At 35.1% G+C, this 52,532-nt stretch overlaps 7 protein-coding genes across 9 annotated transcripts in view; 1 reads left to right on the top strand and 6 right to left on the bottom strand.

Annotated features, from left to right (window-relative positions):
* LOC125221845 (uncharacterized) overlaps positions 1–1,851 on the bottom strand; it is a 9,429-nt gene extending 7,578 nt beyond the window's left edge. For all 3 annotated transcript variants that reach the window (XM_089066421.1, XM_089066422.1, XM_048124137.2), the window contains exons 1-2: positions 1,658–1,851; positions 1–1,537 (exon numbers count right to left, since the gene is read on the bottom strand). The exon at positions 1–1,537 is cut by the window's left edge and continues 684 nt beyond it. In XM_089066421.1, coding sequence (XP_088922547.1) covers positions 1–1,537; positions 1,658–1,771 — 1,651 coding nt within the window. In that variant the 5' untranslated portion in view covers positions 1,772–1,851. The remainder of the gene's footprint in view (positions 1,538–1,657) is intronic.
* Positions 1,852–11,951: 10,100 nt separating this feature from the next.
* Positions 11,952–14,342, bottom strand: LOC125185216 (WAT1-related protein At1g43650-like). Its single transcript, XM_048081715.2, has 7 exons — positions 13,558–14,342; positions 13,414–13,476; positions 13,228–13,344; positions 12,906–13,140; positions 12,670–12,828; positions 12,441–12,592; positions 11,952–12,351 (listed from the first exon to the last, which is right to left on the bottom strand). Exons 1-7 carry the CDS (start codon positions 13,749–13,751, stop codon positions 12,246–12,248), a joined length of 1,026 nt encoding a protein of 341 aa, XP_047937672.2. The 5' UTR covers positions 13,752–14,342; the 3' UTR covers positions 11,952–12,245.
* A 265-nt stretch (positions 14,343–14,607) lies between these two features.
* LOC125217535 (protein LIKE COV 2-like) lies at positions 14,608–18,898 on the bottom strand. Its single transcript, XM_048119055.2, has 7 exons — positions 18,626–18,898; positions 16,463–16,515; positions 16,258–16,367; positions 15,919–16,086; positions 15,459–15,556; positions 15,165–15,291; positions 14,608–14,969 (listed from the first exon to the last, which is right to left on the bottom strand). The coding sequence occupies exons 1-7, from the start codon at positions 18,782–18,784 to the stop codon at positions 14,866–14,868; spliced, it is 819 nt and encodes a 272-aa protein (XP_047975012.1). The 5' UTR covers positions 18,785–18,898; the 3' UTR covers positions 14,608–14,865.
* An 826-nt stretch (positions 18,899–19,724) lies between these two features.
* CNX3 (cofactor of nitrate reductase and xanthine dehydrogenase 3) lies at positions 19,725–21,461 on the bottom strand. Its single transcript, XM_048126808.2, has 3 exons — positions 21,270–21,461; positions 20,981–21,107; positions 19,725–20,475 (listed from the first exon to the last, which is right to left on the bottom strand). The coding sequence occupies exons 2-3, from the start codon at positions 21,095–21,097 to the stop codon at positions 19,882–19,884; spliced, it is 711 nt and encodes a 236-aa protein (XP_047982765.1). The 5' UTR covers positions 21,098–21,107; positions 21,270–21,461; the 3' UTR covers positions 19,725–19,881.
* A 6,028-nt stretch (positions 21,462–27,489) lies between these two features.
* On the bottom strand, positions 27,490–28,757 carry LOC125223799 (putative carboxylesterase 17). Its single transcript, XM_048127095.2, has one exon. It carries the CDS (start codon positions 28,633–28,635, stop codon positions 27,679–27,681), a length of 957 nt encoding a protein of 318 aa, XP_047983052.2. The 5' UTR covers positions 28,636–28,757; the 3' UTR covers positions 27,490–27,678.
* Positions 28,758–30,236: 1,479 nt separating this feature from the next.
* LOC125221362 (cation/H(+) antiporter 3-like) lies at positions 30,237–33,341 on the bottom strand. Its single transcript, XM_048123481.2, has 4 exons — positions 32,994–33,341; positions 31,702–32,703; positions 31,084–31,611; positions 30,237–30,925 (listed from the first exon to the last, which is right to left on the bottom strand). Exons 1-4 carry the CDS (start codon positions 33,231–33,233, stop codon positions 30,356–30,358), a joined length of 2,340 nt encoding a protein of 779 aa, XP_047979438.2. The 5' UTR covers positions 33,234–33,341; the 3' UTR covers positions 30,237–30,355.
* A 14,417-nt stretch (positions 33,342–47,758) lies between these two features.
* Positions 47,759–49,836, top strand: LOC125219223 (uncharacterized). Its single transcript, XM_048121137.2, has 2 exons — positions 47,759–48,475; positions 48,864–49,836. The coding sequence occupies exons 1-2, from the start codon at positions 48,097–48,099 to the stop codon at positions 49,553–49,555; spliced, it is 1,071 nt and encodes a 356-aa protein (XP_047977094.2). The 5' UTR covers positions 47,759–48,096; the 3' UTR covers positions 49,556–49,836.
* Positions 49,837–52,532: the final 2,696 nt, after the last annotated feature.

Below are 52,532 nucleotides of genomic sequence, written 5' to 3'. Positions count from 1 at the left end.
CTCCAGAGATTGTATCATTGTTCTTTATCATTGCATCTCCTGAGACATGAACCCTTTTTCTCTTTGTTACTTTGTTCTTCTGGTGAATATTAGAATCTCCACCAATCTTGTCTAGAGGCCCTGGTGGCTTACATTTGGAAGTATTCCTTGTTAATCGCATATTCTTCTGAACTGCTGCAACATTCTCCTTCTCTCCTAAACATGATTCACTTATATGCTTTTCTGCAACAATATTCTCTGCAGCTGAATCAGTACCAACCTTGTCTAGAGACCCTGGTGGCTTACATTTGGAAGTATTCCTTGTTACTCGCGTATTCTTCTGAACTACTGCAAAAATCTCCTTCTCTCCTAGACATGATTCGCTTTTAGGCTTTTCTGCATCGAGATTCTCTACAGCTGAATCAGTATCAATAGTAGAAACCATTTTCACACTTAAGGTCTTACGCCCAGACCTCCTTGTAACTCCAATAGGCTGGATAACCATCTTCTCATCTTTAGAAGCTTCAGGAACAATGTCTGACTGTGTCAGTGAGCTTCTCAATGTATCACCTATAAGACGAGTATAATCAATCACAGTCTTCCTCCTGTTACTTCTTCGGGGTTCCATCTTTTGAATGGGTTCTTCAATTTTCAGAACTGCTCCTCTACCTTGATCACCTTCAACTCCACTAATTTCTGTATCCACTTCAGGAACACCTGAAGCCAACAACTTGAAGGTCTTTGTTGAGCCCTTGACCTTTTCATGTTCCCTTGTATCGCAAATCAACATCTCAGATCCACCAACCCCGTTCACTTTCCTTTTAGATCTCCTTAAAGCAAGTTGAGGTTCAACAGTCACATGTTCTCCTGCAGATCTCTCATCCGAACCCATAGCTGATTTTCCTTCACCCTCATCCCCTCTCTTACTCAAAGAGTTTCTATTGTCACCAGTCTCAGCTCTAACAGCAGCTACCTTACCAATATTTTTCACTTCTTTTCTCCCTTTTTTCTCCTTTGCTGCAGGAGCTTCTGTCACTTTCTGTGCCTTAGACCTGGTAACCCTACTATGATTCTCCGCAATCTCAGTGTTCCCAGCATTCTTGACTCTATCTGAAGCTTTCTCATCCCTCTTATAATCATCTTTTGCACATATCATCTCGCCCTCTGCTTCCGTCTTCCCTCTCAGCCGCGTCATTCTAACTGGCCTAACTTCCGTTACCAACTGTCCATCTTCACAACTATCAACAGCAGAAGCAACTTTTTTTCCATCACTACATTTCACAGCCTTCCTTCCTCTCTTATTCTGCTTAACCTCTGCCTCCACCAACTTCAACTCTCCAGTCTGCGCAGTGCTACCCTCTCTACCCACAGTTTCTGCCTCCATTTCAATTGACCAATTATTATCTCTCCCTGAAACAGAATTCCTCCTACTTCTTCTTTTAATTTGTATTGGCGATCTGGTAAACTCAAACAATTCATGCTCCGGACTAAATCGTACTTTCTTGTTCTTTTTATTCACAACCTCACCCACAGATTCGATTTCGCTCACATTTTCTTCCTGCTCATGAAACAACACCGGATTTTCGATTCAAAAAATTAAAAATGAAACAGATACTACCACAAAAAGCATTCTCGAACAACAAACTGTTACACAAAGCAAAAGAAGATAAAAACCTACCTTGAGAAATTTCGTGAGCCTGTTGGCCATCTCGAGATTGGACAAATTTGCGGGAATCTTGTGCCTCTTGCATAATGTCTGCAGCTGTTTGCGATTCATGGAGTGGAAATCCATCCCTACATCAATTAAACGGATAATCGATGCTATCAAAAGCGATGGTAATGGTTGAACTTGAATTCAAAATTATAATGTGTACCGTTGTGAAAATAGGAGTATTTATGTTTGAATTTTGAATTTTGAAGAAAAGGGGTTTGGCGCTCAAATTGGCACGTGGCCTCCTTCGTAAAGCAAGGGAGCGGTTCAACTTCTTTACCTTTGGATAAGGAAACAAGTTTTGGATTTCAAAACTTATTAACTTCCTTAACACCAAAACAAGTGTTACTTTTTCACAAAACATATTTTTAATAAATATAAGTTGAAAAAATAAATACTAGTAAAATATAAGTTTCATCTTTATATCGATTATTAGTTTTAAAGAGAATGAGTTAATGAATTATAGAATTTATAGTAAAAATACAATAAAATTTTTATTGATGGACGGACTATTGGAAATAGACTATTACAGTCTCAAAAATATTGAAAAGAGTCACTTTAGAGTTTCAAGGAATATAACATTAATAGTGTTATAGTCTCAATTGTATTGTTTCTATGTGCATTTACTTATAATCCTATAAATATGGATGTACTATGTATGAACAACAACAATTCAAGCTTAATACAATGTAGTCGATAAAGCTTTTAGTATCTTTTATTTGCCGCATTTTACTTTTAAACTCGGACTAAATGATAAAATGAGACTTATGTTGAGTTGTTGCACGTAGAGGCAAAATGCATGAAACATATATAATTCATATACGCTAAAAACCAAGTCAGATTCTCAAACTTAATGGTAGTGTTGCAGTGGCTTCTTATGATATATATGTCGAGAGCTTGTAAGTTGTTATAGTTGGTTTGAAACTTTGAATAATTGAGCTTATAAGTTTGATAGAGAATTACTATGAGTAAATAGAGAGAATCTTGACACTTAACTGACAAATTATTTTAATAAATTGATTATTGCACATAAGATTATGAAGGGATTATACAGATTCGATGAACTTATACTAATTTGAAGCTTATAAGCTGTGGAGCTTATTTTTAGAATGACTTTAGACTTAGTTGACATGAAGAGCTCCACCGAAATTGCCATGAGGTGGCAGGGCGCGCGAGATCCGAGGGCAAGGCCGGGGGCAGCAAGAGCAAGGGGGTGAGCCTAGGGCGTCGGTGAGGCACTTAGTGTATCTAAAATTTAGGCAGTAGAGTTTATAGTTGATGCATGATAGTAGCAAATAGGTTTCAGCAAATATGATTTACAACGTTAATTTGTACTCATACTAAAGACATCTAATAATAATTCTGCTAGTAGCAATATTTAAAACTAATAGTAGAGAGTAGAATTGAGTCTTAATTACAAAATAATTATTCGGATTTTAGTAATTTTTGAATTGTACCTTGATTCGCGAGGCGTACGCCCCATTTCCCGAGTTTTTTTTTTTTTGTTTTTTATATTTTATATTTTTTATCTATTCGTCCTGGTGCGCCCGACACCCCTAACAACATTTTTTGTGTTATGATTTTAGAGCGTCTCCAATGGCGGACGTCCCGGTAGGACGTCACCGACGTCCGCCGTAGTGAACGGGAAGGGCGCCCACGCCCGTCCCATGTCCGACCGGACGTCCGCCACTGTGGCGAAGGTCGGACGTCCGCGCTTTTTTTTTTTTTTTTTTTGAGATCAACTTCATTTCATTCACACCACTTGTGTTGACAAGTTTCTCTCTCTAACCTCTTTTTTCAAGTATATCTAGAATGACGAGTAGTCGTGCGGATGGTAGTGGCGCGGAGGCGCTAGTGATAGTGATAGTGATAGTGATAGTGATAATGAATTGGATCTCGTTGTGCAAGAGGCGATTGATCGATTGCTCCGGCAGAGGCGGCAGCAGGCGGCGGCGGCGGTACCTCGGCAGATCCATCGCCGACGTCATGTACCCCGGGACCACATTGCTGCACATATTCGGTTGTATGAGGACTACTTTGCTCTGCAACCGCGTTTTGAGGATGCCTTATTCCGGTGACGTTTTAGGATGCATCGTCCTCTGTTTATGCATATCGTGGGTGCTTTAGAGAGAAGATACGAGTTTTTCAGGATCAGGAAGGATGCGGCTGGCAAACCCGGACACACGGCAATACAGAAGTGCACTGCCGCAATCAGGCAACTGGTGTACGGAGGCCCGGGCGACATGTTCGACGAGTACCTCCACATTGGCGAGTCTTCAGCCATCGAGTGTCTGCTGAATTTTTGCGCGGGCGTTAGATCGATATTCGGGGATCAGTATCTTCGGCGTCCGAGCTCCGAAGACTGCCAGCGGCTGATAAATATGCACGGGTCGGTGCACGGGTTCCCTGGGATGTTGGGCAGCATAGATTGTATGCATTGGGAGTGGAGGAACTGCCCCGTCGCCTGGAAGGGGATACACACTTCCGGCTTCAAAGCCAAGCATCCCACGATGATCCTTGAAGCTGTAGCTGACTACCGGCTGTAGATATGACATGCTTATTTTGGAGTCGTCGCCCCTGTTCAACAATCAGTGCAATGGCATTGGTCCCACCATCAGTTTCGTCGCCAACGGCAACCAGCACGATATGAGATACTATTTGGCGGATGGGATATACCCAAACTGGCCCGTCTTTGTGAAGACGATCAAGCATGCGGTCGGACCAAAGAAGTCCTATTTTGCGACCCGTCAGGAGGCAGCGCGCATTTGGTGTGCTCCAGAGTCGATGGGGGATGGTGAGGGGTCCGACACGGCAGTGGTATATTCCCAACATCGGCGACATCATGTACGCATGTATCATTTTTGCACAACATGATTGTCGAAAGTGAAGGGGACGAACTGACTCAGTGGACTAACAAAGATGATACGGGTGCCGGTCCAAGCCACGGCGTGGCCAGTGCGAATGTGAACATGGGGGTACCTCATGGAGAGGTTGAGCGGTTGCGCGCATTTGCTGATATTCGACTTCAGGAGGATATCATCGAAGAGGTTTGGACGCGGAGGGGTGCACGTTGACGTGGTTGCTTTTTTTTCTATCTACTATGTAATTTTTTTTTCGAATGATGTATGTTTTTTTTTTAATGAAATATTCGCATTTCCCCGTTCGTATTCGTGTTGAATTTTAATTCCGTAACTTTTAATTTTAATTGTGAATTTAATTTTATTGCGGGAAGTCCTAGTGCAGTGGGAAGTTCTAGTGATGTAGCAGTGGAATGGGAAGGGCTAGTGATGACGTGTCAGACAATTTTGTGGGAAGTCCTAGTGGGAGGGCGCCACCGGAGACTCTGTTATAAATAAAAAGCCAACTTGGAACTGCATAGCTCATGTGGCGTTCGTTTTCAACGTTAACACTTTGGTCCTCTTCTACATTGGAAGAATAGTTTACGAATGAGACAATTCATAATGATGTTGATCCATATACTATTTGTTTGAATGATTAATGAGAGAGTTATGCAAAAGGTGTGTAATTGTGCGTTTACTCAGTGGTGTATGGAGACATCAAAAGCATCTGAAATTAGTTGTCATTATTACATGCATGAATAGTTATTATATTGAAACGCAATCATCATCATGGAATGTAGACTTGGACTTGCCTCAAACCTAATCTTGATAAGAGTGAAATTAAGATAATCCAATCATGTAGTTTTCAGTGTGTATTTGGTCAGTTTTCTTATAATGGTTTTGCAAATTTAAGCACTTTGGTGTTACATATTCTGACACGCACGGACAATTGCCCAATCACCCATGTGGTCTTAAAATGAATAATGGATTTGGGTACAATTTTACTGCTCTTTTGCTGCATACTGTTGAGGTGTAAAATAAAAAATACTGTTCACAACGCCAATTTTTTAAACATGCCATAATCAAATAATTTCGTCAAGTTCAGAATTTACAAAACATAACTCGAAGTTGAGGATATAAATTTTAAAATACTAATAAAAGTTCAACCTATAAAATTAATCGCATAATTAAGTACAGTTAATAGCATGATCTTAATTTGATATCGCGGCTAGGGCAAATTCTTTTGTTTGGTGAGTGTAAAAATACTTAAAAATCAGAAATTGGTGCACTAAGATCCAACAAAAACACCACGCCATAAAAATAGGTTACCATAAAAGCAATATAAAAGCTAATAAATGACAAAAATCAACTAACAAACAACAAATCACACGGCTAGACTCGCATATCTCTTTTTATCAAAGGTATAGATATCGTGGCACAAACGTCCACGCAACAATCAATACAATATTCTCAAACAAACTAATTGACTTTTTGATTTAAAAAGACACTGGCATATGGGGATACAGTAACAACAATTTTCGGACATCTAAAATACAGAATAATTATAAATGGTAAGAAAAAGAAACCTTACTAAGATCAACCGTAAATAATATTCCTTCCGTCCAACTAAATTGAGATATACTAGTATTTTTTAGCAGATTAATAATTTGTGTTAAATGGATTAAATGAAGAAAAAATAAAATAGAGAGAAGAATAAAGTAAGAGAGATTAAAACAAAATAAAGTAAGATTAAATAGAGTAAGAGTGATTTGATATTATGTTTTTTTATAAAAAAAACAATTAACTTAATTGAAATATTTCAAAAAAATTATAGTACTACTAAAATTTAGGATAGATGAAGTGTAAAACATTAAATTGCGTTGACCGTCAAGAATATTGCGCCACTAGGCAACTAGGCACCATACACGCTCGACGCAACAGCGATAATTTATTCAAGGTAGTATAATCTTTGAAGATTTTTTTTATATACTTTATTTTAAAAATAATCGACCAAAACATAGTTATTATAAATAAACTAGGGGTTAGTCCACGCGCTAGGCGTGACATATAATATTTTTATATAATTAATTAGATATCGTGAATAAATTAAATAAACTAAAAAATACATTACATAAGATTAAAAAATAAAAACTATAGTACTCCTATTATAGAGTAACGAGGAGTGTTATATTGCTAACTCATAACTTAATTGCTAACTACAACTAAATAATAGCCATTAGATATTCAAATTGAGGGCTTAGATCATTTATCCCTAAATGTCAATACGATCAACGAAATACGTCAATAAGACCATATGATTAATTCCAAAAAATATCCATAGGGGTATTAATGTCAATTAACTACATGTTTAGTTATAACTAACTTTTAAAAGAAATCCCAAAACTTTAAATTCATATAATACATATCAAATTAAAGATAATTTCATAAGGATTCCAACGATATCATACATGCATATGTTCCGACATTAAAATTTAAAAAAAAATTCAAAATTTTTTAATTTTTTCGTACAAGCAGAAATGTCAACATACTATATAAAATATGTCAATATAATACATGTAGAATGTCAATATAAGCAATGGGTTAACATTTTTAAAGCATTGTGTTGACATTCTCAAAGCATTGAGTTGATATTTTCGGAACACTATATTGACATTTTCTTCCAAAACCCTAATTTGAAGTTTTTTTTTATCTTTTTCGATTTAATTAATAAAAACGAAAATTACACGTGGCAAATTATAGACCACACGTTTTCTAAAATCCTATGGCCTTAAATTAGTTGTAGTTAGCAATTAAATGATGAGTTAGCAATTGATCACTCCCCTAGAGTAACAATATGTTATATAATTATAAATATAAAATTAAATAAATATAAAATTAAAGCAACATAAAAATATTTGTTAATTGCGACACTTATAGTTATAATATACATACTTTAATACTAAAATACTAAATATACAACTAAAAAGTACAATGAGGACAATAACATCGTCATAAAAAGATAAAATGGTGTACAAAGTTTGTAAGACGTGAACAAACTTATATGTGAACAAACTTATTTGTACAATAATAAGAATAGCAAAATAAAAAATAAATAAATAATAAAATACAAACTCCAATATCATTGTGACTCTTCCTCGACCTTATTTTACTCCTTAATCTCCAAATTAATGAATACGTGCGAAAGCAAATGTGATAGTTTATGATCTTCGTCTTTTTTGCTTCTTTTCTTCTCTTTGTTTTAGGTGTTTTCTTTGCATGAAAACTATGGAGTGATGAAATTGGTGACAAATGTGCAATGTTGTAGCTTCAAAATATTACATATAGTCAGAAGCTTATGTGGATTCTATATTTGTGAGAAAAAAAAAACTACTATAGCCTACACAGAAAAATTAAAATAAAACTAGCAAAAATAAAATAAACTAATATTAAGAAAAAACTTAAATATGAACTAACATCATTAAAACAAATTAATCTCATATTACACAGGTAAAGAGTAATAACTATAAGCTAGCAAATGATACATATTTATAAACAAAAAGTTGAAAGTATTATGTAAATTCCTTGGAACCGTGGCTTGAATTCTTGTTTCATGCATGGAAAAATAACAATAAATGATTTTTAGTTTTAGATAAATAACTAAAAAATAGTACTCCCTCCGTCTCAAGGTATTAGACCAACTTTCCTTTTTGGGATGTCCCAACATATTAGACTCATTTCCTTTTTTAGCAAAAAACATCTATCTTATTTTATTCTCCACCTACTTTTTTCTCTCTTCTCTCCCCTACTTTTTTCCTCTCTCATACTTTACTCTATCGACTTTAACTATTTAAATATCAATTCCTTAAATCATGTGCCCAAAAGAAGTGAGTCTAATACTCCGGGACGGAGGGAGTAATAAGCTAAACAATGACATGCATACCATCCGATCGTAAAACACACACTCCAAGATTACATTGATTTGTCCATGTTTAATGCACATAAACATGCATGCACCTCACTTGAATCACTGACGAAGTATTGTTAGGTTGTAGATCGTTAAGGAACGTGAATTCCATGATGTGAACAAATTTTTTTTCCATTTGCAGAAAATTTGTGATGGAGTGAGGGAAGACAATGAAGAAGTGAAATAAAATTTTGCAATGATACATATTTATAGATATAAACTATTGAAAAGGAATCATTAATGTAGCGGTTACAAATTAATAAGGAATAATTATATATCTTCCAATCACTAATTTGAATATTGTGAGTCAACAAAATAACTCATAAATTGGAATGAAACTAATAATTTGTCAAAGTAATTGTCAAAGTAACTGACAATGTAACGGAAAATACACATAAATAGAATATGAATGACCATTGCAAGGAATTAATTATTCCATAAATATTTAAATTGATCTCATAACCTAAAAATATTCTAGAATATGGATAAAACTTATAAATATTTTAAAAGAAGGCCAAAACTCGCCTTTATATATGTTTAGATTAGATAAATTACTTTATAATTTATAAATGATAACTATTTTTTAACTTATCTAAACTTAAATGTACTTTATTTATATATTTGAACAAAACTTCAATATTGGGAATATAAGTAGCCTGGTATATGAACAAATATTTCATGTAAGATTTAAAGAGATGATAATTATATGAGTAAAGGTCAAATGTGGTCCCTAACATATGACCGTTTTATCAATTTGGTCCTTAACATTATCTTTTTGATTATTTGGTCCCTCACAAATAAACTCGGACCCGAATCGGTCCTCACTTAACAGAACCGTCAAAAAATGGACGATGACCGCAATTTGACTATATTAAATTACTAATGGTAATTAATTATACCTAATTATAATTCTTTTCCTATTAGCAAAATTGGAAAAAAGATAGTATCAGTTACAAAATGAAATGAATAATTTATAATTTAATAAGAATTAAGAATTATAATTAGGTATAATTAATTATCATTAGTAATTTAATATAGTCAAATTGCAATCACCGTCTATTTTTTAACGGTTCTGTTAAGTGAGGACTGATTCGGGTCCGAGTTTATTTGTGAGGGACCAAATAATCAAAAAGATAATGTTAAGGACCAAATTGATAAAACGGTCATATGTTAGGGACCACATTTGACCTTTACTCTAATTATATTTACTTATTTGCACATAGTAATCATGGGATGTGATCATATCATAACCTATATTTATGGTGATAACCTAATAACCCTCATTTTATGGACGAAAAATATCATTTTATGGTATAGGATATCATTTTATGGAATAAAAGTATCATTTTATGCATGCTGAAAAAATATCATTTTATTGTGTATAAATATCATTTTTAGTAAAAATGATACTTTTGACCCATAAAATGATAGGGTTATTAGGTTATCACATAAATATGAGTTATGATATGATCGCACCCCATAGTTATCATTTATAAAAAAGTAACGACAATTTAAACTCTTAATTAAATAATATGGCTAAACAGCCGGCTAATCTAATAATAATGTTATTAAAGCTTTCTAACCTTTCATTTTCTATAATAATACATATATTTATAAATATTGAAATTTAGCCCATAAACATAGTTGTTATAAATAAATTAAGTTTTTTTAATAAAATAATTGTCGAACTATCCTTTTTCCCCACTTATTTATTCTTTTTAACGTCCATAAATATCATTCATTTCATATAATTTTCACTATCACACTTCCAATTTTTCTTCATTTTTGTCCAACTTCCCACATTATTTCAATCTTTTTATTTCTAGTCCATTTTATTCATATAATTAAACTATGTAGCTCCAATATTTATCTGACAAACATAGTAATTGTCCGACGAGCTAGTGCAACAACCTTCTCAATATGTCACTAGCAAAGCGAGAGCGCACTATTGTATTTACTATTGACGAATGTCGATCAAACAATCAAGTTCAATTGAGGACATACATGTCGTCGTACGCCTCGTGAAGGATTATTTCTCTGACGATCCACGATGAGAGTGGGTGTATTTCATCGCTGGTTCCATGTACACATAAATTTATTCATGCATATAAGTCGGGGGTTTGTGAGTATTATCGGACGCAATAAGATCCCCGGAGAAGCTTCACCAAGTTATAAAAAATAGTACTTCCTCTGTCCGCTAATTAAAGATACATTTCTCAGCATGATGCGAGTGGACGTGCTCACCCACATGATAATCGAAAAATAAAATGGACCATATAAACTAAACGTCATCGTATTCACTCACAATGGGGGATCAGATCATCCAACTAATATATTGAAGCAGAATCTTGTATCAAATCGACATGGACCTAATACAATTGAAGACAACCGCTATTGAAGAAAGCAATTCGTTGTCGAAATCTAATGAGATGACATTCCACAAGGAGCATGAATGTACTTACATAGAGCTGATTGACGTGTCTTGTTCAGTAGTGAATGCTGCAGCCTTTTGGAAAAATGAGAGGAGCTTGGTTATCGAAATCTAATGAGAGGCACGAGCTTGACCACTCTATAAATGGAAATCTACATGGTATTTGTACTAGAAGACTTACTACCTTTGCTTTTATTTAAAATTCAGAACCGCCCAATTCCATTTCCATGTGATACCTAATCAAATCAATATAGCAACATGTGCACTAGAAGACTGACTCACTACTCAAAAACTAAATAAAAGGCAACTCTTTTACTCCCATATATCTTGAAGTTCATGAAAAATAGAGTTTCCATATTTTTGATTGAAATAGGAGAAATCATATTTCTTGAATTTAAATAAGAAAAAAATCACATATAAAGGGCCTTTGATGTCCATCAATAGTGCAGGAGTCTCTTTTATTTCCTATTACTCCTTACTTTATGATTCAGTCAATATTTTTGTATTCAATGCTTACATGTTAGATTTCTTTATGCTTGCAATGATTTTCTTTTTTTTTTCAATTAAAATACACACAACACTTTTCTCTTTCTCTTACACATTTTGCAAGAGACATGCCCTTGTAACTACTATGTCACATGCAAGATTTTTCTCACTCTGTTACACTTTTCTTATAGATATTTTAATAATTATCCATTTTTATTTATTAAGAATATATTTAAATAAAAAAAACATAGCACATTATGAATCGAAGATGGCAGATACGAGCAACGAGACAATAGGTTTACTTTTTTTTTTTTATTATTATCATAAACATCTTTATTATTCCACATGCATCCATTTATAAAAGCTTGTACACCCAACAAAAATATAAGAGAGAAAGAGAAAACTCTTGCTATTTTAATTGTAAAAATTAAGAAAAACCAATGCACGCATAAAGATATATGACATGTATTAATTATAAGAATGATGGCCGAATGAGGGATAAAAAAGATTCAGACACCCTTCATGGTCTGAGAGACAAAATGGTCATCAAAAGCACTTCATATAATCTTCAGTCAATATCAATGTGGAACTAAATTGAGACAAACCAGCAATTAGTTACAACATGAAATTAGTTTTCTTGGAAACTCACTGCTCTTTTATTTTCTTTTTATTTTGCAAAAGGGAAACATGGATATACTACTCCCATATACATTTCAAGAAAGAGTGAAAGGCCAATTGTTGGTTAGAACAAAGGCAACAATATGAGTACTCTACTACTAAAAATTGGTATAGTAGAATTGGGTTTGTTTATCATGTGTGGTCTTCCAAGTCTGTTTACTCTGCTCCCTCGTTTTGATTGGTTACTGCTATTTCGGTTTCTTTAGACTTCCCCCACAGAATGCCATAGAGCCCTATCACTAACAAAACAGCTCCACCAACACTGCCAAAACACACACACACACACACACACTGGATTAATAAAAAAAAATAGTACTATACACATACATGGATACATCATGTTAACATTACCTTCCCCAGTGAAGGGTCTCCTGCAACAATGCGGCTGAGAAAACCGCGGTGATGATCAGTGCTAAAGGCGAGAAGGCAGCCCCGAACACCGGGCCTTTCTTCTCCACCACCCAAACAATCAGCCAGTAACAGATTGCAGTCGAAATCGCCCCCTACACTCATCATCATTATTTTGCAGCTGATGGTGTGATAAATTTTGCAAAAGTGCGTGAGATTTAGTGGACTTTACACAGTAAAACACTGAAACAAGGTTGATGTTCCATCCAAGACTCCAAGACTCTCTATGTCTTTGCTTTGCTGCAGCCCATACCGCTGATAATGCACAGCTAGAGAGACATTGCAGAGCCGTGAGGCGCAGTTTGGCAGGATACAGCTTGATCAACGGGCCCTACAACACAAACATGAACGATCACGAACCAACCAATCAACCAACCCGGGGACTAACTAACCAACCAACCAACCAACCTGCATGATGAACCACATGCACCATGCCGCGTTGGAGCCTAGGATGATGAGGGAGCCCTTTATCCAGTCGCCCCTCGTGTAGCTTTGCTTGTAGGCGCGTAAGAAGTCCTTGCGGCTCTCAGGGTAGATGGCTGGCCCTTGCACAAAAGTGCACACTAGAGCACCTGCAAATCCTAATGCAGAACCTGCCACTTTAGCCATTCCATGCCCTTGTTTTATTGAGAGCCTCTCTATTCTGACGTAGAAAACACTTCAAATTATTACGAAATCTGAATCTTATCCCGCACACCATATTCTCAGGTCTGGTTAGCTTTGATCTTACCGGAAGCAGAGAGCTAAGATGAACATCATGGCCGGGCACGTGTTGACTAATGCAGAAGCAAACGTTGCAGAGACGTAGTTGAGGGCGAAGTGGAAGAGATTCAAGCTCACCGCGATCCTGCAAAGTTCGATCAGGACATAACACTAAAAAGTTCAGACCAAGTAGAGGATGGGAGAATCAGCATACCCTGTCGAAACCAAGACTATCTTGCAGAACAAGGCGAATGCCAGTGGAGGAGACTTGTCGCCTCTGAAAGCAAACACAAGTTTTTAATCAAATCAAACAAACTATAAAAATGCAATAAAGTGAGTATCTATCTTGCAAGGAAACCTCTCGAGGAAGAAGGCGAAAGGGGCCAATGCAAGTGTAGCAAATGCTTGGCGATACACTACAAAGACGTAAGGATCCATCCCTTTCGTGATTGCTGCCTTAGACAGCAAAGACATTCCAGCAGAGATCACCTGTATCAATATCATCGCCAGGTATGGCTTCTTCGCCTCCATAGACGCCAGCAAGCCAGCCATACCTTAGCTTATGCTGCTGTAGCAACCGGTTATTTATAATTGAAGGAAGACAGCACAGAAAGAATCTTATCCAACAAACAAATTATTCATCATTCATGTATTATACAATTCCTTTTTTGTCATAAAAAACGACAACAACCAACTGCAATCAAAGAATCCTCGTACGAGGTTTCGTGGCAGAGAAGCCGCTTGTGTCAGTAGAAACATGCGATTTCCTAAACAAAGCAAACAGTTGGGCTACGAGTTGCGTAGAGTTTACTAAGGTTGGGGGAAGATGAGCTACTGGAAAACCAAGTGATTTTGTCATTATATAGGCAACAAAGATTCCATCGTACCATCATATGTATGACTGAAATGCTTTTGTTTGTCACTATTCAAATAAAGTAAGCTGTTACAGGAGATGGGTCGCCGCTGGCCTCAAAATATCCCTTTCTAAATATAAATAAAGACAACAATTATAATCAGCTCGTCAATCAACTATGCAAGCAGCTTCTGCTTGTCTAGCAGGCTCTAAACAGTCGACATGGCGTCATCGCGCATATAAAATATTGGAAAGAATATCTCAATGAAAGGCAAAAACCAAGGAATGATCAATGATGTTTGAAAATCAAATCGATAGAACACTTACCAGAATTAGAATACAAGTATCCTATATATTTAATTTTCCATAATTATTTCTTGATTCTTGCCTTTTATTGAGATATGGAGTAGTATTATTTCCAACATAAAAAATGACGAATCTCAACATTAATAAGTGCTGATTAAGTCAAGCTTATAGGAAGAACTCATTTGTAAATTGCCTTTGTACAGAATACGACGGGAATGATAGACAAGTATTACAGTAAGTTGCAAACAATTTGGAACAAACATTTCATTTTCCTTTGTACACAACCAAAAGAATATACGTCAGAATAGGTATACATATTTGTCGGACAGAGTGATCTGACCTGGTCTAGATACATATCTGAAACAATTTCCATATCTACACCAAGAAAGACTAGCTATAAGCACAGGAATTTTCTATTGTTATCAGAGGAAAAGAAAAATTAAATTATGCCCCGGGACAGCACATTGGCATTGGCGGAGAAACAGGATGTAACGCGGCAACATGTTGCTAAATCATCATTCTACTAGGGGGGATCCGCTCCTGCTGATGAGCAAGCTCTTCAGCAGGAGAAATTATCTGAGGCATTGACATCCCCACCGAGACAATTATCTCTGAAACAAAGGGGAAATGAATTCAGCAAGAGGCTAGAGGATGAAGTGCGGACAAAAGTTTCTTGCAAATTTGACGTTACAAGATCACAAAAATCATCAATTAGCTTAGCAGACAAACGATTGCTGTAAATGTGATGTTATAAGATCATGAAAATCCATTTTTTTCCTTAGAAACATTGAAGGTACCCTGCTTACCTATGCCCTCTCGAATAGACAAGTTTGGCCGAATGATGTCTTTTGAGCTAACGAGAAATATGTCCCCGATGTATAAATGATTTGTTGGCACGTACACAGAGCATAGTTCTTCATCTCCATCATCTCTCTGCCGTGAAAGACAACAAATCCATGGAAAACAAAAGTCAAAGGCAAATCTTATAGTAATGTGTTAAGATGTAATGTAATGGAGTACAAGTCATGACTTGAATATTGAAGTCTGGAACCTACAGCTTTATTTTAGGGAATACTTAAAAGAGAACATATTTCACGAACCTGAAGAACTACAGACGATGTTATAAAGCCAAAAGCATATTCTCCAACACGAGGATGGCGGATAATAGCAACCTCCTTGAATGCAGTTGTATTCTGATCTGTAATAGTTACACAATACTATAAATCAACAACAAAATCCTGTGTGAAGAGGAAACCTGCCTATACCATGACATTTGGTAATGCAGGACGAAAGATACCAGTAGATGTTGGCATCGATAAATATGAATTGGCAATGCTCTGACATGCAATTACAGTAAACAGCATACATCAAAGCTCATTATTTTTGAACCTTTTTATTTATGAGATAAAAGCAAAAATGATATCCAATTCTAACAGCCTAAGATTGTCTAAGATTAAATCATAGCTTTATCAGATAACACTTAAGAAGCCTTCAATCAAGCAGTTACTTCATTTTTTATGCTTTTTGACAACAATACATGAACACTGAAAATGAAATTACCTGGTGAGATTGCAGAACTAATTTGCTTCGATGCTGAATATATATGACTTACAAAGGGCATTCGCTTTATAAACCATTCTCCTATCAAGAAAACTGTGGAACCCAACCATGATGAAGCAAAAATACCAACGAAGAAAATAAAGATTATTGATGTGATGAATCCAAGGCCTGCAACAGATATAAAGGAAAAATCAGACACACATAAATCAAACTTGATGAACAATCCACATGTTTGTGACCAATGGATCAAAGATTTATGGTCCACATAAACATGTTGACTTAACAATCAAAGAGGACCAATGATATACACTGTAAAGAGACTATGACCAAACAACTTACCAAATATGTCAATGCCAAGCCTCTCGTATATAGGGCTGAAGAAACCATCAACGAACTGGATAAACCACCAAGTGATAAAAAATGTAACAGCAACTGGAAATAGAACCACACTGCAATATAGTTTTCCATTAGAAAGGGAAGAAAATAAAAAAAGAAGTGAATAAGATGGTAAACAGCGTCAATGTATTGATGCCAAAGTCATTACCATCCTGTCATGAACTTCTTGGAAACCCAACTCTGAAGAACAGCATAGCAAGCCTGATAAAGCACATACATCAGGATGATTTAACTTTATAACGACATTAAATACCAGTTATTTGGTGCAAAAGACTCAGTGGGAAATATATTGGCTTTGTTAGTAACACGTAGACTTTCTAAATCATATTTTAATTCTGGGGGTGACATAAGCATGCTGCCTCATCATTTGGCATTAATATTGGTATTTCACCTCGAAGGCTCGAACTTAGTTGGTTGATTGTTATTTTCAAGAAAATATTGGAATAATTTATTTATTTATCATAGAACTAAGATTTTATCAAAAAAATATTTTAGCCAAAATTAAATCTCGGGCCATTTTTTATGTTATCAATAGTAAAACCAAAATAACCACAAAATAATTAAAACCAAAATAACCACAAAATAATTCAAACCAAAATGCAATATAAAATTGAGGTAACTAATTAAGTATTTAAAGGTAAATAATTCAGAAGTATAATGAAGTACTTTTGAGGTAAATACACAAGTCATAATTCAAGTACACATAATTAAGAATATTAGTCAATAATAGTAGAAGATAGAAAAGTACATGGGAGAACCAACTGATTTCACAAATTGTCAATAGATGATTCTTATAGCAGATCTAACAAGTTATTTTAATGACTCAGACTCACAGGGTAGAACAACCCAAGAATGTACTCTGTTATCATAATATCTATCCATACAATCTAGTTTCACTATATACAGAGAACACAGAATATTATCATAGGATGAAACCTTATTTATTTTTATAGATTTAGCCCTACGTCTTGCTTCAATATGGATACAGAGCACCTAATTAACATAGGTGCCTCAAAATGTAACATGCAGGAGTTTGGGGTGTTCCTTTTCTAATTTCTATCTCTTCTATTTCTCTTTTTTTTTTTGGCAAATGAGCAGAAATTTAAAGGCCATGTTACGGTGGATTCGAACCCGAGACCTTTGGCCTCAGGCATTACCACTCTTACCACTAGGCCAACTCACACACACTTCTATTTCTCTTTTGCATGCAGGTCTGGGTGGATATACAATCTTATACTCACTGCTGTTATTCAAGTTAGTAACTTTTAGATGCTTGGCCTTTGAAAAAACACATGGCATATTCTTATTTCAGAAATAACTCATGTAACTGCTATTGAATTAGTGATCTTCTCCTAGGGCTCCTTTTAGGACCCAACTACTGCATCAAAGTAATATGGCAATAGTTGTGCAACAAGTACAGAACTAGATTCAATAGACAGAGATCACTAAAGAACTACCATTCTTTTTGTGTTCCTTCTTTGGAAGATACCATCAGCTAATTTTTCTGTCACCAATCCTGATAAGTTTACTAAAGGTTCAAAAATAAACTCCTGTGTATTTCAAAAGAAAGGAGAAGGGAAGCCTACATGCCAATCCTTCCACTTTGAATCTCCAAAAGGGACGTATCCTTTTGAATGAGTGATTATTTTCCATAATACTTAAAAGTTAATTCCAATACAACAACATCCCAATATTATGATCCAGTATATGAACCCTTTAAGAGCCTATATCCATTTAACAATGTAGCATCCACACCTGATCCAACACTCAATATTATGTGGTTCAACATGAATCACCAATCATTTAATGCTAGAGCAGGATATTACAGTATACAGTTTTGTATAGTTTGACTCCCTCCCTTGTACCGTTTTTCATTACAAGACCTTTTGTTTCTATAATCTATATCCTGGTCAAATGAGTAACTCTTCAGCAAAATCACATCCACGATCAATCGTATATACTAATACAGATCTTGGCACTCAGGAATTAGTCATTATTAGTGAGATAGTCAATGGATATAAGTAGAGTTAGCATATACAATTATATCATACTGGATCAAAGTATTTAGTTACAAGTATCCAAGTCCATACTAACTAAATTCTCAAACATTTAGTATTTCCCCCCTCCAAATAAAACTGATCTAGTCAACTAATATCGACTCCAATTCACGCAAGCAGCTAAAGTAACTACAACGCGCATCCCCAAATTATACTCCACCAAATATTCTCAAATGGACCAAATACCACTTGTTTAAAAATTAAAAAAACGCAAGCAATTAAACGACATGAGTACTGTAAATGTGATCTGAGACCTTGCGCGTGGAGGAATTGGTGGGGGAGTGGGGCGGGGATTTGGCGGGATCTTCAACGTCGTCGTTTAGACGCGTCGGCGAATTCAACAATCCTGACGCCGCTGACTCCTTCTTCCCCCGATTACTGCTGCTCTCCGCCGCCATTAATTCCACTCTCATCGACCGACAAGATCGTCAGAGTTGAAAGAATTAAGTGTACAATCCAGGAGAGTGAAATTTGGGGGAGTTCTGGAGCAGAGTGATTTTCTTAGATTTTGTCAAATTCGGAATTTACTTTTTGTCTTTATTGATATTACATAATCATCCCCTAATGGCCTAATCTATTCACAAGCTGTCAAACAGCTCGACAATAATGCTCAGTTTAATTCTAAATTTTAAATGTTTATGACATATACGGTAAACGGATTTAATATTTTTCATAAACTTTTCTTTGTGCTAAATAAAAATACGATATTTGTTCATAAACGGAAAAACCACTGTACTAACTAACTACTAGGAGTATATATTCTTCTTTCGTCAAAATAATTTTAGTACAATCAAAATTGATAAAATAAGAGATAAATAAAATAAATAGTTAAAACAAAGCTCACCTCAGAAAAAATAAATTACCATAAATAAATAAAAACTAGGAGTAGTAATTTCGGTTGAATGGTCAAAATGAAAAAAATATGATTATTATTTAAAATGATGGTAGTAGTATAATTTAAAGACGCCATTATTAAAAACTTAACTTTAGCTTGAGTCTACATTTTTGCGTAGTCTACATTTTTGCGTGTAAGTTGTAACTACATCTCATCTTAGTGCTTATATGGTTAAGCACGAGCACGAATGTGCACGAGCACGCGTAAAGGACGATGAATCGGTGTCCGAAATGTGGCCACCCATTTTACATTGTAGTTGTAATTATTTTTTTTGGTATTTTCATCTATATGTACACCTGTACTCCCTAGAATCACCCTATTACACTCATAGTAATTTCCCACTAAATATTTTCCCAACCAAATGTATGTACTCCGAATTTTCAGTTTTATAAAGAATATGAATTTTTGTTTATTCGTGAATATGATTTGTAATATATAACCACAAAAAAGGAAAATAATAAACACTAATACAAACCTTCGAAGCACATAGAACAAACTGAAGAATAGAGTCCTCAATTCAAATCTCAGATATAACAACAAAATAACTTAAATTCACAATCGCCGCAATGCACATGGTACAAACCTTCCAAGCACAAAAAACCAGAAATCAAGAACTTACCTGGACCAATCCCCACTCTTCCCTCCACTTTTCTGTTCAAGCCTCACATCTGTAATGACAATATCCTTGGAAGCAGCCTTGCACATATCATACACTGTAAGGCCAGCAACTGTGACTGCAGTCAGGGCTTCCATCTCGACCCCGGTTTTCCCAGTCGAGACAGCTTCCCCCCGTACCTCAATGCTAAAATCGCGAGGGTTCAAGTCCAGATCCACATGAACACGAGACAGGTTGATGTTGTGGCACAACGGGATGAGATTGCTCGTCTGCTTTGCAGCGCAGACCCCAGCAATCTTGGCCACACCGAGAACATCCCCTTTCTCCATTTGGTTGGCTGAGACCAAATCAAACACCTTCTGACCTAACACAACTTTGCAACTAGCAAGTGCCACTCTCTTGGTTATCTCCTTGGAGGAGATATCAACCATTCGGGCTTCGCCTTTGCCATCAACGTGAGTCAATCCAGAAGGAGGCACTCTTTCTGGATTGACGCCATTGGTTTCAAGATGTGGTTCTTGATCTAGTGTTGGACTGTCTGACGAGCCAGAAATGGATGACGGGGGAGGGGCACCAAACACAAACTCCATTTCCTAGGATCAAAATAAACGAATAAACATACATAAAGCTTATAGACTATGTTTACATTCCAATAACGAGCTGGGAAGAGGCCAGTATAATAGCACATTGCTACCTTAAGATTACTGTTATAGCTCTAATGCAAGAAACAACAATCAAAATTAACCATAGAGATGGCTATTCCTTTAGCAGTAATACATTCTTTTCCTTTAGTGATTTGGTTTATGTCAAAGAAGGCCTTGTTAATGAAGGTAGTGAACATGCAACTGAAACCTACAGATCAGCGAATATCGATTCAAAAATTTCACATTTGATAGTTAAAATGTGTCAAAAACCGCCTCTCATTCATGGCCATTTCTCAGGTGATATCAATTATTTCTTGCTCTTTTTCTACTACTACTATAAACAAGATTAAAGATAACCAATTCGATGAAAATTCATGTAAAGATATCAGACACCAAGTTATAATCACCAAAGAGATCATTGCAAGAAAATGAACTAAGTAAATGGCAGAAGTACCTGATTGAGCTCGGCAATAGTTTTGGTAATATCATGGCTGCTGAAGAACCTAGGCCTTGGAAAAGGCTTCGATGTTGTTGCAAATCGACGAAGAAACATCAATCGCTGAGTTTGCATTTAGTGACAGCTGAAAATTCGAATTGTGAAAGAATTGGTTAAGAGTATCAGTAGGTAATTTCAGTGGGGCATTTCCACAAACAGTTTGGGAACATGGGCTCATTTCAAGCCTATAGCGGAAGTAATAACAATAATACTTGCATCATTTAAAACTGTAAATTACAATACTTACATCCTCTGAAACGACTTATGATTACAGCTGATCGCATTCATATGCTCAACTCGTCGCCGCTACCTTCAACTTTCTGAATGAAGTTAGTTATCAACCTTTTGTATACTAAAAGGAGAGTATTAAACTGTGATATAGTAACATCATTATTATGAAATATGTTAAATAAAGATTTAAGTTAATTTTCAGATTAACCTATTGGCTTTTGTGTTTGAAGTTTGAAATTGATATCTAAATGTCCTTACCAAATTATTATTCTTAGTCTAATGTTTTTTATGCCAAATTATAAAAAAAATCACCAAAATTATTCAATTTCTAATCAATCTCACAACTTTAACAAAATGATCAATCATATTATGACTTTGATATATTTTTTTAATTATCTCATGGTAAAAATTATAGCATGCTACGTGTCTGAATTTATTGTCTTGACGTGTACATGTGTAAAAATTAAAGATGAAGCCGACTATGTGTATTGAATGATGTCATTTAAATAGTAAACGTTTAGTATTTTCCATATGCCACATTATATAGAATTTCCCCGAATATGAAATTATTACTACTACTTTCGTCTTATTCAAGTGTTACATTTAAAATTGTTGTGGATTTATAACGCAAAGTGACACACATATATGTAAATGGAAACACCATTTTCTCGACTTTATTCTCTTTCATACTCCAATTTTAGCACACTAACACTACATAATATTACAAGTCGGAAAGGAAATATTTTGCTTTAAATGACTCCGATCGAAATTTTAAATACAAAAATTATCACTTCTTTTTATAAAAAAACAAGAGAAATCGAAAAGTCCCTTATCATAAATTATAATTTCCCTGTGAAAAGTTCCAATATTTAGTTTTGTGTAAAACACCGGGTTTAAAGATAAATCAAATAAAATTAAACTAAAAAATAAACTTCAATAAGCATAGTAAAATAAGTATGGAAAATATTATGTAAATCAGCAATAATAAAAGAGTATCCACTATAGTTGGCCGGGCCAAGCCACAAAATCGTGGTCGGGTGACATACTTGAATTTTACATGGTTTTAGAGGGTGGTTATGTATGAATTTGATCATATTTTGTCTATTATTGGACATGTTTATATCTAATTCTCTATTATGTTGGTATGTTAACCATTTTGTTAAGAATGTGTAGAAAAGACACAAAATATGTGGATGTGCAGCAGCCTTGGTTTGTGACAATATTTACTGGAGATTTTGAAGTCCAATCAGCCCCTAATGCATATCAATCTCTTTATCTTCGAAAGAGCTTCGCGTGGGTATCTCGCACACCTCAATCGGAGTTCGGTAGAAGAAGTTATGGCCGTTACAAGAACACCGCGCTATCCAGAAACTTTCACTCGACCGGGTGAATTATTACACTATAAATTCACCTGGCCGGGTACAGCGATTCTGCGCGAAAAGGGTCAGAAAGTGGTCAAAAATGACCACCCGGCCGGGTGAATGTTGCTCTTTATAATTCCACCCGGCCGGGTACGCTATTTTGGCGTATTCTCTTGCCAAAAACGCGATTTTTTATGGGAGATTAAAGGAAAAACGCCTAGGGTTCATATCATTCAACACCCACCGCCTCCAACACTCACACACACCCCCAAAGAACACTTTGAGAGAGAGAATTGAAGATTGAAGACTTCCAATCGGAAGATTGAAGTTGCCATTCCATAGATTCATTCTCACAGGAGTATCTTAATCTTTTCTCCATGTATTTCATAGAATCTTTTGTTTCAAACATGGTTTTTGTGAAGAACATGAGTAGCTAAACACCTTTTTGTAGAATTCTTGGTGAAGATGCACTAATTTCATAGTTTTTATCCAATTAATTTTGTTCTTGCCTTACTCTTGTAGTTATTTGATTATTCTTGAGTTTATTCCTTTCAATTGCTTGATCACCACTTGATTGTGTAGGATTAATTAGATTAATCGGGAGATGAAATAATTAATCTGAAAATAGGAATAATTCACACCTTAATGCAATAAAACTCGGGAGAGTTGAGGTTTTGAGTGAGGTCTTTGACCTAATCGAGCTTTTGGGAGTTAGAGGTTTTAGGATTAGAAGGGGACTTCAATCCTAGCATCTAATCTACAAGTTTCTCACCTCGGGAGGGGGTTTAATCTATAATTGTGGTCGACTTAGTAATTCTAGAGACACCAAAAGGTAAGACAATTTGATTGGATAAGAGCTTGGAATTGTGCATCGGATCCTTGAGTTCTACAATTTTCTCCATATTATCTTTTCACTCCGTGTTTATTTGCTTTTATTTATCTTTTTGTTCATTATATGCTTTTCGTAGTGTTAGAAAACAACCAAACCTTTCATGATTCTCTAGATAGTAGTCAACATTTGTTCGTGGTAGTTAAGTTGATACAGATTTGTCTCTGTGGGATACGATACTCTTGCTTGCTAATTGCTACACTATCCTCGTACACTTGCGGGTACTACTTGTGTTAAAATAAGTCGAGCTAAGTTTTTAGCCACCGACGCCCATTTTTTACACTATGGTGGACATGCCCAAGCCACCAAATAATTTAATTTTTCATTTTGTGTATATTTTAATTAAGAAAATGGGAAAAAATAGAATTTGTGTAGGAATGGGGAAAAAATGGGTATATTTATAGAATTAAGAAAAAAAAAATCGAAAATACAGGAGCCACGGCTCGTGGCCGCTGTAATAGGGGAGCCGCGGCCGGGCCACGCGAGTGGCGCTCTCGTGGGCAACCCCCCGCCACCAAAGCCCATGTTTCGCACTATAGGGAGCCGCGGCCGGGTCACGGGAGAGCCACGAGCCACGGCTCTCCTATAGTGGACGCTCTAAGTGGTCACTGTTACAAATGGGCCGCTATCTGGGCCAGCCATTGCAACTAAGGGCTGCGCCTTAGGCTCAGTCATCCCATAGACCGTCATTCTTTGGTGGGCAGTGGGCACTAATCGAAATGACCAATGTATACAATGGACTTCATTGGCATAAAATTAATTAAGAATAATTGCAAATCTTGCGAGAAAATTAATATCTATCAATATATAAAGGGAGAGTTTTTGGAAAAAAAAATTAATGTCAGTTTTGCCCTTTTTGGCGGGAAAGTGATGGCTGACTATGTAATTTTTTATTTGGTCTCTTTATTCTGCATCTTCTAAAATAAAATTCGCTATTGGACCAATTAATTGTCCAATACAACCACAAGCAATAGCTTCCCAGACAAGATTGAAATCTCTGTAAATAACCTTATAAGTTCCATGAAGAACTAAACCAAATCAATCTAAAAAATAAAACTACAACACACTTCAATTCGCCGGCGCCGGAAGGAGAGCCGGCGAGACTTAGCGGTGGAACAATGAGGAAGGACGGTGGCGCGGCGTGTGAGGGCAGCTGGGCAGCAGCGAGCCGCGACGGATGACGAAGGCGGCGAGGCTGAGGAAGGTGGGGAACGGCGGCTGGGCGAGCTATGCAGTGCGGCGGGTTTGGAGGAAGCAAAGCGGGCGGCGAATCACGGCGGTGGACGGCGAGGCAAGGCGTGCTGACGAAGTGTGCTTCGAGGCAGGCGGGGCGGGCGGAGAGAGAGAGAGCGAGAGAGAGGGGAAGGCGGCGGCGGCGGAAGGGGTAGGATGCCGTTGAGGGGGAGTGAGAGAAATGATTTAGGGTTTCATGGAATATTAGTTACTATTGTATACTAATTAGGCTCTAATTTTGGGCCTTTAAATGTGGCATATAATTTGGATTCTAATAGTTTAGTATAGATAAATAATGATTTTTTTAATTAAATACTATTCCCTCCGTTCCATAGTAATGGAGGCAAAACTTTTCGGCACGGAGATTAAGAAAAATTGTGTTAGGTGAGTTAAGTAAAGAGAGAATAAAGTGAAAAATGAAAAAGGTAGAGAGATGAAGATAGAAAAAGTAAGAGAGAGTAAAGTAGGTGTGGAAAAATGTGTTAACTTTTACTACAAAAAAGAAATGACTCTATTACTATGGAACGGACGGAAATGGAAAAACGCCCCTATTACTATGGAACAGAGGGAGTAGAATTTATGTTAGAACTCTATTATTATTATTATTACATTATAATAAAGCAAGGTTCTAAGTAAGATTTTAATTTATTGCACTTTGTATATATTTTGAATACTTAAAGCATATGGATGCGTTTTTATTTTGAGGTGATAAACGTAAATACTTTCAAGTTATTCAAGGATATTATCATCCAAGACAAGTTTCCATAGTAAAAATATGTGAACCTATTTTCCTAATTGTTTTATATTTGTATTATTAATATTGTCGGTTAATTATTTTGAGATGGACGTGCGTACGGCATTATGAAGAATAAACGCACTAATATTAATATATTATCACCTCAAAAAATACCTTTATTTATCGTGTTTTTAACTGGCAATACTAACCCTTTGTCGTTTATATTTAATTCCCAGCCTTTCTCTTTCTAAAATAGAATAAAAATGTTAATATTAATTTGTATATTAATTTTCGCATATTTAAATTTGTATATTAATTTCTTGAATATTTTTTATTACTCTTTGGTATATTAAATATATGTTTAGAATTTGAAATGTTTTATTTATTAGGAAGGAGAAAATTATTAATTTAGAGTAGGACAAGATAAAGTACATTTTTTTTTAAAAATATTTTTTTGGTGTTTTGAAAATTTTTCTACAGTTTCATTAATACTCACTCCATCCCACAATAATTGTCACTCTTTTACATTTCGGTTCGTCCCATAATAATTGTCACACTTCATTTTTTTTTATCATAAATGGTACTCCCTCCGTCCCGGCTAAGATGACACATTGCTTAGCCGGCATGAGATTTTAGGAGTTATTGGTTAAAGTGTTTAATTGAAGAGAGAGAGAAGGTGGAGGTAAATATTAAAGTATAGAGATAAAGAAAGATGGATATTTTAATAGGAGTGAGAAAAAAGTGGTTGTGTGTATAAATTGGAGAGAGAAAGTTACCAAAAAATGAAATGTGTCATCTTATTTGAGACAAACTAAAAAGGAAAACGTGTCATCTTAAACGGGACGGAGGGAGTAATTAATTGTGGGACGGAGGGAGTATAAATTGATTAATTAAATTGATATATTACTTTATAAAATATTTTTTTACTATTTATTATATTGAATTTATTTTAAAAAATAAATAAATTTTTTATTTATGTTTAATATTGAATTTAGTATTTTTCTTATTTTTTGTTTGCATTTATGAATACTTATGTTTTGTTAATCAAAACTGGTGAGCTATTTATTTGTTCAAATAGTTTGCTTTTTTTTTTTTCTTTTGTAAATAGTTGTATTACATTTTTCTTTATTTGTATGTATCAAATATTAAAATAGTACTCTCTTGATTCCATAGTAGTGGAGTCATTTTGTTGTTTTGATACGTTCCATTGTAATGAAGTCATTTTCTTTTTTATTAAAGTCAACATATTCTTCTCACTTACTTTACTCTGTCTTACTTTAATCTCCCTTCATCCCTCTACCTTTTTCATTTTTTTCTTTATCCTTTATTTAATTAATCCACTTAACACAATTTTTCTTAGATTGCGTGCCAAAAAGAAACACCCCCATTACTATGGAACGAAGAGAGTATACAATCATCTGCTAAAATATGAAATGTTTCATTGAGAGTTGGTTGAGAGAAGTACAAATATCTTTATGTTGTTGTTTATAATATTTTTAATTATTTATAATATTATAAATATTTTTTTTAATTAGTTCTTATCTCTAAATATACTTTTATACTTATATACTCTATATTCTTTATTTTAAATTAATTTATCTTCAATATTTGAAAATTTTTTGTCCTGTGCATAGCACAGGTGTCAACACTAGTTTTCTCATTAAACAAAAGAAAATACTCCTTCCCGTCGTACAATAATTGCAATAATTGTCACTCTTGGCGATGACACGAGTTTTAAGGAATGTAAAGACAAGTTGATTGGAAAAGTTAGTGGAATGTGAGATCCACTTTTTTATATTAGTTTTATAATAAAATATGGGTGAAGTGAGTTAGTGGAATGTGAGACCTACTTACCATTTATGATAAAAATGAAGTGTGATAATTATTGTGAGACGGACCAAAATGGAAAAGAGTGACAATTATTGTGGGACGGAAGGCGCAGTATTTTCGTCGATCGGCCAAGTCACCTGTTTACTCTACACTTGTGGAAACTCAAAAAAAAAAAAAGAGATGCAAATTTGATAACCGAAAAGTGGTAATTCCCCACAAAACATAGCAACATACAATGTACATCAAGAGCAAGAAGGACTGAAGGAGCAACAAAGATGACTCAATTATCATTATTTATATCTGAATCAGATATTAGGATACATTTGCGAAAGTTGTGTTCAAATTCCGCTAAAAAACCAAACGGGACGAGCCGGACTCAAACCGAATGTTGTTGAATAAATTGTTTGATCCGATGAAACAATTCGTGCGCCCGAGCAGCAGTGATCGGATCCATGCCAATAGCAATCTTGTTAAGGTGGAAGCAATGGGCGACGCCTCTGCTGACGAACAGCTCCACCTCCATCCCCGCCCTCTTCATCGCCTCGTAAAACTCCATCTGCGTATCCCACATCAGATCCTGCTCCGCCAAGCAATACAAGTACGGCGGCAGCTCCACCCCCTCCAGCGGCGCCCCCATCGGGCACGTGATCGGGTGGTCCTTCGTCGCCCCCTCCGGCAGCCCCATCGCCAGCAGCCCATCAATCATCTCCACCGTCAAAAACGGCGTCTCCGGATTCTCCACCTCCGACCTGCTCCGCCCCGCCCGGCAGAAACCCGGGTGCACCGGGATCGCCCCGGCCACCGGAATCCCCTCCTCCCCCGCCCGCACCGCCACCTCATGGACGAGATTCCCGCCGGAGCTGTCGCCGACGAGGAACACGCGCCGCCCCGGATATCCGGCGGCGCCGGAGACCCACCGGAGGGCGGCGAGGGCGTCGTCGACGGCGGCGGGGAGGCGGTGCTCGGGGGCGAGGCGGAGGTAGGGCGACACGACGATGGCGCGGGCGGTGCGGGCGAGGCGGGTGTAGGCGGCGTAGTAGACGTGCCAGTTGGCGGAGGTGATGCAGAAGCCGCCGCCGTGGAAGTGGAGGAGCACGGGGAGCTCCTCCGGGTCGGTTTCGTGCTTCTCGGGTAGGTATACGCGGAGCTTGAGGCCGTCGGGGGAGGTGACGTCGGCGGTGGCCACGCCGTCTATGAAGTGATCGTGCGGCGGCACGGCGTCGTTAAGGAACTTGACCTCGGGCGGCCCGGACCACGTGCGGTCGACGGAGCCGTCGTCGAAGAGTGTTAGCCACCCGGTAACTTTGGTGATGATTTTCTTTTCTTGGACCATTTTTTTGGTTTTGTTTTTGTGAAATTTGACTAAGGTTTTATGATTGTTGAGTGACAATGTTAGAACTAATTATTGAGCAATTTATAGTGGAAGTATTAATTTTCTTATACTACTAAAAAACATACAACTAAGAAAAGGAGAAATTTGTGGACAACTTCTTGTTGAATTGCATGCATTTATCGTGGAGTAATAGATAATTTAGTCAACGATGGAAAGAAGTACTAGTACTTAATCTGGCCACCAAAAGCCACGTTGTAGTTGTAGTTTAATATTGTGAATCTCGATAATCAAAGTATTGATTTTACTGACACAAATGTTTTAAAATCCGTATTACGTTCTTCTTCTAATATTAGGGAAATTGATAATTCATTAATTTTTAAGGATATTTTGTTAAAAATTATTTATTACTTTAATTTGAGCGTATTTATAAATTCATACTTCCTCCGTCCCCGATTAAGAGTCACACTTTTCCATTTCGGTCCGTCCCCAAATAAGAGCCACACTTCATTTTTACCATAAATAGTAAGTAGGTCTCACATTCCACTAACTCAATTCACTCACATTTTATTATTAAACTAATATAAAAAAAATGGGTCCCACATTCTTTTTCAACCAACTTTTCTTTACATTTCTTAAAATCCATGCCCGATCAAAGTGTCTCTTAATCGGGGACGGAGGGAGTAATGCATTTTCCATCTCTCACTCTATTGTAATCTAGTACTACTATTTTTTATATAAAATACTACCTCCGTCCACGATTAAGAGTCACATTTTGACCGGACACGAGTTTTAAGAAAGGTAAAGAAAAGTTGGTTGAAAAAGTTAGTGGAATGTGAGACCCATTTTTTTATATTGGTTTTATAATAAAATGTGAGTGAATTGACTTAGTGAAATATAGGACCTACTTACTATTTATGGTAAAAATGAAGTGTGACTCTTAATTGAGGACATATCGAAATGGAAAAGTGTGACTTTTAATCGGGGACGGAGGAAGTAATATATATACTACTAGTATTTAATTATTTTTGCTATTGTAATCCAGCTCAACCAATAGTCCGATCAGCTGAACCGTGAACCGATAGTTCCAGAACCCTGGTCCAGTTTCTAAACATTGACTTACACCTAATTTTATTAAATCATTATGAATATAATTTTTTATTCTCTTTTCTATTATTCAGTCACATGTAGGCAGTTGGCGCATGTGTCATATTCCATCTATATTTAAAATATCTTTTGCTTAAAAAACAAAATTCAAATCTCTTTTCAGATGGCATGCATGTGTTTAAGATTTATAAACTTGAGAAACACTTCCCGGATTTTTAGATGGATTAAATCAGAAAAGAAAATCCTCATCATTTTAATTATACAATTCATCTAAGAATTTACCAGCTGACTAGTGTTAATTATGCATGGTTTCATCTCCTATGTAGATCTTTGCAAATGAATACTGGTAAGTGATTTTACTTTATGCATTTTGTTTTATCTGTGTATCCTGAAATTTTAGTGTTAGATCAAGACTTTACAATCCATAAATTTTCCATCCGAATAGCTTAGAATCAAATAAAGTTGATAATCAGATAGGTTGGCCGAAATCAAGTAGGTTGAGCCGATCCCGAATAACATTCATTTCTATAATATAGCTGTGAGCTAGCATACATGATTTAATGTAACAACACATTAAGTTATGTTAATTACTACATTAATTTACAACAACTTGTAACTAAATAGACTTAATATTCTGGTGTTGCACCACCAAAATGGAGAGAGGAAGGGTGAGATCCGCGGCGGCGAGCATATCCCCGACGGGACCGAGCTCCGGCAAGTCATTCCACTCACTCAGCCCCATCAACTGCGGCGTATCCTCCTTATGCCTCCGCCCCACCAAGATCAAATCAAACACCTCCTCCATGGCATGTATGAGCAGCGCCGTCTCCGCCCCGTCCTTCACCCTCTCCTCCCTGTACACTATATCGTCCTGCGTCTGCATCCTCGTGTCCTTCAATATCTCCGCATCCAGCACCGCATCCCACTGGCTGTCCCCCGCGTATATGTCCCACGGCACCATCCTCACCACCGTCAGGCTCACGTCCGGCGACCGCGCCATACGCCTCGCGTACGCCAGCGCCTCCCTGTCGTCCGCCCCACCGAAGAACGCCACCGCCACTGTGTACCCCCCCGCCGCGGCCCTCCTCCGCACCTTGTGGCGGTCGATGAGGACCGCCACCGAGCACGGGGCCAGCTCCAAGACCTCGCAGTTGATTGACCTCAAGGTGCCTGAGTCTTGTATCACCTATTGCCAAATCAAACAAAAATAAATATAACAATATTGCCCAAAGGGGGTGTTCAGTTTGCAAGATTGTATCCGATATTAAATTTGTAGTGTGTTTGGTTCATGAGATTCAACTTCACAACTCAATCCTATATTGTATCTTGGAAACCGAACACTACCTTCCCTTGCTGGTTCCACTTCCGGTGGAACGGGAGGATGATCATTGAAGCGAGCTTGTTGAACGCCAACGTGCAGATGTCGTGGTGCATGAACTTTGTCAAGGACATGGCGGTGAACTGCTGGATGGCGACGGCGCCGGCGTACTGCTGCTCGAAGGAGGCGAGGATGTCGATCATTTTCTGGGCGCGGCCTTCGCCGGTGGATTTCTGGCCGAGCTGGTGGTCGATCAGCTGGGGGTGGGCCCGGCCGGCGAGCTCCAAAAGATGGAGGGCGTACACCGCCATGGGGCTTTCCTTGCTGGGGTAGGAAGCTTCCAGAACTTTCTGGACGGCCACGGCATCGTCGACTCGGTGGGTGCAGACGAGCATGCGGAGCTCCGAGTTGATGGAGGTGTGTTGGATGTCTCTTTTCTGGTAGCCTGTGTACATTCTTGAGTAGTCGTATAATGATTTCACGATTATACTTGATGCCGCCACTTGTATTAGTACTGATGTGGTTAGCATCGAGAATGTCTCTCGATCATACGTCTATACTTCACCACAACCAAATAATTTTTAGTCAATTCTTCAATAACAAAATATTTAGTGAACATTGCTAAATGAGAGATAACAGAGCACCTGATTAACATAATTGTAGTAGTAAAAAGCCATCTGCACAACTCCTTGAGTACTCATGATGAAGGAAAGCGCCACCGCATCTTTCATCGGCACTTTACAAACCACTGCCGGCACGAACACAGACACCAGCTTCATCGCCAAACACAACCCCACTACCACCCAGACCATCCCAACAAACTCCAGATCAAAAAGCTCAACCAAATTCACATTCATCCCACAAAAAGTAACCAACAGCGGCGCCAACAATCCCGACACTAGGGTTTCAAGCCTGTCCACCAGGGTCGCCCCTAGGGGCGGCCCATCGGGCACAGCCAACCCTAGCAAAAACGGGCCGTACTGATAATTCAACCCGACGTTATCAGTGAGCAACACCACCACAAACACCAAGAAAGCCATGATCACCACATGAAAGCGACTGACCGGCTTCCCCTCAGGCGTGTTCTGGATGATCCAGAGACTCAGCGGGCGGCCAACGCACAAGATGAAGAGGATCAAGCACACTGTCATGAAGGTGGAGTGGATCATGATGACATCCGCAAAGCTCATGATCCCGACCCGGCCATAGGTGATGAGAGTGGAGGAGAGGTTGCTGACCATGTCACTGATCAGGGCCGAGGCTAGGGCGAGCCGGCCTAGCTCGGTGTTCATGATCTTGAGGTCGACGAGCATGGAAGCGATGACGGGGAAGGGGAAGAGGTTTTGGATGGAGATGATGGCTTTGTAAGCCGGGATTCGGTACTTGTGGATTTCAGTTTGTTGGAGGACGGTCATGATTAGGGATCCGCCGAGGGGGAGGGTGACGGCGAGGACTCCAATGGTCCACGCCTTGATGCCGGTTCGGAGCACGGTTAGGGGATCCATCTTGACGCCGCTGAGGAAGATGAAGAAGATGTAGCCGATTTTGGAGAGTAAGTCTAAGTAGACATCTCCTTCTTGTGGGAATATTGCTTCGTCTACATATGCATATCGTCCTAGGATGGTTGGCCCAAGTATGATTCCAGCCTGATCACATATATCAATCATTCAGCTAAACTATTAATGAATAAGTACATTATTATGTTGCAATTTAGTCATATATCTCATGCATTAAGGTTTGTGGAACAAGAAAATATGTGGAAACAAACAAAAAAATGGTGGGCTTTTTCAAGAAATTCATACCATTAATTGGCTTTAAATCACAAGCTGTGAAGTTTTAGTAGTTTATTTCAATTGTGTGTTCCGTGTACAAAACAATGTCTTTCCATGATATTCAAAACAATGATTGAAATGAGTATTAGGGATTAGAGAGAGACGAGGATCTCGGAGACGAGGCGGGGCAAATGGAAGCGACGGAGCAATAGATGAAGAGACTGGGTGATGAAGAAAATGATGGCGAGCTGAAGCTGTAGGCGAGGCAGAGCAAAGCCAAGGAAGGGTCTGCTTCCGGCGGAGCCCCAAACGCCGGCGGAGTGCACAGCCGAATCGACATAGCAGAAGTCACTGGTGACGTTGCCGGGCCGCTCTTCTCCGCCATGCCCGGTTGTACCATCCATCGATCATATGCATATATGTATATGTATTCAGTTTTCACCTCCTACCTACTTAGATGGAGTACCTCTTTTCTTAATGTTTGTTGGAGGAGGACATAAAATAAATTCAAGCTCTACAATTATCTTCTTGTTTTTTTCTTTCATGCAAATCATATTCTGATTGTTTTTGTTCTTAATGGATGGACCTACGACAAATGTTCACAGCCATTTGACTTCTTTTCATTACATCCCTCAAATAAACATAGTACTACTAATATTTTTGTGTGAATCAATGCAACTGATAACTAATACTCCCTCTGTCCCCGATTAGGAGTCACACTTTGACCGGACACGGATTTTAAGAAATGTAAAGAAAAGTTGGTTGAAAAAGTTAGTGGATTGTGGGACCCATTTTTTTTTTATATTGGTTTTATAATAAAATGTGAGTGAATTGAGTTAGTGGAATGTGGGACCTACTTACTATTTATGGTAAAAATGAAGTGTGACTCTTAATTGGGGACGGATCAAAATGGAAAAGTGTGACTCTTAATCGGGGACGGAGGGAGTACTACTATCATCATCTGGCCATTAAAGTTCTATATTTTCTAATTTTTATAGATTAATAAATACTAGTACTCCACAATTATATAAGTTTTACATTTTATCAACTCATTCATATTTTATTAATACTCCATATAAAAATAAATCTCATATTTAACTAAATCTTTTAGGGTCACATTTCTTAAGCTCTGTGTATTGACTAAATGGAAATTGCCAATTGGAATTGTGAAATTGATAAGACGAAGGATGAAGTCATATGTACTCCCTCCATCCATGAATAAGAGTCTCGTTTTTCTATTTTTGTCAGTCCACGAATAAGAGTCTCGTTTTTCTATTTTTGTCAGTCCACGAATAAGAGTCCCGGTTCATAATTACCATAAACGGTAAAGAGACCCCACATTCCACTAACTCATTCTACTCACATATCATTTAAAACTAATATATACAAGCGGGACTCCTATTCCACTAACTTTCTTCCACCTATTTTTCTTAACATTTCTTAAAACCTGTGCCATTTAGAAATGAGACTCTTAATCGTGGACGGAGGGATATATAAGACCCGTATTTATTTTTGGGAAATGGGTATTCCATAATGCACCTAGTTAGATGTCTACGTAGGGGTGCGTTATAATACTAACTTTTCTTAAATTACTAACTTGTTAATTCATCAATGCAGTGTATTAAAAATGTCAATACGATCACATTAAAATTTCAACACAAATTTGTGTTGACATTTTAAATATCAATGTAACACAGTGTATTAAAATATCAACTAAGTTTATGTTGATATTTTTAATACACTCCATTAATGTTTAGCAGAGTTAACAACTTAAGAAAGTTAGCAACAAATGACACCTTGTATACGTAATTCTAATCAAATACTCCGTCCGTGAATAGGAATCTCATTTTTCCATTTCAGTTCATTTGCAAATAGGTGTTATGATTCACTTTTACTATAAATGATAGTACTCATAGTCTGCTAAACTCATTTCACTCGCATTTCATTCACAAATAAGGGAGTATTCGGTTGGCAAGACTAAATCTCATAATTAAATATGTATCATATTTGGTTCATAATATTGACCCCCCACAACTTAATCTTAGATGTATAGTCTCATGATAATTAGTCATGACAACCAAACGCCACCTTCAAGTAATATATATACAAGTGTGATCTACCTATATCATTAACTTTTTTTACACATTTTTATCATACCAGTAATATATATACAAGTGTGATCTACCTATATCATTAACCTTTTTTACTCATTTTTATCATACCACAAGTTAAATGGAACTCCTATTCGCTTGAAGGGAGTAAGTATTGAGGGATACAGCTAGATACAGTTCTATGAAGAGTTCAATGTATGCCAAAAATAGTAATGTGGACCCAAAATATTTAACGTGGATGTCGCATTCAATTAATTAATTTAGGAAATCAGCAATATAATGACAAATTATTTATTTGCGGGCAGAATTTTATACCGCTGATGTCGAAGTCGTATAATTGGACGAAGTCTATGCTTCTGCTCACTGCCGACAGAGTGACAGGAACGAAATAGTATATCAGATAAATTTTTAAAAAAATACTACTACTACTACATGATTTAATTAGACCTGTGAATAATCCAATATAAATATTGATACTTTTGTGCTTTGTGTTTTTTTTCTACACAAAATTTAAAAAAATTATGTTTAGTTAGTTAAATGTAGAAAAAAGAAAATCAACTTACTTTAGTACTTGGGATGTTTCCAAAATAAATAGTACTATTTATTGAACAAGAGAGGTAGAGATAAGTTAGTACTTCACCCGTTTCATAGTAGTGGAGACATTTCTTTTTGGCACGAAGATTAAGAAAAATGTGTGTAATGTAGTATTAAATAAAAAATAATGAAGTATGAGAAATGATAAAGTTAAGAGAAGAAAGTAGAGAGAGGAAAAAATAAATAAGAAGAAATATGTTGACTTTTACTAAAAGGAAAATGATTCTACTACTATGGAACGCACCAAAATTACAAAATGATTCTACTACTATGGAACGGTGGGAGTAAGTTACTTTCTCAACGTATTACACGTACACCAAATATGTCCTGATACAAGAATAATCACAAAAATAAAATACAGAACATTTCATAAAATTTATGTATGTGTCCCAACGAAAATATTTCAATATTGTGTGTATGTGTTGTAGAACGTGAAAATTACATGTGATATTTCTTTCGTGTCTGCAAAGTCTTTTTACTAAGAAAAAGTAACTTGAAAATACTCCTCATTTATGCTTAATCTAGAGTACGATTAATGGTTACAACACAGACTATACACACGTGCTATAATCACTGGCTGACACACGTACAAATGGTGGAGGCTTAAGCTCCTACCCAAAATATTTTTTGGGAATTTTTCTATTTGAAAATGATTAAATTTTTTGAAATTTATCTCCAGCCCACACGAAAATAACGATATTAAATACTAAATCATCAAAAATTAAAAAGTAAGAGGGGTTGAAATGAATCAAGAAGTCAAAAATTAAAAAGAAGATGACTTTGATTACAATTAATATTATAAACTTCCTAGTAAATGTGTTAAGATTGTGCTGCTCTAAAAAACGCTGAGTCTTTTATTGGCTACTATCTATTCGTTTTGAAGGAAATATTTGGATTTCTTTAAAAATGAGTTTCGTTAAACTATCTTTGGACTTGGGGAGATTTAATAATTTAGTTTTCAATGAGTGAATTCTAATTTTCGTCTCCTTTATTAATTTTTTCAGAATCATAATTTACAAAGTATTATTTTAATTTTCTTTCCAAATAATCGATGTAAACTCATTTTTATTTTCTTAGTGACTTTAATTCATAAATTAAATTTTTAGACTTTATTCTTTTCAATCTAAATATGCAAAAACTTGTATTTTTACTGTATTTTTTATTATAAAAAAATATTATGAGCCCGTTTACAAAAATACTCTCTTTTTTTGGTATATTCACCAAAATTATATCGTTTCTATTTATAGAAAGATTTCCACCAATTTTTCTCCCTCCAATTGTACTTTATCACTGCTTCTCTTTATCTTTTTACAATACCAATAAACATTAAAGCTTGTTTCGTCCATAAGATTATTTTTCATTGATAATGAGAGTATATAGTGAAGCCCCTACTAACAAAAATTCCTGCGTCCGCCCCTAGTGCTATTACATATGAACTCCGAAATGCTACATAATTAATTAATCCCTCCGTCCCCGATTAAAAGTCACACTTTTCCATTTCGGTCTGTCCCCAATTAAGAGTCACACTTCATTTTTACCATAAATAGTAAGTAGGTCTCACATTCTACTAACTCAATTCACTCACATTTTATTATAAAACTAATATAAAAAAAATGGGTCTCACATTGCACTAACTTTTTCAACCAATTTTTTTTTACATTTCTTAAAACTCGTGCCCGGTCAAAGTGTGACTCTTAATCGGGGACAGGAGTATTTGGATATACCAATATTAGCTATGGAGTCATTCGTATCATATGGACTTGACCTAATACAATCCAACCCGCACATACTAAAATTGGATATAGAGTCACTTACATGATACATCACAAATAATTGATTTAACCCGATACAATCCCACCATAAAATCCATAATTATTTATATGACCAAAATCATACTTTGATTAGTAACGCTTTTCAAGATTGAATCGGGTCAGGCGGGGTCGAGTCTACTTCAAAAAGAAATGGACTATAATTTTCTTATTTTATGGAGTACTCTGTTGTGTTGGGCTCTAGTATTATTTTAGAACAATGAATTTTCTATTTGGTTAATTTTATCACAACCCTTAAAATAGATCGATATCCAATATTTCATGTGAGGATCCTAAAAGTTGTTGATTATATCATTCTCTTGATAAGTTTAACTGTTGCAATCGAGGTTTACTTCAAAGCTCCAATTTATCAACGCCTACAATTTATTTTTTGAAACCAAAAACAAATTGCTGTAATTGATTTTTAGCTATAGATTGAATTGATACGTTTAAAAATATGAAGTATACGATCGATTAAAACATTAAAAAGTCTCTTATTTATTTTTCCATTTTGGTACGCATATCAAAATTAACATTATTTATATTCACGTTTTTTTTTTCATTTTTTGAGGGATTATAAATTTGATAATTTATTCAAGAAAAATATATGTAGACTTCATTTTTGTCCTTGCTATGTTGAGTAGTACCATATAACATGATTAGGCTTTCGGCGGTGCTTCAAGTAATCAAGTTGCATTAAACCTTTTTTCAACCTTTTGCAGTCGATGTTCTGAATTTATTAAATCATAATCATAAAACCACAAACGTGATTGTCACCGATAAATATTGGACGATGTGACACCAAAATTTTAATCAATATATTAAAGACTGCGTGTACGAGGATTATGTTCATCGCCGTATAACGCGTTATTAAAAAACAACTAAGTCTTGCAATCAAGAATAATTGGTTTTCACTTTGGTCCAAATTTTTATACTACATCCTTAAGTTATTGGATTCTAATACTTGGGTTTTTCGGCGCAGTGTCACAATGTTTGTTTTTTATTTAATTTTTTCATGTTGTGGATGACTAAAAGTTTAGTGATCTGAATGTAGTATTATGTGGTGTGTCTAGTTAGTTAATAATAATTGTAAAAATATTCTCTTTCCTCCCATTTTTGTCTCTCTTTTTTTATAATTAATTAATTATATGTGACAATAAATTTATATATGGATTTACAAGTTACAACTCATCAACTAGCTTAGTTTTCATTATTTTTATGATGTAAATTAATGGAGTATGTTATTAGTTTTGGGCAAGTATAAAGTAATTTGAACCTATATATTAGTTCTTAAACTTTTGATGATCTGGTTTTAATTTTCCCATTTCAACACAACACTCTGTGCTTATGATGATATTTATATTGTATTTTGTTATCGAAATTTCATAATTTGAAGTTACCGTTGTAAATAAATTGTGTGCTTATAAAATACTAGTAGTACATTATGAAAGTTCATCCAATATTACTCAATAATATTATTCAATGAATGTGGAGCAAAACTTTAATTTGGGAGGTTTGGTAAAAGAACAAGCAAGTTTAGATGCATGTCGAATTCACTACTTTTGTGATACTTTGTGCTAAAAGAACGTTTAACAAACCTTTTGTCGAGAGTAAGTTCAGTTAATTGATGCTAATATATTAGATCATTATGAATTGTCGACCAAATTTACAGAATTTAGTTTAATTCAAATTGCATTTATGAGATATACCCCTCGTCCTCTAATAAACGTCTCGTTTTGTCATTTTTCGTCTATTTAACAATAAATGTCCCATTTGTTTTTTACTGTTTTTATAATAGGCTCCACAATCCACTAATTCTATTTTACTCGGAATATTTCATTATAGCACTAATATACAAATATTGGACCCACCTTCCACCTTAGTCAATTTGAATCAATTGTGATTATGCCTCAATCTTATACATTGCTCCCATAAATTGGGCAAAATTCTCTGAGATATAGAACTATCTAGTTATTAGAGTTTTTTTTTTGGATAGGTGGCGTTCAATTCAACCAGTCCGCAACAATATGTGTTGGTAGGCATTGTCCAATTTAAAATTTTGGCTTGGTTTTGTGCTCCTTGGTGGTTAAAACAAGTTTGTATTTTTGGCTACGCAGATTTTATAAGTAAAGCAAATTCGATACTTCTATGAGTCACGTCTGACATTGTTGGATGTTGTTGTTTCATTTTTTTTTTCTTGCTACTATTTATATTGCCGCAATTAATCTGGTACACTCGTTAACCTCTAACTTTAAGTAATGTATTAATTTGTTTAATAAAATAATGTACGTGCTTTAGTGCTCAGTTGTGTTAGTCATTGTCTCCCAAAAAAAGTTGTATTTTATTTAGTTACGAATAATTTTAAACTAGTTACATCTCCTGGCACAAGTGGAAAATTAAATGGAAAATTAAATTAAACTATCCTGCGAGTGCGAATAATGATGAAAATGGTGAAATTCAATTTACAATAATTTGAAATTTGAAGCGCTCCATCTGGAATTGCATTAGCAATTTTTTTTTAATTGATTTCACTGTTGTCACTATCACACAAGTCATTTTCTCTTAATTCTTTTTATCTTTTTATGAAATTATATTCCTGTTTTTTCTGAACAAATTGCAAAGTTGGAGACAGTTGCAGTACATAATGCCATTATACAGAAGGCTTCACACTAATGTGAAAAGAACAAATATACAGATATTGAAAATTAATAAAAAGGAAACTCTTATAGTAATTGATTCAACTATGAACAAATTGACATGTTCTAGAAAACTAGTTTTGTTCATAAATTATTATAGGCTCTTGCACCAACTTGCAAGATTTAGTTTAGGTAAACCGATAATGTACATATTAAATTATAATTATAAATTGTATATCTAATGGAACTCATTAAATTTAGTTAAAGGGACACGGTTATATTCCATGTTTTCAATGTCTTATTTAGACAAGTTGATATATAACAATTAAATCTTTGATGGTGGTCTAAGCTTAGTGTATAGAATTTGTACAAATAATGCTCTTGTACTTTATAGTACTCCCTCCACCCCAAATAGTTGATACAAAATTTTTGGGCACGAAAATTAAGAAATTGTGTTGAATAGATTAAACGAAAGTAAAATAAAATAGGAAAAAGAGAAAAATAGGAAAGATAATGAGATAGTAAAATAGATGATGAAATAAAGTAAGAGTGATTGGATGTTTTGTTTTTTGTCAAAAAGGGAAATGACTCAACTTTGTTGGGACGTCCCAAAAAGGAATACGGAGGAGAGACTCTTTAATTAGATTTAACTTTACACATGTCGAAGATGAGTTTTGCGTTTTGTGCAAGGAGAAAGTTGAAACAATCAACCACATTATTTTTTGATGCAGATTTTCTTGCAGCTTCCACCATTTTGGATGCATGTGCTAGACTCGTCTTTTGCTTGCCCAATGATCCATCATCTTGCTTTATCATATGGATAGAGGCACTGTCCAAGAGACTTGATGAGAAAATTTGGAGCTCTCTCTTCTACGTGATCTCATGGTCCATCCTGTGACTCATGAATAAAGTAATCTTTGAAAAGATAAAAACTATATAGGGATGTCGATAAAAAATTTATTCTGTAGAGACTTGGTTTATCGATTAAAAGATTGTATCGTAATTTTTCTTATTCATTCGGGCAATTATGCAAGAACTCACATAACATAGATGATTATGATACACTTGGAGTGACAATTCTCTTCTTGTTGATTAGCACAAAGATGACTTTTTGGCTCGTATTATTGGTGAGTTGTGATTCTTCAAGTTTGTAGGTGGTGGTTGTTCTAGTTTGCTGATGTTCTTTAGGCTTTGGACTTGTTTATTTAGTTGTGTTTGATTGTGTATGCTTTGTATTATTCTAGGCTCCTCTGTAACTAACAAGACCGATTAAGATTTATTGATTTTTGTTTACATATTTTTTGCACGTGTAAATTTTGTATTTGGTGTAAATGTTTGGAGTAAAACTATTTTTTGGTGTGACGTATATTTAAAAATGGGTTTGAATTTAGTGTAAATGGTTGGAGATGGTCATATAAATTTTGAGATGCGACAAAATTCTCTGATCAAATCTTATTAAAAATTTTGAAATCGAATTCAGTAAATATCCGAGATTTGAGGGGAAACAAATTGTTAACGTAATTATTGTATCGATATATCAGACAATGGTACTCCACATGCTTCTAGGTTGGCATGCATTCAACTTTTTACAAGTTAGTAAAAGATAAGGAACATGGATGGATTGTAAGTATAAAAATTAATTTGGAATTTATCAGCTTAAAGTTGGATGTTGTGAGGCCACTAGTTATTAGAAATTAGTCACTCACCCCTTAAAAGATCTTATAAAGATGGGTTATCCATATTTATATAGATGAACTATGATCGTTATCAAGTCAATGTGAGATAAGATTTAAGAGTTGTAACACCAGTCATCTCTGATGAATGTGATTAGCGAATAACGTTATGACGTGTGTTAGCTCATTCATTATGTTTTCTTTTTTTTATCTGTCCGCTACTTCTCTATAATGTTTGAAATAGTGAAAAAGATAACTACAACTTTTGCTATAATATTCACTTGTCCACTTTTGCCTGGTATTAGTATACCGTATGTTTTGTTGTTAATTTATTTACTGCTTTTTATGCAGCGCTCCTAAGTTGCTAGCTTTTTTACACTATGAAATTATTAAATATTTTGAGTAAATTAAGGAATATGATTGAAAAAACACTTAGATCTCAAAGTCATAAGCATAAGCATAAGCAGATTTAGTAAATAAAATAGTAAAATTAAACAAAAGAACAGCAGATTCAGAGGCAATGGTGTAGGATGAAATGAAGCCCCACTTAAACCTTTTTGTCTCTTTCTACTTTTCCATGAATTTGTCTCTATCTAATTAAATTCTAACCAATGTTTATTAATCCATATATTAAATGCAGTTCAAATTCCCCATTAATTCTTCAGTCAAAAAAAGACCCATCACCCATATATTTGTCTAATCTTTTGTGGCTTTAGTTTGTCATGCATGCGAGTTCATACACTTGGAATAAACTCGTGGTCATGGATCATGTATGAATAATTCGTTATAAAACGTGTATCAATTTATATGACTTCAAGAATAAACATTTATCATTTCATAAAAGTAGAAAAAGACCAAAAAAAATGAATTTATCATTTAACAAAAGAATAAGAAAAGGACCCCAAAAAAATAGAAAAAAACGCTTAGAAGAAATATGATGACTAAATATGTTGGGCACGCGTTTAAATAAATAGACTACTCCACTAAGCGACAAAATTGGCGGACGTGTATATAATGCTTTTCAGAAACTCTTTTCTGGTTTCATACTTACTTTATGTGTAAACAAATCTCCTAATTTCTGCCGCATAAAAAAAATATTCTTCTTGCAAAAATATGCGGTCTTAGAAATTTTGAATAAAGAATTAAGTAATTGAGAGAATAATATAGATAATATTTTATTTATATTATTCATTATTTTTTTTCATTTTATTTATTTATATAATTTTTTAAAAAATATATGTAGAAAATAAAATGATTCTATTATTATGAAATGGAATAGAGAAAGCTGGGTGAATAGCAGAGCAAAAGCACTACAAAATATAAATAGCAATACGAAAGTAACTAAATCCGTTCAATCCAAAACTGCTATAGACGGTATTATTTTGATTTGAAAAATTCCATGCTGAATATAGTATCGATTGCGTGTTTTATTCCTCAAATCTAACTATTTAAGAAAGTTTTGAATATTACTATTTAATTACAATTATGCTTCAATATATGCAAACTTAAAAATTATTTTAATTAATTCAAACTTTGATGGCTATAGACTTCCCAGTTTTGGTTGAAGCTTTTTTTTAGGTTTTGCGACATACCGACGACAAATAAACATAGGTATGTTTGCTCTAATATAAAATATTAGTATCATCATTTAATATTACCATACTTTAAAATGACATTTTGTCCTCATCTAGTATCATACACATGCACGCTAATGATCATAATCATCATTTCTACAGGGATGTATACACAATAGTTTTAGATTTCTATGTTTCTCTATTTGTTACTCCTATTTTATTACAGTATATTATAGTATTGAACTCTGGCTAGCCACTTCGAAAAGCTTGAGTAATTTCTAATTACATAAAATTTTGTCATTATAATTTTTTTTCCAACTAGTTTAATTTAATGATTTTTTTTGCAAAACGATAAACTTTTTACGCTATCCACATTATGTCATTAATTAATGAGATGTCAATTTTGACTTGGAAAGAGTTTGAGGTCAACTAAATTATGAAAGAGTGAACTACATTTCTCGTGCACTTTTATCGATGCACGTTTGTGGTACATCCACTTGCAAAATATTAGTTGCGGTCTTCAAATTACACCTTTTGCTTGTTTCAAGGGCTTTTGTACTTTTTTTTCACCATTTTTTCAAATAAAAATGCCCCAAATGCATTTTCCAAAAGCAACAGCTATTTGGCAGACATCTGGTTTCCCAAAATTTTTAATATTTTGGTGACATTTGGTATCCCAAAATTTTAATGATGCTTTTGTCAAATCAATTCAAATCAAATGCCCTTCGTGCATTTGGAGAAAATGGTGAAACACATCGATTTCCTAAGATTTGTAATGATTTGACAAATATTTCATTACAAATCTTGGGAAATCAAATGTCTGCAAAAGGGTAGCTGCAGTTGGAGAGTGAGTGTTGGAGGCATCTTTGTTCAAGAAAAATAGTAAAAAAAATGGAATATAGTTTGTGAACCACAAATAATATTTTGCAAGTATTGGTACCGCATTGTTACTAACTTAATACTAGTACTAATTTGTAGGGAATAAAAAACCAAAGTTAACTGCGTGCATATTTACAGTCAATTAACTATAAAAGGACTTTAATTTAATGAAACAAAAGAAAAAGGTATAGGGACAAATTAAAGCAGATGTGTTTCGCCTTCTACCTAATATACACATGTGACATGCTGCTAGAACATTGACGACTCTGATCATTCAAAGTTTCATATACAAACTTAAACTGAGTTTGAGTCATTAATTACTTATTACAACAAAATCTATTCCACACATTTGGAAAAGAACGATCTTTATCAAAATTTAAAAAGTAGCTTTATGATCGGTGTTTCTTCAAAAGACAAAATGTTCATCTTGTATAGTTGTTTGTCGCTTAATTATTCTTTTTCCTATTTCTAAAGCTATGTCATATATGTAAATTACTATAACTTGTTCTATATTTTATGATCACACGTGGCTTCTTATAATTTTATATGGTACTAGTTAAGATCAAGTCAATTGACTTTATTGGACACATTTAATGTTTTTATGGTTGTTAAGATTAAGTGATTGACTTATTGGATGCGTTTAATGTTTTTTTAATGGCATGTGATGACCGCTTCTGTGTTGTTAGACAGAAGCGGATATATAGATTTATTTTGGTAGAAACTATATAATATTCTAAAATTCGACTTTAGAAATTTATGACAATAATTATCACATGTTTTGTCAGCAATTTGCATGATGGTTTATACAAAATATCAAAAATTTGATGATATTATGCAAATGAAAAAAGAAATACTCCCATAATATTTTTCATATTTGACTACTGTTTTCTACTTTTCTTCCTCTATATGTGATTTTACTTTTTATTGTTAGGATGGAATTTGCGCATTCGATATATTTTTTTAATAAATTTATTGTTATTGAGCTTTTAAGCTGTATATATATTCCAACAAATGCAACATATTGGCCGAATCATCCACGACCCAATTTAATTTGACAGCTCTTAAACAACTTGTAAGCTCCTAATTTAAGCCAGACACCATCTTAATCACTACAAAAAATTGCCAGCAATATGCCTTCTAGATTCAAAAAAATAAATTATCAGTTAAAGTTATACAATAAGATGGTAGTTGGCCAACACAATACTTTTTAGATGTTAATTATATAATTATATTCATCCATTATATTCAAATTGAAAAGGTGTTTGGCTAAGCTTAATTATAAGCTCCTTAAAATAGTTTGTGAGATGTGTAAAGAATAGTTAACTCTAAAAAATGCTTGACAATAGAAACTCCTGAGCATTTATATAAAAATTAGCTCCAGCAATTTATAAACTTCCCAAAAAATTAAGTTCCACAAACTCAACTTATTATTTCTTAATTTTATAAGAAAAACATGATATTTTTGCAATTTCATTAAAGTGTGCGATATTTTATTTTGCGTTACACCATTTTTAAACTGCTTAAAATGGAAGACAATTTTTGCACTATTTAGATACTAGACCACTTTTGCTTTGCAAGTTTCTTCGACATTAATTCGGTCAATACACCTTAACTACCCTAAAATAAACCATATCTAGGATTTAGTCAACCCTAGTGTTTCTAGATGTTGACCCTTGAACATTAAAATGTTCGTTGGAAGAAATTGAGGTTGTTAGAACACGCAAATGATGATTAATACTCCTCTCTTCCATGAATAATCTCATTCAAAAATGAAAAATTTCTCTTAAATGATTACCTGTATACTTCTATTTATCCGTCTTTTCTTTTTACCTCCTCTACTTAATGTTCCTATTTTTTCTTTTTCTTTCTCTTTCTCCTATTTTCCCCACTTGTTCTCTTACTTGATCAATTCCTTATCAAAACTCGTGTCTATCACTCATATTATTTTTGGTGGACGGATGAATAATTGATGCATAAATAAAAATAAATACCATGCATTCAGATCATCCAGCTATTGCAAACAATTTATGAAATATAGACTTAATTTTAGTTGGTAACATGCCCTAAATCGATGCATGAAACACACCCACACAGACAATATTGTTTTAATTTTGCATAATTTGTCATTTTTAAATTCATTTTGTACATATTCTTTGTCTCGTCAATTCCAAAGCAAGATGTGAAACCGATTAACGCCATAACAACCAATCAAACGAAAAAAAAAATCAACATGCCATAAAAAATGATACATGCAACAAAATATTATCAAATTATGTCATGCATTTATTTATTTTTCTCAACGAGATAGGCATGGTATTCATAGTTAAGTTAATATAGTCACAAATCTAACAATCAACATTATTATTATTATAGGTACAACTAGACCCCAAGCGCAAAACAAATCGAATATTAAGATAGCGGAAAAAATGTGCGAAATTAAAGATAGTTAATTACTTAATTTGCATCACCATGATATTGTAGGTTTCTCATCATAGTTTAACATGGTTATGATTATTTTTCTTTAAATACTACGAACAGATTAGGTTGTCGCATGCAAATACCATACGCGCGATTTCATATTTATCTTCAACTTCTAAAAGATTAGTACTGTTTCTTTTTTGTCATGTCAATGGCAAAATTTTTTTATCATAAGGTTATATATAATGTACGTACTCATCATAGTATATATATACTCATCATAATGCTAATTTTGTCATCGTATCTATAAAATTAATCAATCTAAAGCCACAACTTGCCTATTAGTGCTATATATTAAAGTTTTCTCATAACGGATTGATGATGTTATCATTATTAATACACAAGCACACCGCAAAATTAGCAAATTAAGCTAAGGTAAATGAATATAATAGATCGAAATTCTAAAGTATTTCATGAACTGAAAATTATGAAAATTCATATGCGTGTTATTATCTATAAATTTTAATAATAGTATAGTAGTAATAGTTGCCACGTAAAAATATGATCATTAGATTTTTAAATCCAATAATTTAATCATTTATATGTATGGAGTATTCAATAAGAATGTGTTATTTATGATCCGAGTACATCCAATCCAATATATAACATCAGCCAATCTAGGTCTAAATCAGCAATATAATTAAATAAAGATATCCTGCCTAACTCACCAATTCACTCATTTCTTGCTTTATTTTGCTGTATACAGTTTGGACAAGCATACACCTTTTGGGTGGACAGCGAGCACACAAGTTGGACCGCAAGTTGCAGCCTAATTCCAAAGCCCATTTACACATTCCTTAATTGTTTATCTAATCATGTCGATGTCGGTAAACCTCAATTGACAATGGTAATTAATGATGCATTAGCACAATTATACTCCCTTTTGTCTTCCTACTTCTTCTCTCCATCGTCAATACAACTCAATTCAAACATCATCTGCCTGTCTTTCTAGACAAAGAGGTTAACCGACATTCCCCTATGATGTTCGAAGAGGCAGGTTCAGCTAATATGGTCAAAACGGCGTATACATCACACCCCTTTTTGTTTCAGTCGGTTAGTTTCACTTCTTCCTTCTCTCTCATCCAATTGTAAATAAGTAAAACTTGACTTGGTTCAGATATATTGCTTTATTTATAATTGATTGAAATTTCCATTAATATAAATATAAATATTTCGAATTTCATTTTCTATTATTGAATTGTTAATTAGCAAAGGTGATTCCCCACTCTGTTTCTGTTGAGTTGGCTGCTACTTCCTCTTTTTTCCTTCTTAAATACTTCTTCTTTGACAATTTGAATAAAATCCCTCTTTTAAGAAGTCTATTTCAGACATTTATATCTCTTATAACATTACATCATTTTCTTCAATATTTTGTTACACAATTCCTCTCTTTGTGTGTCTCTGTTTTGGTTGAAGAAGAAAACAGAGAATCCTAAGTGATCGCGGCGAAGGAAAGAAATATATAGTTGGATTAGTCTGAGATTGATCGGCGATCAGTTAATTTTTAGCGGTACATGTGCTCGTTAAAGGTGGCGAATCGACAGGGCAGCGGCGACTATGCCAGAACTAGGCCGACGACGACGCCTAACACTTCTTCCACCGCTTCCGCTAATCTTGACATCAATCCCTTCTTCCACATGCAGCACCAGCCCGATTACCTGCTGTCGGCGGTGGTGTCGCCGCCGCCTGCCCCACCGGGCCATGGCGAATTCGGGGAGATGTCGGCGATGGTGACGGCGCTGACTCACGTTGTTTCGGGCACCGTTGCTTCGCCGTCCAGCTCCGGCTCTTGGGCGGGGCAGAAGCGGCTGCGCCACCGCGACGACGGTGAGTTTTCGGAAAGGTTTCATGGCGGGATTGGAGAGTCGTCGTCGTCTTCATCTGTTAAACCTGGTTTGTTCTGATTATTATCTACTTTTACTGAATTTAATTTTTTTTTAAAAATTGTTGTCTTTTTCAACCCTTGCGTCATCTACCATTGATCTCAATCTTCTCTATTTTAGTAATGCTTTATTTGATTTAGATAAACATTTGAATCATTCACCAGATTTCCTCATTTATCTTTTACTCTGTCTTTATTCCCAACTTGCCATCAAGATTACTACTCCCTCCATCCATAATTAAATATTTATATTTCACTAATTCATTTTATTTATACATATTAAATAAATAAACTATTATAAAAAAATAAACGCATGTTTCCACTAATTTATGAATAACATTTCTGTTTATTACAAGTAATTTGCTATAGTAATTTTGATGCATAACTTCCAATTTCCAGAACCGGAGTCCGTAGCTAGCGCCGCGACGCCAACCGCCGCCGAAGCCGAACCTCCGCAACAACCGGAATCCACCGCAGCAGCGCCGGAAGAGAGGAGAAGAAAATACAGAGGCGTGCGGCAGCGGCCATGGGGAAAATGGGCGGCGGAAATAAGGGACCCACACAAAGCGGCTCGAGTTTGGCTCGGCACCTTCGAGACGGCCGAGGCTGCAGCCCGAGCCTACGACGAAGCTGCGCTGCGCTTCCGAGGCAACCGCGCCAAGCTCAACTTCCCCGAACACGTCAGGGTGCTGCCGCCACCTCAGCCCTCTCAAATAGCCTCGCGCCCCGTGGCGGCGGCGGCGGCGCCGTTTTTCCAGACCGCCGGCAGGGATTACTGGGAGTACTCGCAGCTGTTGCAGAGCACCGGCGATTTGCCGGCGGCGCAGACGAATTCGATGTTCGATCAAATGTTCTACGCGTCGTCGTTGGCCGGATTGTATTCGTCGTCGCATCAATCGCAACATTCATCGTTTTTCTCTTCCTCGACTTCCCAGCATCCCATGCTGTTTTCCAGCGGCCAAACCATCCATTTCTCGCCGCCGGAAAATAATCAGCATACTCGCGGTGGTGGAGGTGGCAGTGATGCTAGCGGCGCGAGTCAGACACCGCCGTGGAGTTCCGGCCACTATCCTTCTTGCTCTAGTTCTTGATCGTATACTCTTCCGTTCTAACAAAATAGTGCACACTAGTAGTGCTAAATAGTACTAATATTATTTGAGGAAATATGATTAATAGAAAAATGTGTTAAAAATGAAAAAAAAGTTGCACTATTTTTATAGGACGAAATAAGTATTTTATTATAATTAGAATTTTCTTCATTACTTTATATAAAATACAGTTTATTTTTATTGTATTATATTTTTATTTATTATTTGTAGGCTTCAAGTATTTTATGCATTGGATTTAGAGATGCAGGTGTTTTGGTTTCGAATTTTATTTCGAATTTTATGCTAAAATCTCCAACCCAAAAGTCGGGGGAAAATGAATGCATATTTTTAATGTTAAGTGGGGTAAAAAAAAAGTTATGTTTAAATGAAGAAATATTAGGTAAAAAATAATGAGAATCAGAACAAAAAGTTTGGTGCCTATGTGTATATTGTGTCCAAATCAAGAAAGATGTATAGAATAAGATGGTCGCTATCATAGTAAACGTAATTCCGTTTTGTAGCCCATACAGATTTAATGGGCAAAGATATATAAGTGGGCGTGAGGCAGCCTATTTAGGAGTAGTTTTTTGCTTTTAAAAGTTAATTTGAATTATACTCCATTTAATATAATTAGATTCTAGTTATAAGATGGTGCTTGTGGATAAAATATGTGGAGTTCAAATTTTATACTATAAATTGCAAAATTGTAATGCAAGAAAAGAAAAGGAGAGAACCATGTGTCTCATGAATTTCAATAGAAAATTTTGACCTTCACTTCATTTTATATGGGACTTAAGAAATGAAAAAGAAATTGTTATTTTGGCACTTGGGAGTTTAGGTTAGTGTATGGTGTTCGATATTCCCTTGTGTTGGGGACAAATCCTTGATGAAGGGCGTCACATTAGAGTATAGTTTGGAATTGTGAACCTATAAAGAATCAAGGTACAAGGAATTCATTTACTCACAAATACTACTGTTTTAGACTAGTAGTAATACCTTTTTATTGGCTTGTGCTGAGGATGTACGAGTACTATATAGTAAGTACTCCATTTGTTTGTTTTTGGTGTATTGTCGGTCAAAAGTGTATTGGTCGTGTGTAGGTGGATGTTGGGGGTGCTTGTTTTGGGTTGTTTATTTTCTTGAACTCTTTTGTTCATTACTTAACTTCGTGGCTTTGAGCATTATAATCAATCGAAAAATTATTACTTGCTGACCTAGTATACCTGAGTATATATAGTTGGAATTATTTAAATGGTAAGGGGCAGTCGTTTCATGACTGGTTTTGAATATGGATTAATTAGCGACCAGATGCATGCGTGTAAGTGAGGGTTATTTAGTTGTTAATTGCTTGATCACCTAATTAATTGTTCGTGGCTTATAGAGTTACGTACGTATCTTTTACAATTATTACTATTATATTTTACCTTCACGAGTGGTAGGACCATCTCAGTTATTTAATCTTTTAAATATTATAAACGATAGTTGCATTTTGTCGCTTGATCATACTATATAAGTAGGAGTATATAATTACCCTGAAAATTTGTTTTACTTTAACTACGATCTTCATATTTTTAAGATTTTAAACATTGAGAATGATTGATAAGTAATGTCTTCATTTATATAAGTTATTAATATTAAGTTTGATATAAATCCAACTTTTAAACAATCATGAATTCTAACTATATATAGGCGGATCCAGGATTTGTCATCTAGGGGTATGAGTAACGAGTCGTATGATAAATAATTATATAACACTAAACAAAATAGAAAATATCGGTAAAATAATATTTGAAATATTATTCAATTTTGAACTGGTGTATTTTTAAATAAAATAAACCAAAAACTATGCATAACATCTAATTTATTTTTCTACGACTCTTCATTTCCTGAAAGCGATGGGCTATATATTATCATCAGAGACTTGTAGAAATATTTCTTTCACAATGAAAATCACCAAACAATCATTCAAAAGTTGATCACCAATTCTATTTCGCAACTTATTCTTCATAAACGTCATTCCAGAAAATACTCTCTCTACACTTGCAGTAGCAACCGGAAGAACAAAATTCAACTTGATAAGCAAAAAGACAAAGGGGTAAGCTCAATCTCTCTTTGTTTCAACAAGTTTCATTGAAAGAGTTTCAACAAGTTACAAGAGAACTAAGATCTTGCAAATTCTGAAAGCCATGAATATATAGACAAGTTAACAATCAAGAGACCTCAAATTGACAATCAAGAGACCTCAAATTAATGCTTGAAAAATTAGAAGAATAAAAAGTTGCAAGTTTGAGTACACTTTCTTTGTCAAAAGAAGAAAAGCCATGCAAGCTTATATTATGATTTATTTCCTTAGATGATTATTCCTTCAATATTCATAGCTATCTTTTGCAAATTTTTTAAAAATGCATTACTAATAAAATTATAATAATAGTAATAAAAAAGAAAAAAATTTGGGGAAACCACTGTCCCCTGTCATCGTACGTGATCATACGATGAATTAGTTATTGAGCTCAAATATATGTAATTTCATTCAATTTTCGAATTCAAATCATGTCTCCAAATACATTATTTATTAATTATTACTGTAATATCCTTTATAGAGCTTCATAAGTATAAAAAATAAGAAATAGTTGAAATAGTGTTATTATAATAAGTTTCATATTATAAATAATAATGTGTCATGAAAAAGATTAGTTTCGACCTGACGCACCAAAATAGCAAAAGATTAGTACTCCATCCGTCCCTAAAAAACAACATTTAAAATGATATGGATTTTAATGTACAATTGGTAAAGTAAGAGAGAAATAAAAAAAGAAAAAGTGATTGGGGTATTGTTATTGGAGAATGAGACTCATCTTATTAGAGAGAACAAAGTTTTCTTAAATAGTACTCCTATTAATCTATTTTTAAGGGACATCAAAATGACAAATATGATCTACTTTTGAGGGGCGTTGGGAGAAAATATTTTAAGTGCGAATAG

This window comes from Salvia hispanica, chromosome 1 (genome assembly GCF_029641045.1).
Source record: "Salvia hispanica isolate PSC_SH4W2 chromosome 1, Shi_PSC_v1, whole genome shotgun sequence".
In the NCBI taxonomy this organism is placed as follows: domain Eukaryota; kingdom Viridiplantae; phylum Streptophyta; class Magnoliopsida; order Lamiales; family Lamiaceae; genus Salvia; species Salvia hispanica.
This window is presented reverse-complemented; position numbering and strand designations above follow the sequence as displayed.

Coding starts and splice junctions, on each gene's coding strand:
- LOC125185216 (XM_048081715.2), bottom strand. CDS start 13,751: ATGGCTGGCTTGCTGGCGTCTATGGAGGCGAAGAAGCCATACCTGGCG. Junction 12,829..12,905: donor GCATGTGGTTCATCATGCAG/GTTGGTTGGTTG, acceptor TTTGTGTTGTAG/GGCCCGTTGATCAAGCTGTA. Junction 12,593..12,669: donor TTGTTTCAGTGTTTTACTGT/GTAAAGTCCACT, acceptor TGATGAGTGTAG/GGGGCGATTTCGACTGCAAT.
- LOC125223799 (XM_048127095.2), bottom strand. CDS start 28,635: ATGGTCCAAGAAAAGAAAATCATCACCAAAGTTACCGGGTGGCTAACA.
- LOC125219223 (XM_048121137.2), top strand. CDS start 48,097: ATGTGCTCGTTAAAGGTGGCGAATCGACAGGGCAGCGGCGACTATGCC. Junction 48,476..48,863: donor GTCTTCATCTGTTAAACCTG/GTTTGTTCTGAT, acceptor TCCAATTTCCAG/AACCGGAGTCCGTAGCTAGC.
- CNX3 (XM_048126808.2), bottom strand. CDS start 21,097: ATGCAAACTCAGCGATTGATGTTTCTTCGTCGATTTGCAACAACATCG. Junction 20,476..20,980: donor CTATTGCCGAGCTCAATCAG/GTACTTCTGCCA, acceptor TTTTGATCCTAG/GAAATGGAGTTTGTGTTTGG.
- LOC125221362 (XM_048123481.2), bottom strand. CDS start 33,233: ATGGATGGTACAACCGGGCATGGCGGAGAAGAGCGGCCCGGCAACGTC. Junction 31,612..31,701: donor ACTACAATTATGTTAATCAG/GTGCTCTGTTAT, acceptor GGTGAAGTATAG/ACGTATGATCGAGAGACATT. Junction 30,926..31,083: donor AGTGGAACCAGCAAGGGAAG/GTAGTGTTCGGT, acceptor ATTTGGCAATAG/GTGATACAAGACTCAGGCAC.
- LOC125217535 (XM_048119055.2), bottom strand. CDS start 18,784: ATGAGAGTGGAATTAATGGCGGCGGAGAGCAGCAGTAATCGGGGGAAG. Junction 16,368..16,462: donor AAGAAGTTCATGACAGGATG/GTAATGACTTTG, acceptor ACTATATTGCAG/TGTGGTTCTATTTCCAGTTG. Junction 15,557..15,918: donor TAGTTCTGCAATCTCACCAG/GTAATTTCATTT, acceptor TAACTATTACAG/ATCAGAATACAACTGCATTC.